The following is a 72,089-nucleotide window of genomic DNA, read 5'->3' as shown; positions in this document are numbered from 1 at the left end:
TCTCGGGTTCAATGTCAGTGTTGTGTTATGTAATTAGTAACGTTGTGTTTCAGTGAATGGTACACTGTGATAAATTTTTGAATAGCTCTTTAGGAGATGAAATGAATTACCGAATAAAAATAAAGGGTGCCATTTAAAAAAGTCATACCGCTGTTCATATCTTTGTAAAAAGCAAAGCTACAACGAAGGCAATCGTGCTGATTGATGTCCCCCTGACGGCTAAAGAATATTTGCTTGAAACATTTTGTAATTTGTTTAGTGTTGGCAGAAGAGCCAACACCGTGTTACTACAGGAGGCCGAAATGCACGCGTTTAAACTCACGCAGGCTGGCGTGAGGTCTGGAACAGGTAAAGTAATTATTCTATCAAGAAAAGTACGTAGCTTCTGGAATACTTAACTTTAATCCATAATTGGTGAACATCGCTCTTGATGATACACGAATTACAATATCAATAGCAAATGATAATGGCACCTTGTTAGATCGTAGCAAATGACGTAGCTGAGGGCTATGCTAACTATCATCTCGGCAAATGAGAGCGTAATTGTCAGTGAACCATCGCTAGCAAAGTCGGCTGTACAAGTGGGGCGAGTGCTAGGACGTCTCTCTAGACCTGCCGTGTGGCGGCGCTCGGTCTGCAATCACTGACAGTGGCGACACGCGGGTCCGACGTATACTAACGGACCGCGGCCGATTTAAAAGCCTACCACCTAGCAAGTGTGGTGTCTGGCGGTGACACCACAATTTGCATCTGGACAAACAGTTATTTATGGTGGTCAAGATAAATGGGACACCGTGTAGATTGCTCCAGGCGCTTTTTCCAATAAAACATTTCCTTCGCTAGTATCACTCTCTGTTTCATGGTGACTATCACCTATCACGAAATCTGGATCATCATCAGAATCGTCAAATGTGTTGTCATCGATCACATTTTCCTCTTCATCTAAATCCTGTAACTGCGCTTGCACCCGAGCTTCCAAATCTGGGTTAGCTGCAGGTATGTTACTCTTCTTAGAAAGTCGATCCATGTTATACCTGAAATATGACATAAATTCAGGCATAGAAGGAGACGCTATAACATAGCAGCCTCTGAAAGCAGAATATGTCGTAATTAGAAACATGCGGTCTATTGGATCTACCAAATTCTTGTACGTAATACGAAACAAGTGGTATCTCAGGCACACAACTTCGCGCACTCCTCTAAACAATACTCTGTATGTCTTCACTGACGAAGTAAAACTGATTGTTGACTGCTGCTTTACACGTGGCAAGCCTTGCGGCGAAGGTACTGGGAAAGTGAAGCCGCGCTTTTTTGCAGTGCTACCACGCTCGACATTTATAATAAACGAGGGGTCCGAGGGACCGATCGGTCGGCGTCAACAAAATATTTTCGTATTTGGAGGAGAAAGCTTTGGCGATTAAAATTTCGTGAGACGCAGCGGAAAACGCCTTTGTGCTAATGATGTCCACCCAAAATCCTGTATCGCATTAGTGAAACTCTGTCCCCTACTTCACAATAATACAAAATGTGCTGCTTTTCTCTGAATTTTCTCGATGCACTCCGTTAACCGTATCTTGTGAGGATCCCACAGCGCGCAGCGGTAGACCAAATGAGGACGGACAAGCGCAGTGTAGGCAGTCTCTTTAGTGGACCTGTTACATTTCCTAAATGTCTTTGATTAGCCTTGCCCACAACATTTTCTGTGTCCCGATTTAAGTTGTTCATAACTATAGTTCCTAGGTATTTAGTTGAATTTGCGGCCTTAAGATTTGACTGATTTATCGTGCAACCGAAGTCTAACGGATTCCATTTTGCACTCAAGTGGATGACGTCAAACTTTTCGTTACGTAGGGTCAATTGCCAATTTTTGCACCGTAGAGATATTTCTTCTAAATCGTTCTACAGTTTGGTTTGATCTTCTGATGACTTTACTACTCAATAAACGACAGCATCATCGGCAAACCTATGACGGCTGTTCAGATTGTCTCCAAAATCATTTATATGGATAAGGAACAGGAGACGGCCAATCACTACCTTGCAGAACGACAGAAACCACATCTGTTTTACTCGACGACTTTCCATCAATTACTAGTAACTGTGACAGGAAATCGCGAATCCAGTCGCATAACCGAGACGATATTCCATAAGCTAGCAATTTCGCTACAAGTTCCTTGTGTGGTATAGTGTCAAAGGCCTGTGAGTGTTTTAACGTGAGATTCATTAAGAATACAATAAACTTTTACGAAATGCTGATGACCAATTAACAGACTGTATGTTGCTCTCCTGACTCACATTAAGAAAAAGATGTTAACATTTCCGCTGTCAGCACGCAGCACAATTATCTTTCCGTCCCTCCACAAACCATGCAGTCTTACCCTCTTCTCTGTTGGGTGTCTGGAGGTGGTCTTTATCCGACAGTGGCTGTGTAATCGGATGTTTTTTTCTTCCACTTTGCCTAACTAGGGGCAATGTGACATTTTAAATTGCTTCTAATTTGCTATCTTTACTCCATGTCTCTTTTGTTTCTTCAGACCACTTCACGCTTGTCCTTTAACTGGTTCTGCCTTGAAATATTACAAAATTTGCTTCTGAAATATATCTTTTTCTGCTGCTTGTTATGCTTTTATGTTCTTCATTACTGAGTCTTTTTTTAACATAATTAATCCAGTTTGTTGTACATTTCTTTTCCCATAGATATTTGAAGATCTGTTTTGGACGCCAATTGTCACTGATCATGCATGGTTGTCTTTTTCCTTACTATTCTGTTCTTTTTATATATTTTCAAATATTCTGCCATTGTTTCTTTTTGAAACTGAACTATTCCGCACGTCTTATAATATTTCTACGAGGGTCACTCCAAAAGAAATGCACGCTATTTTTTTAAATCCATCTTTCATTCTACATGTTTGAAAGTTTTATAGTGTGTAGATACATCCTTTAGGAACAATATTTTCATCTCTCCACATAATTTCCATCACTCTCAACTGCCTTACGCCATCTTGGAACCAGTGCCTATATACCCGCGCGGTAAAATTCTGGACCAACCTGTTGGAGCCACTGTTTGGCAGCGTGCACAAGGGACTCATCTTCAAACCTTGTTTCACGAAGAGAGTCTTTCAGTTTCCCAAAGAGATGATACCTGGAGCCAGGTCAGGACCATAAGGCGGGTGTTTCAGTGTTGTCCCTCCGAGTTTTGTGATCGCTTACATGGTTTTTTGACTGGCATGTGCCCGTGCATTGTCGTGCAACAGCAAACATCCTGCTTTTGCCGATGTGGTCGAACTCGACTCAGTCGAGCTTGAAGTTTCTTCAGTGTCGTCACATATGCTTCAGAATTTATGGTGGTTCCACTTGGCACGATGTCCACAAGGAAGAGTCCTTCGGAATCGAAAAACACCGTAGCCATAACTTTTCCAGCAGAAGGTGTGGTTTTGAATTTTTTTTTTTTGCGTGGGTGAATTTGCGTGGTGCCACTCCATTGATTGCCGCTTCGTCTCTGGTGAAAAATGATGGAGCCATGTTGCATCACCTGTGACAATTCTTCCAAGAAATTCATCTCCAACATTCTCGTACTGTTCCAAAAGTTCGCTGCATACCGTTTCCCTTGTTTCTTTGTGAGCCACTGTCAACATCCTGGGAACCAACCTGGCACAAACCATTTTTAACGCCAACACTTTCAGTATTCTGCAAACACTTGCGTCCCCTATCCCAACGTAGTGTGACAATTCGTTCACTGTGATGCTTCTGTCAGCAGTTACCAATTCGTTAACTCTCTGCACATTGTCTGGAGTGTGTGCAGTACGAGGCGTGCCGCTGTGAGGGCAATCCTCAATATTGCCGTGCCCGCTTTCATCACGTAACCTGCTTGCCCACCGACTAACTGTACTGCGATCGACAGCAGCATGTCCATACACCTTTTTCAACCTCTTGTGGATGTTTCCCACGGCCTCATTTTCACAGTACAAGAATTCTATGACAGCACGTTGCTTCTGACGAGCGTCAAGTGTAGCAGCCATCTTGAAGACATGCTGTGACGGCGCGACTCACGGGAACCGGTTGAACTAAGTTTCAAAACAAGTGGGAAGGATGTATCTATACACTGTAAAACTTACACACATGCAGAATGAAAACTGTATTTTTACAAAAATAGTGTGCATTTCTTTTGGAATGGCCCTCGTACTTTGTCACTTACATAGAGTCAATCTGATTTCCCTTACCTTTGCATTCCTTGATATGTTCTTTTTATTTTAAAATTATACACTGAAGTGACAAAAGTCACGGGATAATGATATGCCCGCATACAGATGGCGGCAGTATCGCGTACACAAGGTACAAAAGGGCAGTGCATTGCTGGAGCTATCATTTGTACTCCGGTGATTCATGTGAAAAGGTTTCCGACGTGGTTATGGTGCACAGTGGGAATTAACAGACTCTGAACACGAAATGATAGTTCGAGCTAGATGTATGGGACATACAGTTTTGGAAATCGTTTAGAAATTCAATATTCCGAGATCCACAGCGTCAAAAGCGTGCCGAGAGTACCGAATTTCAGACATCAACTGTCACCACAGATAACACAGTGGCCGACGGTCTTCACTTAACGACCGAGAGCAGCAGCGTTTGCTTAGAGTTGTGAGTGCTAACAGACAAGCATCACTGCGTGATATAACCGCAGAAATCAATGTGGGATGTACGACGAACGTATCCATTAGGAGAGTGCGGCGAAATTTGGCGCTAATGGGCTATGGCAGCAGACGACCTACATGAGTGCCTCCCCTAGGCTCGTGACCCTATTGGCTGAACCTTCGATGATTGGAAAACCGTAGCCTGGTTAGATGGGTCCCTATTTTAGTTGGTAAGAGCTGATGGTAGGGTTCGAGTGTGGTGCAGACCCCATAAAGCCATGGATGCAAGCTGGTGTTGGCTCCATAATGGTATGGGCTGTGTTTACATGGAATGGACTGGGCCCTCTGGTGAAACGGAATCGGCCATTGACTGGAAAAGGTTACGTTTGGCTACTTGGAGACCATTGTAGCCATTCATGGATTTCATGTTCCCAAACAACGATGGAATTTTTATGGATGACAACAGGTTGTGCCACTGGGCCAAAACTGTTCGCAATTGATTTTAAGGTCATTTGGACAGTTAGGGGGAATAATTTAGCCAGCAATATCACCCGCAATGAATCCTATCAAGCATTTATGGGACATAATTGAGACATCAGTTCGTGCACAAAATACATCAGCGGTAACACTTCTACAATATAGAGACAGCATGGCTCAGTGTATCTGCAGCGGATTTCCAACTGCTTGTTGAGTCCATGCCACGCCCAGTCAATGCACTACCCTCGGCAAAAGGGGGTTCGGAACGGTATTACGAGATATTGCATGTCTTTTGTCGCCTCAGTGTATATGTGGTGATTGAGCTGCACCTACCGATTCGTTTTATGCAATGTGCACTACGTCTGTACCAGTTCTGGTATCCAGAAAGACTATAGCCATGTAATCAATGTAAGTTCCCTCTCAGAACTTCGGCCGACTGTTAGTAAACAGAACCACACTGTCAAAAATACAGGTGAGGATTGGCCATGAGTTAACAGTATTTTTCGACGAAGACATACCTTACTTCTGCCGTACTTATCCATGTGTCCTCTAATTTCTCTGTGCAATTAGTAATCTGGCCACACAGATCATGGATGGCCCTGTAAGTTTATTCCGTATATAGTACTTAATGGTTTAGAGGTTATGTACTGTAAAATTGTTATTTTTCGATGGTGGAACACACTTTATATAGCAACGTTTCTAAATTATTTATAAAATATTAAGTACTATATACGGAATGAACTTACAGAGGCATCAAAAACCAAGTGACTGCACCGCTAATTACACAATGAAAGACTGGAAGCACAAGGACAAGTATGGCAGACATAAGGTATAGCTTGATCCAAAAATTCTGTGTAACCCATGGCCAATCCTCACTTGTATTATTTACAGTGTGGCTCTTTTTGCTGACAGTCGCCCAAAGCTCTGAGAGGTAACTTATATCGATTACGTAGCTGTCGCCTGTCTGGATACAGTTCCTGGCAAAGACGTAATGCGAATTGCATAAAACGAATCGGTCCTGCCACCTGAATCACCCTGTATTATGCCATATGCTTTTGTTTTTCATTTTTGTATCTTGACATATCCTCAAAAAAAAAATAGATTTTTTGTGTTCGTGGTATATTTCGCATTGTCTGCAGACGTTCTTCGACCTGTGCATTTGGCTATCTGACTGTCTGCTATTACTGTAATTGATTGTGCCTAAGTGTTCAACGCCGGCCGCGGTGGTCTCGCGGTTCTAGGCGCGCAGTCCGGAACCGCGCGACTGCTACGGTCGCAGGTTCGAATCCTGCCTCGGGCATGGATGTGTGTGATGTCCTTAGGTTAGTTAGGTTTAAGTCGCTCTAAGTTCTAGGGGACTGATGACCACAGCTGTTAAGTCCCATAGTGCTCAGAGCCAAGTGTTCAACACTGGTGTAAACAGCACAAACACCATCATCAGTTGCATACATTATGTATTTTTTATTCGAAACCTCTTTCCCAGTACTGTTTCGACCACGTCACAGCTATGTATGTGGAATGGAAACAAAAGAAGACCCACGTTTTTATTGTATTTGAATAGAATTTGTGTACCTTGTTTATGTCAGTATGTCCTGAAGAGCGACAGCTATCATGAGACACTAAGTTGAATATCTACCTCTTAGCGATCAGAGACAGCTGACGGTCGCGACACACAAACTACGGCTCTGCCTGCTGGCTTTTCGTAGGTGACTGCCGGCCGAAGTGGCCGTGCGGTTAAAGGCGCTGCAGTCTGGAACCGCAAGACCGCTACGGTCGCAGGTTCGAATCCTGCCTCGGGCATGGATGTTTGTGATGTCCTTAGGTTAGTTAGGTTTAACTAGTTCTAAGTTCTAGGGGACTAATGACCTCAGCAGTTGAGTCCCATAGTGCTCAGAGCCATCCATCGTAGGTGACTGACGGGCTGTTTCAACCCATATAGTACCGGGGCTGTTCACCGATATGCTCGTGCGAGATGGTTCACGCACACAACCGCAACAGTGAGCAACGGGTCGGCTCATGATAAGTAATGGCGGACGGACACGAGGGGAGGGATGAAGGTACAGACATGGGAAAGACGTAGTCATATAACGTTGTTCCTGTAGTATAACTTTGTTTATTACAACTAAAGATCACAACCAGAGATGTGATTTGGTAAACAAACAGTACGGTGTTACCTTCCTAATTCTTACATACAAAAGGATTACCTAAATTAGCTTTCTGCGAAAAGTAAATGAAAATTCTGTACCAGCTCGCTTCACACATTGGAGAAAAAATATTAATACCTTACTATAAATGCAAACATAGAAACGACTAACGACCCGGTTGCAGCAAGGAACGTCTTCAGTGGCAAGCTGCACCTTGCGCGTGTTGGTTCTGATACACGGTGAATGCCGGGCAAGAGAAAAATATCCCGCAAACGGTAGGGGAAATGTCCTTAGTTAACTCTCAATATGGAAGGGAAAATCACTTTCAAAAATAGCTGACATTGTTGGAAGAGGCTGGTAGCTGTGCAGACTATAATATCGCGACTTACAGAGAGAAATACTCTCATTAATAGCGAAAGAAGAGGTCGACGACAGAAGCTATCGTAAAAAAAAGATTCTAAATTGATAACTTCTGCTCAGTTCGGGAATGAAATCACATCAAGGGCTGCTCGTTATACGAGGATTGGAACTCAAATTGTGGCAACTATTTTTTCACAACCGATGCAAAAGAGTTACATGTTTTCACCTGTTACTGTCCAGCGTTGTGCAGAACCCGTTGCCAGCGATGTGGAAGGCGTAGTATACCGTTAGCACAGTCTGTTCTGTTGATGGTGCGAATGTAGCGGTCTACTGCCTGTCGAATCTCTGGAACAGTTCTGAAGCGAATGCCACGAAGTGGTTCCTTCACCTTCGGAATCAAAATCAAAATCACAAGGGTTTAAGTCCGAGGAGTATGGTGGATGGTACAGTACTTCCCAGTCCCATCGACCGAACAGGCGCTGTATGCGCCGGCGCTTTGTCGTGCAAAATGATGGGTGGGTTGCGCAGAAAGTGTTGTCGCTTCTTTCGGAAAGCGAATAGTAATACTGTGCATTGACGGTCTGCCGTGGAGGAACGTAACGCATTAGGATAACACCATCACAGTCGTACACGAGAATCACCATACTGGGGCTCCGACGCACTTTCGACTTTCGCAGCGACCCATAATGACGCCATTCGTTGGACTGGCGTTTCAGTTTGGGCTTCGTGACATTCGTTTCAGAACTGTTCCAGAGATTCGACAGGCAATAGACCACTCCATTCGCACCATCAATAGAACAGGCTCTGCTAACCGTATACTACGCCTTCCACATCGCTAACAATGGGTTCTACACAGAGCTGGTGACTATTTGGAAGGACAGGAGCAGGTGCAAACATGTAACTCTTTTGTATCGTTCGTGAATAAATAATTGCCACTGTTTAACTTCCAACCCTCCTATTTTAAGCAGCGCAGGTTATGGAGCTATAGCGCCTAGAAGAAAACCAGTCATCAGCGAAAAGAATAAGAAATTGAGACTTGAATTTCCTCGAGAGTGTATAAGCAGGCACACAAGTTTCTGCGACAAGGTACTATTCACAGATGAAAGTAATATTAACATAATTGTCAATGACAGCAGAATTTTGGTGTGGGGACTACCATATACTGAGATACATCCCAAACACATTCAACACATAGTAAAGCACAGGGGGGGACGAATTACGTATGGGGATGTATGGCTGCATCTGGGGTTGGGCAACTTGTTTTTGTTGAGGGAACGTGTATATATTTCAGTATTTAATATGTTAAAGGAGAATCTGCAAAAAGTGTTGACAGCTTGAGTTTAGATACAGATTACTACTTTCGACAAGACAATGGCGCTAAGCATACAGCGGAAATTGTTCGCCTGTGGGCGTTGCACCATACTCCCTATGTTCTCAAGATTCCAGCACAGAGGACATACCTTAATTCAGTGGAACATCTTTGAAGTACGATTGCGATTGAAAGAATGTTCAAAAAACATGAAATGTGAAGTAAGACTGCTCTGAAACGATGCCTACAAGAACAATGGGAAAATATAACCTCTGAGACAACCAAAAAAAACTGGTTCATTCCACGCGAAAGAGCTTCACAGATGTGATACATAGGAGAGGAATGCCTACAAAATATTAACATTGTCATTATATTTATGTACATTGTAATTTTCTTTGTATTTATAAATACTTTTCTCCCCACTGTGTGACTCCAGCTGCTACAGAATTTTTATTTGCTTTTTGCAAAAGGCTAATGTAGTTAATCCTTTCATACATACAGAGTAGGAAGGAAGCCCCCGTACTGTCATTTTACATCTCTGATTGTGACCTTGAGCTCCAAGAAATATTCTACGTGAACAAGAGTGCATGAATACTTTTTCCCATGACAAGCTGTGCACGAGAGACTGTTGTCGACAGAGTGTTTTCTGTAGCTACAATTGTCTATTCTGCAGAGATGTATCGCTTCTTGGTGGCTAATTAATGCCTTAATGCCTTTCGTAGCAAATGTATTTTTTAAGTCTGTTACAATGACGAGAAAGATCAATGAAATGATTTCTTTCAGTTTAAGAAGCTAATAATATTGGACAGCTAAGTGTGAAACATGATATTTCTGACGACTAATGGAGCCTTGTGATGAATGTCATTTTCGTACTAACAAGGAGAGGCGTCCAGCGGTGCTATCGACTTTTTGAAACTATCTATACGGTGATGTAGGCGACGATCCCAGGTATCACACTTTGCAGCCATTCACCCTGGTGTGCACATTTTTACGAGTACTTGACGAAAACAAAAACAGAACTTCATGTGATTTTTAATAGCGTTAAAAAAGGTCCATAATATAGTACGATTTCTTGGTGTTTTGAATGAAAATGATGATCAAAGCCATTTCGATGAAGACTGAAAAATAAGAAAAACCTACTGCACCTGTTGAGATTCTGCCTGACAACCTCCTGCATGCATATTTGCTGTGCTACCCACTTCAGCACAAAACCACACCAACAAGTTTTGAAATAAGATCGGTTTGTCTTTCACGGCTATTTCATTCAAACGTGGAAACATAAAACGGGATATCATTGAATACTACTTATTTTACTTTTCACTGAAGTATCAATGGCTGAACCTTTTTTGGAGCTCTGCTAATTCAAACATAAGCTTTCAAGTTGAACTCCTTCAGTAAGCTTCTGTGAGTGCATTTCATTCTCTTCATTGTGGAAAAAAAGTTCGTGCCACAAGTATGTAGTTTCAAACATCGACATAATCGTAGTTGAAAAATGGTTAAGTAGAGGTAATTTACGTTTAGAAAACTTTATACAATCTACAAGACTTATTTTACTATGAAACTTATCACACAACTGCCTGTCACACTTATTTAGGCCTGTAAGCTCTGACCGTAGCCAGTCATCCTGCTCTGATCTCTTGTAATTTGATGTCTGTGTGTATGACCCTCGCTTTGAAGTTGCTAAGCTGGCATCATGCTGCTTTTCATAAATTTAAAGTGATGTGCTATCCGCTTTTAGCGGACCATCATTGTAATTTGATGTCTGTGTGTATGACCCTCGCTTTGAAGTTGCTAAGCTGGCATCATGCTGCTTTTCATAAATTTAAAGTGATGTGCTATCCGCTTTTAGCGGACCATCATGAAATGCGGGGAGTAGCACACAATTGGTTCACATCTTACTTTAACAATAGACAACAAAAGGTCATTATCCACAGTGTTGAGAATGGCTATGGTGTGGAGTCTGAGTGGGTCACAGTCAGATGGGGGGTGCCCCAGGGATCAGTGCTGTGGCCACTGCTGTTCCTAATTTAAATAAACGTATGCCCTCTTGTATTGCAGGTGATTCTGAAATATTTCTCTTTGCTGATGACACTAGCTTGTTAGTAAACGATGCTGTGTGCACCACTGGCACTGTTTCAAATAGTGCAGCTCATGGATTATAAAAAAAATAAACTAGTGCAAAATTACAGTTCCTGACACACAATTAAACAAAATGGACGTTTCAAATTTTTCAGAATGAGCATATGATAAGTGAAACTGAACAGTTCAAATTTATAGGTGTTCAGATAAATAGTAAACTATCGTGCATAGCCCACATTTAAAGACTTAATGCTGTCATTTTTGCTATTCGAACGGTATCTGAAGTAAGTGATACTTCGACACGAAAAGTAATCTGCTTATTTTCATTCGATTGTGATATATGGTATTATATTTTGGGGTAACTCTTCCCTTCCTCACAGGACATTTTTGGCTTAGACGTTGACAGTCTGGGCAAGAAGTGGTATACGTTCGCAAACCTCTTGTCGATGCTTGTTCATTGCTCTGGTCATTCTGCCATTGGTATCTCAGTATATATATTCTTTGCTGTCGCTTCTTGTAAACAGTACCAGCCTATTCACATGAATTAGCAGCTTTCTCACAGTTAATACTAGGCAGAAATTCAATTTGCATTTGGATCGCACTTCCTCGATTCTAGCGTGGAAAGATGTGCACTATAATGCTGCATCCATTTTCAGCAAGCTACCGCAAGAATTCAAAGATCTTAGTAGCAGTCCACGAGCCTTCAAATCGAAATTGAAGAGTTTTCTTATTGGTCACTCCTTCTATTCTGTCGAGAAGTTCCTTGAAAAATTAAGCTGATTCCTGTGTTATATTGTTGAGTACATGAACTTATGGCTCGTCTTTTTTTGGGTTCATAAACATTTTATTGTATCTGTTCTTACTTTTATGTTGTAATTTCTTGTACTGATACGTTCCATGATCATGGAGATTTGCTTCTCAGTTTGGTCCCATGGAGCTAGATGTGTAAAATAAAATAAAACACTGCGCCATAAATACAAGCTGTTATCAAAAAAAGGGCAAATAATTTTATTAGAAACAAAATAATATTCTTGTATGGAATTTGATTTAATCTCCTTCAAAGTACCGTCGTTGGCTAGCAGTGATCTTATCACAACTGTGAATCAATGACTGGAACCGTTTCTCGAATATCTCTTTTGAAAGAGCATTCAGCTGTTCCGTCACGGTCCTCTAAACGTCAGGAACGGAGTCAAACTTTTTCCTTTAAGCATGGTTATAATTTATGGAAGAGCCAGACGTCGCACGGTGCTAAATCAGGCAATTAAAACGGATATGGACAGGCAGGAACACATTTCCCGGCCAAAAACTAGCGAATCAAAAGCGAGATGTTGCATGGTGCGTTGTTGTGGTGAAGAAGGAAGCCATTCACCTATTTTTCTGGTCTCTTTCTTCGCACATCGATTCACGATTGTCACAATATGTCCTTGTAAAATTCGCCGTTTACAGTTGTTCGCCGTGGAACGGACTCTGATAGCATTATGCTCCCAGTATTGAAAAAAAGAATGATGGCCATGTCTTTGATACTCGCTTTTGTCTGGCATGCTTTTTTAGAGCGAGGAGATTTACTGGTTCTCCATTAGGAACTCTGAAGTTTCGCCTCAGGGTCACACCCACTGACCAAAATTTCATATCTAATTACAATTTAGGGCATGAAGCGGGGGTCTGAATGAAGAAAATCCTTCAACTCCGTGCAAACTGACACAATTTTCCTTCTGTTCATCACTCAAAATATCTGGGAACAAATTTTGCACTCATGTGATTTGAAGGATGTTGTTATGGGTGGCCAGTATCATCTATCTACAACACAAATGCAATTTTGGATTAATACAGTTCTTTATTTACATGAACATTTACTTGGATAGAGTTCATGTGTCATGGTACAAGTTCATCAGTAATACTCCTCTTTAGACAATATCGATAATCTTGCTATTACAAACTTTAGTCTCACTACTAGTCCCGTTTTAATCACAAATCTTGTTGCTATGTACTGTCATAGCCTGTTACATGAACTGAGCCCGGTGTGCGAAGATACTGACAGAGGCCAAACTGGAAGAGTGATTCAGTGAGGACCTCCAGTCGGCAGCAGAGGCCTAAATACTTGGTGTCGAGAGGGCGTTGCGGACATGTTGCTTGGGGGTGTGTCTCTGGCCTCTCTCATGATAATCGCGCTTGAGGCAGTACCTACTATCGATCTGTGTGCTTCATCTTTGCTGACCAGTGAGCTGGCGACAGCTTATGCCGGCACGTGATTTGCAAATTATTGGTTGTAATGCCATACACGGACTTGTATGAGATGCTACATTCTTCCGTAATCTCTCAGATAGTTGTTCGCCTATTTGAACGAACAACTATTGCCAATTTTTGCACATTATCTTCTGTTATTGATGTTAATGGACGACCCGAACTTTGCTCATGTTCTCCTGACTCGTTTCCGCTTTTAGATAGTATTATCGACATATACCAAATCCAGCATTGCTGAGTTTCTTTGGCACTTTTTTACAACTTGAAACAGAACTTGACGCTCTTCCGTTGTTCGAATTTCACGATGCGCAATGGACTGTGTAAACACACCTCACTCCAGCGTCTCTGGAAGCTGTGTGAGAAGTCAGAACATATTCCAACTTAACACTGCCTGTCTCAACAGATCACGCTATCGTAATTACATGAAATGATTGTAGTGTCAGTTATTGCTGCTAAAAAATTCATTCACAGTATTTTTATTTTATACTTTCTGTATATTCTTACGTTTGAGGCCAAACAAAGGCAAGGAAAGCGTTTCTGAGGAAGAGAAATTTGTTATCATCGAGTATAGATTTAAGTGTCAGGAAGTCGTTTCAAAAGTATTTGTGTGGAGTATAGCCATGTATGAAAGTGAAACATGGACGACAAATAGTTTAGACATGAAGAGAATAGAAGCTTTCGAAATGTGGTGTTACAGAAGAATGCTGAAGATTAGATGGATGGATCATATAACTGATGAATAGCTATTGAATAGAATTGGGGAGAAGAGAAATTTGTGGCACAACTTGACTAGAAGAAGGGATCGGTTGATAGGACATTTTCTGAGCCATCAAGGGATTACCAGTTTAGTATTGGAGGGCAGCGCAGAGGATAAAAATCGTAGAGGGAGACCAGGAGGTGAATACACTAAGCAGATTCAGAAGGATGTAGCTTGAAGTAGGTACTTAAAGATGAAGAAGCTTGCACAGGATAGAGGAGCATGGAGAGCTGCATCAAACCAGTCTCTGGACTGAAGACCACAACAACAACAACAACAGCTATACGCGGCGGACGCGTTGTTCCCAGCCTTGGCAGCAGCGCTGAAAGGTGTCAACTGGGAGGCCATTTCACAGAGGGTCAGACTCTTTTCTTCAAAGTCCCAAAATGCGTTCCTTTAAGAGATTTTTCGATTTTGGGAAAAGAAAAAAATCACACGGGCTGAGATCAGATGAATAGGGGGGGGAGGGGGGGGAGGGGGCTGTGGAACAAACGAAATGCTGAACAGGAGGCCTGTGGAACAACAGAAACGCCTTTTGAAGTAAAAAATTCCGTGGTGGAAGTGGTCATGTGACGTGGAGCGTTGTCAAGATGCAGCATCCATTTGTCTGCAATGTATGGTCTCAATCGACTCGCCCTTTTTAATAGCGTTTCAATGATTTTTTTTTTTGTAAAACACTTCATTGACAGTTTGTCCTTAACAAATTCGTTATGCATGATACCGCCACGTTCAAAAATGCAAATCAGCGTTGTTTTGGTCTTTGGTTTGCTCATTCGGGCTTTTTCCTGTCGAGAAGATGTCTCAGTGTGACACTCCCCACTTTGCCGCTTTTCTCAGAAAGATTCAAGATTCATCACCTGCGATCACATGACTGACCCGTCCGTGGTCATTGACAGCCCTCGGAAGAAGATTAACGCACATGTTTCTTCATTTGTCCTTCTGCTTACTTGTAAAGTTTTGTGGCATCATTTTGGCAGAAACTGTTCGGATGTGCAAAACTTTGGTCAAAATCTGATGTATGGTGAAAGCGTTTAACAGGTCTCCCTTAATCCTTATTGTTAAGTTTCGGGCTAATATCACAAGAGCACGCACACATTCGACGTTTTCGCCAGTATTTTAAGTTGAACGTCTCCCTGAGCGAGGTTCATTTTCAATGTCAACTCGAGCTTCCAAAAATGATTTGTGCCAGCGAAAAAGTTGCGCTGTTGATAGCGAGTGTTCTCCATAAACCTGTTTCAAGTTTTCATGTTTCACACTCGTGGATTCTCTCAACACAAAACTTCACAGCATAACTTCACTAGTAAGAAGGCTGTTTAGGTTTTTATATTGGTAACGCCACGTGCTGTGTGCACTCTGTGGCTGGTTTGTATTGTTGGAATTTGCTGTTGTAGTGTTGGGCAGTTGGCTGTTAACAGCGCATAGCGTTGCGCAGTTGGAGGTGAGCCGCCAGCAGTGGTGGACGTAGGGAGAGAGATGACAGAACTTTAAAAGCGGACGATCTGGACGTGTGTCCGCCAGAAAGAGTATATATATATATATATATATATATATATATATATATATATATATATATATATATATATAAAAAATGACATTTCAACACTATTAAGGTAAATGCATTGTTTGTTCTCTATCAAAATCTTTCATTTGCTAACTATGCCTATCAGTAGTTAGTGCCTTCAGTAGTTAGAATCTTTTATTTAGCTGGCAGTAGTGACGCTTGCAGTAGTTCGAGTAACGAAGATTTTTGTGAGGTAAGTGATTCATGAAAAATATAGGTTATTGTTAGCAGGGCCATTCTTTTGTAGGGATTATTGATCGTCAGATTGCGTTGCGTTAAAATATTGTGTGTCTTTTTAGTGATGATCAGAGTAAGCAAAGAGAGAAATGCCTGAGTACGTTCAGTTTTGTTCAGCCGTTTGAAAATCAAATAACGTAAGGGGTTTATCAGCACAGTAATTCATTAATTTTTCTAAGGTGACGTTTCATATGATGGCGCTCTCAAAAGTCAGTTGATGGCTGTACATAGCTGAACATGGACTGAGCAATTGGAAGTGATGAAGACACAGGTTTACACAAGTAGAGCCACAAAGCCTTGCCAGATAGCTCGCCGTGTTGTCAGTCTCATTACTACTGTCTCACCACCTCGTAAGATCATTAATGTGAAGACAGCGCCAAGGACGCCCGTACGATAGTTTGTAGGAGGGAGCCTCGAGCTGGAGGCATCGAGGGCTTTTATATTTTGGAAGACGAATAGTGGTTTGTAGGTAACCACAAATAAGTTTCGGTTCTGACCCTTTAAAAACCAGAGTAATACCGACTTTTAAATCATTTTCTCGAAACAAAAACACCTGAATATACTATATTTTTTCCTTCCTTCCCATGTCAGCTAGAAGGGGGCTGCAGCCGGCTTGCGCCCCCGGTATGAGCGCCCTTGGATAGTGCACACTTTGTACTTCCCTGGCACTGCGTAAAGATGTCTGACCATTTCGTTTCACAGCAAGGGCTAGCTTCGTTATCATGCTCGCCAGGCTGCCTCCTGAACAAGCCTGATGAGTGATCAACATTATCACATGATCAGTTTGGGCTGTAGATGCTCTTGCGAACAGCAATAACAACTTATCAATACAGGGATGGGAAAGAGAACACCAGGACTGGAACATGGATGAATGGCAATGGCTTCTCTTTGCCAAGGAGTTTAGGCTTTTGGTGATGCACGATCATCGTAAGGGTGTGTGGCGCCTTCTGGGCATGAAAACACGTTTCTACGTGCAGTTGCGATATAAGTTCACAAATTAAATGTACTGTGACCAAAACGGGCTGTGTTTGTTTTTTGGAAGTTGGCAACACCGAGTAGTAGAGGGGGATCCCCTGACCAGAGCGAGTAACGCCGGAACACAGCAGTAGGTAAACTCATGTTGTAGTGTCCAGTTGAGCGAAAGAGTTCAGCAAGACATTCCGCCTAGTGCAAGCAACGGGCTGTGATCCGCTTCCTATTCGTGGAAGTAATAGTGCCTACCTAATGTTTTTCGCAAATCAAAACGGTTTACAACGAAGATGTTAGGAACAGAACGAGTGTGTGTGGGATTTAGGAAAGGCAGAACAAATATTCATGACGAACAGGGGAGTGGATGACCTATTCATTTTGATTGATGAGTTGGTGCAAAAAAATAGAGGAAAGTGTTCGTGAAGACCACCGATTGACAGTGGATGAAATTTGTGTCATGTTCCTACAACTTTCCAGAACTGTCTTATAAGAGACACTCACAGAAACACAGGGGTACCGACTTCGTACACAAAGATAAGCAGAGGTAGGCCACCGACTGGTGCGGCAACTGTCGTCATAGGAAAGCTGGAAAGGAGAAGAAATGACTAGCGACCAACAAAGTAAACAGAAGATTTACTCTATTTGTATTTTTCGAAGTGTACGAAGAGTCATTACAAATAATACAGCAAGAGATAGAGTCCTGCTCTCATTGTCAAGAAGGAAGAGGCTGTACTGAGCGCAAAAGATGGTGTCGTAGCGAAGGGGCTCATGATTTCAAACAAATATTGTGCTGATACAAAGAATAATAAAATTAATCATAACACCAAATCCCGACGCTAAACCGCCAACCATCAACGAAATAGTAGAAATTATCAAGACACTGAAAAACAATAGAGCCCCAGGAGAAGATGGAATTATTGCAGAGCTATGGAAACTAAATGATGAAAGATTAACAGGAAAAAATCCACAAAATCATATTAAACATTTGGGAAACAGAACAGATCCCTTCTGAATGGAAATGCACGCTTCCATCCACTCCACAAAAAAGGGGACAAAACTGAACCAAATAATTACAGGGGTATCTTACTCGTGCCGGTCACATATAAAATCCTATCAAAAGTTCTCATGAATAGATTAAAGAACAAGCTGACCCACAAATAGGAGAGTACCAGGCTGGTTTTCGCAAGGGACGATCATGCATAGAGCAGATCTGGAATCTGAAAATGATTCTCCAGATGAGAAACACCCGAAACACAGTGGTTACTTTTGTAGATTTTAAAAAGGCCTACGACTCAATAGACAGAGTAGCGCTCTGCAAGACGCTGGAAGAATTCAGCATTGACAGAAAGACAAGAGCAATCATTCGGCAAGCATTAACTGACACAGTCTCCAAGGTTAAATTTATGGGGGATATATCTGAACCATTTGAAATCCAAACTGGAGTGCGACAGGGTGACGGACTTTCACCATTACTCTTTAATATCATTCTTGAAAAAAATATCAGGACATGGGAAAAAGAAGTCAAAGGAATCCAAATTGGCCTTTAGAAAAGATAATAAATTCAATGTGAAGTGTTTAGCTTTTGCAGATGACCTTGCAATCCTCACAAATAATAGAAAAGAAGACACTAACGCCATAGAGAAGTTAATAGTTCAAACGCTCTCTTTAAATGGAAATAATCGAAAATAATAATAATAATAACAACAAAAACATATCAATAAGAATTAAGAAAAACCTTTTTGTGTGGTATTTTCTTCGGTGTTTTTGATCTGGATAGTCTCTCTGCAAGTTCCAGCAGCAGTCTGCCACCATATGGTGATCCCAACGGCCTTGATATCGTTCCTTCATCATCTTGATGTCCTGGTGGAGCCGTCCCCCTTGTTCTTCTTTCCAATCGTCCAAGCTGTCAGCAAATTTATCTAAATGACTGTGTAAAAAATCCCATTTGACACTCATATCAGCTTCTAGTTTTTGAAAATTCTGGATTATTTTGTCTACTATTTCGAAATATTCTTCGCTTTGTGATTCCCCAAAAGCTTTTTGACACCCGATACAAAGGTTGTACATTCTTCCATTTCAGCTTGAGTAATGTTGTTCGTGAAATCATTGTTTATAGGAGTACGAATTTGCAGTCCATCAAAAATTTGTGCTTATAACTTTTCTATACTGAGACCAGGAAATGATTGGCAACTATATTTGAAACAATCACCATTCCTATCTAAAGCTTTAATAAACTATTTTATAAACCCAAATACAATATGATTTTTTTCCTGACTGACTGGCTGTTGATAAACAATGTTATATTTTCCTGTAGTCAGGTTCATTCTCAGTCACCAGTCTTTCCTGCTCCAATGTTCATTTTTCGCACGACTGTCCCACAGACAAAGAAAACTGAGAAATTTAGTGTATCCACTTTGCTGACCCAATAAAAATTCAGCATATTTAAATCTAGACGCACTGATCACTGATATTAATGAAATGAAAGTGTGTCTGAAACAAGTTTAAAATTTTGATATTCTTCCTTAAGAGTAGTTGAATGAGCTATCAGAATCGAAGCTAATTTATTTCCTTTATGCAGTAATATATATTGAAAACTTTTTTGAGCTATCTAGGAAAAATCACCAGTGTTTTGGTTGGTATACTGGAAGACCCATAAATTTAAAACCCCAGAAATATAACTACAATATAAGATTTCATTCGTCTCGTTAAAATATGGAAGAATGTCGCACTCTCTAGCTTGACAGGATGTTATTGATACGCTAGGCTGAAAATAATGTTTTTCTTTCATTCTTGACTCAAGGAGCTCAGCTGATTTCTTAGATACATTTAAATCTCGAATCAAGTCCCTTAGCTCGCCCTAAGAAAAGCCTTGCAGTGTAGGACTGTATTCTTGGAATTGTCATTCACTATTGCTTTTACTCTGACTGTCTAACATTTCGGCATCATCACGGTGTTCGCCTGATAAGGAAGTAAATAATAGAACTGGCGAATTTTCACTATGCAAGTTTGATAGGATAGCAGATTATACGTTTGGGCAAACACAAGAGCGCTTTTTGTATCGATTGATATCTTTTACATTCACAGTACAAAAGTAGCAACCATCGAGGTGGTTTTTTGCCCCTGTCCATGTCATTGGTATTCCAAATGGAAGCACTTTTCGTCCTCCATGACTCCAGTATCGAAATGATTCCAGTGAAGTTTTACAAACGTTGTGTGGGGTCCAACGTTTATCTTGTTGTCCAGGCTCTTTTTCCAAAATATGCCCGATAGCTTTGTTTTGCCAAATCATTTGTATTTTATCGTTGCCTTTCTTGACAATATTTACAACATATGATCCGTGTTATTAACGCAAGACTTCCGTTAAGAGTTCATACTTTATGTAACAAAATCGCCCAAACAGGGCAGTTGCATGAAGTAATTGACACAGTCTCCAATTTGTAGAAAAATTGTAACGAATGAGTAACCTGCACAAAATAATAACGACTGAATGGCAAAAAACGAAATGGCTGATAGTCTTGGCACTCCCTGTGAGAAGCAGAGATTGTTAACGTAGTTTGCTAAATACGCATGAGGTGCCATCTGTTGGATTCCTGTCATAATTAGCATGGTAAAGGCACTAGGCCATACTGAGTCACAGGCCATAATTGGTACAGTTACCTTACTTCGAAAAAGACACACTCATGAGGGTAGATTAGTAAAAAACGTGTATTTTTTATAGAACCGTTCCCATGACAACCAGAGTCTATTCAAACAAAATCATTTATAGGTTAAGTACTTCATCATCATAAGTATCTAAATAGACTCCGTAAACTTAGGCCGTAAAAATCTTTTTGTTCCCCTGTGTTACCTTCATGCTGTAACTTCACACAGTTAACTCAGTAACCTGCATGCGAACACTCCAAGGGACGCATTAGTACTGCAGCTATAACGTTCATGCAACTCGAGCACTTGGTAGTGCGGCTACAATATTCCACTGTCTGATGGCGCTAGCAGACAAGTGCGGAGTTTAGCATGGAAAAAACACTATATTCGTTTATATGATCGAGTATTAATCTAGCATGGTTTCGTGTTGTTTGGGGCGGTCAGGGTCAAATGTGTCCCATTTAGAGCAGTTTGTGAGACGAATTGAGGTGGAGCCAAGATCAGTACACAAAATATAGAATGCTCCCTGACAGGAGTTTTGTGTCACGTAACCTTTGCTGCTTCATTTACATGACTGCTGAAGGTGTGTAAACCTTCTGATTTTTTTTTGGGTTCTCAAAGTTTCCATATTTATTTCTTGCAATGAGCAAATGCAGCAATAAGGGGTTCAGTTATAGTCGTCTCAATTTTTCGAAAACTTTTACGCCTGTGCTGCTGTACCTGAAACATAAATTTTGCTCGGAGTGGAATCTAAAAATATACCCTCCCTGATAAAAAATTTGAAGGCCCCAGAAGGGGAGGGGAAAAGAAATGAAACTTGAGGGATTGAGTGGGAACGTGATGGTAATAAAATCGAGTCAGATTTACAAAGGACATGGCTATATAAGCCTATTTATTAGTATAGCGTTGCAACCCCCTCTGGCCCGGATGCATGCACTGGTTTGGGTAGGAAAGGTGTCTTAAGGAAGTTGTTTCTTCTCCTGATGAAAGCTGACTCTCAACTGTTGTGATTGGCTCTTGATATCTTGGATATTGGCACTGTGATGACGTTTATGTCCAAGCTGATCACACACGATCTATGGTAGGGCAGACCTGAGGCTCATGCTGGCTTGTGGGAGTACCTCAACATCTCCCAGACAGTTCATAAAGACATGTGTCATATGTGGATGAGTACGAAAGGGAAGCAGTGATTGGGAAGGCTGTGAGACAGTATTGTAGCCTCTCCCCGATGTTATTCAATCTGTATATTGAGCAAGCAGTAAAGGAAACAAAAGAAAAATTCGGAGTAGGTATTAAAATCTATGGAGAAGAAATAAAAACTTGAGGTTCGCCGAAGACATTGTAATTCTGTCAGAGACAGCAAAGGACTTGGAAGAGCACTTGAACGGAATGGACAGTGTCTTGAAAGTTGGATATAAGACGAACATCAACAAAAGCAAAACGAGGATAATGGAATGTAGTCGAATTAGGTCGGGTGATGCTGAGGGAATTAGATTAGGAAATGAGACACTTAAAGTAGTAAAGGAGTTTTGCTATTTGGGGAGCAAAATAACTGATGATGGTCGAAGTAGAGAGGATATAAAGTGTAGACTGGCAATGGCAAGAAAACCATATCTGAAGAAGAGAAATTTGTTAACATCGAGTATAGATTTAAGTGTCAGGAAGTCGTTTCTGAAAGTATTTAATTGAGTGTAGCCATGTATGGAAGTGAAACATGGACGATAAAGTTTGGACAAGAAGAGAACAGAAGCATCCGAAATGTGGTGCTACAGAAGAATGCTGAAGATCAGATGGGTAGATCACATAACTAATGAGGAGGTATTGAATAGAATTGTGGAGAAGAGGAGTTTGTGGCACAACTTGACAAGAAGAAGGGACCGGTTGGTAGGACATGTTCTGATGCATCAAGGGATCACAAATTTAGCATTGAATCGCAGCGTGGAGGGTAAAAATCGTAGAGGGACACCAAGAGATGTATACTGCAAGCAGATTCAGAAGGATGTAGGTTGCAGTAAGTACTGGGAGATGAAGAAGCTTGCACAGGATAGAGTAGCATGGAGAGCTGCATCAAACCAGTCTCAGGACTGAAAAACACAACAGCAACAACTTATTTTTTCCCATGAGACATGACACATGAAGAAACCAGATGTCCTTGACACACCTTTGTACCAGCAGAGTAGCCTCAGTCACTGCTAGCCATGAGCTGAAGTCCTATGCCATGCTGCTTCACAGCAAGTCAGCAGTGACGCCGATTTGTCTCTTCAAAACACCAGAAGTATGGAACCTCTCCCCAGATCTCCACTACACTTGGCGACGACAGTGATCCAGCGTAGTGTAAAACTGAGACCACAGAGCACAATGCGACGCCATTCGTCACCAGTTCATTCTTTTCGCTCACAGCACCATTCCAAACGCAGCCATTTTTGTTGTGGTATCAACGGCTTTCTATGTATGGAACGTTAATTCCATAGTCCGTTGTCTCAGACCAGTCGTACAGGATGACTGAGAATGTTATAAGGTCCAGACATGAAGGGGTTACGGCGTACTGGGCGTACAAAATGGCGATAATCCACTGCGGTGCTCGGTCGCGATCGACTGGAGCCTTGACGGTGAGTATGCCTGCCTTTACGTTCCCATACTGTCCAAAACTGGGTCACCGTGACCTCCAAATGCTTTGCAAATCGGAATATCGTACAACTCGACCAGATGGTCAAATGAAGACAGTGACAGCCCTTTCCGAGTTTGCCAGGTGCTGAACATCATGTCTAGCACGAGTATGCAGCATCTCAGGATCCTTCAGTGATCACACTGACTCTGTTCGCACCTCTTACATTTACCGAGCGAGGTGGCGCAGTGGTTAGCACAATGGACTCGCATTCGGGAGGACGACGGTTCAGTCCCGTCTCCGGCCATCCTGATTTAGGTTTTCCGTGATTTCCCTAAATCGCTTCAGGCAAATGCCGGTATGGATCCTTTGAAAGGGCACGGCCGATTTCCTTCCCCATCCTTCCCTCACCCGAGCTTGCGGTCCGTCTCTAATGACCTCGTTGTCGACGGGACGTTAAACACTAATCTCCTCCACCTCTTACATTATGTGATCAAAACTATCCGGACACCCCCAAATTCATACGTTTTTCATATCAGGCGCGTTGTGCTGCCACCTACTGCCAGAAACTTTATATCAGCGACCTCTGTAGTCATTAGACATCGTGAGAGAGCAGAATGGGGCGCTCCGCAGAACTAACAGACTTCGAATGTGGTCAGGTGACTGGGTGTCACTTGTGTCATACGTCTGTACGTGAGGTTTCCACACTCCTATACATCCCTAGGTCCATTGTTTCCGATGTGATAGTGAAGTGGAAACGTGAAGGGACACATACAGCACAAAGGCGCACAGGCCGACCCCGTCTGTTGACTGACAGAGACCGCCGACAGTTGAAGAGGGTCGTAATGTGTAATGAACTGACATCTATCCAGACCATCCCACAGAAATTCCAAACTGCATCAGGATCCACAGCAAGTACTATGATAGTTAGGCGGAACGTGAGAAAACTTGGATCTCATGGTCGAGTGGCTGCTCGTAAGCCACACATGACACCAGTAAATGCCAAACGACCCCTCGCTTGGTGTAAGGACCGTTAACATTACACGATTGAACAGTGGAAAGAGTTATATGGATTGATGAATCGCGGTACACAATGAGCCGATCCGATGGCAGGATGTGGGTATACTGAATTCACGGTGAACGTCATCTGCCAGCGTGTGTAGTGGCAACAGTAAAATTCGGACTCGGTGGTGGTATGGTGTCGTCGTGTTTCTCATGGAGGGGGCTTGCAGCCCTTGTTGTTTTGTGTGGTACTGTCACAGCACAGGCCTACATTGATGTTTTAAGCACTTTCTTGCTCCCACTGTTGGAGAGCGTTTGCATCTTTCAACACTATCGAGCACCTGTTCATAATGCACGGCATGTGGCGGAGTGGTTACGCGACAATAACATCTCTGTAATGGACTGGCCCGCACAGAGTCCTGACGTGAATCCTAAAGAACACTTTTGGGATGTTTTGGAACGCCGATTTCGTGCCAGGCCTCACCGACCGACATCGATATCTCTCCTGAGTGCAGTACTCCGTGAAGAATAGGCTTCCATTTCCCAAGAAACCATCCAGCACCTGATTGTATGCCTGCGAGAGTGGAAGCTGCCATCAAGGCTAAGGGTGGACCAACACCATATTGGACTCCAGGTTTACCGATAGAGGACACCACGAACTTGTATGTCGTTTTCAGCCAGGTGTCAGGATACTTTTGATCACATAACGTATTTGTGCTACCAGGCCTGGTAACAACTCTTAAGTACGACCAATACTAATGGACTCTGGTGGCCATGCCAACTGTTACAGATAATAGCAGTTCTAATCATGGGTTGGGAACTTTCTCTGTCCAGGGACTAGGTGTTTTTGTTGTTCTCATCATTTCATCATCTTCATCATCGTCATCAGATCTAATCATTTACTTTTGTTCTTTGGGGCTTTCAGAGCAAAACATGTCCTCTAATGATACGATTATTATGAATATCAGTCTCTTTAAATGCCTTCTATTTCATAACTCACTCATCATGAGTCCATTTCATCATCTTCTTATGTATTTAGAGAACACCTGATGACGACAATGTGCTTAAATGGTCCCATCGTGAGTGATTTATAAAATAAGAACCATTTAAAGAGCGGTGTAGCTGCCTGAAATTCACAATAATCACTAATAGTTTACATTCCTCCAGTGGTATGTAGGTGTACAAAGTTACATTGACTTCCGACAATGGCTTTGTTTCCCTTTTTTCTCAGATTGTAGAATTGCCTCAGAATTTTTGAAACTATCGAAACTTTGATGCATCTTTTCCCAACACCATTGACAGCTACTTCACAACATATTCATTTCTTGGGCGCACTATTTTCACATAACGCATAACTAAATTCCAGTGAGCTACTTTATGGCAGTCAAGTAATATGCTAAAGAAGTTCATCTGACTTACCAAATTAAGTAGTGGTTTGGATTTTGTCTCCACCCTGAGCCCCATATCAAAAATCTACCTTAAGAACAGTAAAACGCTGAGTACTATTCACCATAAATTATTAACTGTTGTGAGCTAATCCTGCGATGATGTAGAGATGTTCTTTCTTAATTTCATTTTCTCTCTTTCTACAGCGACGGACAGTAAATAATAAATTCAAAGAAGTATCGTACTGCTGTGGCAAATCCAATCAGCTTTTACATTGTAACGTTCCCTAGGCCGATGTACCACCTTGTAACATCCCCTCTGCGGAATGACAAACTTTAACTTATAACGCAATGGACCCCTTGGACTGTCTGGTACGGTAAGCGATAGATTTACAGGGGTGCGTGGCAAGTCGTCTTTGTGGCTCACCTGTAATCTTACCTGCCCTTACCTGAAGATCAGCCACTCGTACGTTATTCGGCACCCTGTGGATTCTGAACTTAGCACATACGTAGAAGTGAGGTTTTGGAGGGGAATTCCGGTGCTGCCAAATAGTGCAACGCAGCTCTGATACAAGCAATCATATTCTAGAGACACGTTCGCCTCAAAATCCTTTGATACAATTTACACTACTGGCCATTAAAATTGCTACACCCAGAAGAAATGCAGATTATAGACGGGCATTCATTGGACAAATATATTCTACTAGAACTGATATGTGACTACATTTTCACTCAATTTGGGTGCATAGATCCTGAGAAATCAGTACCCAGAACAACCACCTCTGGCCGTAATAACGGCCTTGATACGCCTGGGCATTGAATCAAAAAGAGCTTGGATGGTGTGTACAGGTACAGCTGCCCATGCAGCTTCAACACGATACCACAGTTCATCAAGAGTAGTGACTGGAGTATTGTGACGAGCCAGTTGCTCGGCCACCATTGACCAGACGTTTTCAATTGGTGAGAGATCTGGAGAATGTGCTGGCCAGGGTAGCAGTCGAACATTTTCTGTATCCAGAAAGGCCCGTGCAGGACCTGCAACATGCGGTCGTGCAATATCCTCCTGAAATGTAGGGTTTCTCAGGGATCGAATTTAGGGTAGAGCCACGGGTCATAACACATCTGAAATGTAACGTCCACTATTCAAGGTGCCGTCAATGCCAACAAGAGGTGACCGAGACGTGTAACCAGTGGCACCCGATACCATCACGCCGGGTGATACGCCAGTATGGCGACGACGATTCCACGCTTCCAATGTGCATTCACCGCAGTGTCGCCAAACACGGATGCGACCATTATGATGCTGTAAACAGAACCTGGATTCATCCGTAAAAATGACGTTTTGCCATTCATGCACCAAAGTTCATCAACCTCAGTTTCGGGTTTTAGCACTGCCTACTCGTAATGTCCAAATAGTGCTATGGTCTCCGATTACAATATGATTTTTGAGAAGAATTTCTAAAAATCGGAATCAATAGGAAAATACTGGTGAATTTTTGTAGTAGTTGACCCTTATCACGTTTCGAGGAAAGCAGAGATTTGTGGGCTGATTAAGTTTTCTTTTATTTGCCTATTTAATCAGATATTTCGATTCTATGTATCTTGAAACTAGCATTGAAAAAAAAAGATACAACGAAAAACCGATTGTATCAGTGATAACAGCCATCCCTGATGACGCGCTATCAAAGTGGGTACACCAAGTGAGTACTATCATTGTCAGATTCTACCAGATTCAGTCATGTTAACCCTTCAAATGAAATGTTTCATTATTCACCAACGGCGTGCTAACGTTAATTCAGTATGTATCTAGTTATCCTGCCTTTATCCTACCTTTATCCTGCCTGCTCATTACTGTGCTACAAGACTGTGGTGAACAGTGTTGTCAAACCAGCTTCTGAGAGAAAACTCCATTTCCATACTCCCTATATATGTCATTTAAGTTTAGCAAGTCATCAGAAACCGCGAATGTTTACATTCATTTCTTTGCGGAAATAAGTAGAAAAATATTTGCAAATACAATTATGATAAATGCTAAAATTTAAAATCGATTGTCTTATTATGCAATAGCCTATTTCACATTGGAATGACTGTTGCATTCAAAGTAGCAGGGGAACAATTTCACTAGTCATATTTAAAATTAAAGAAAGCAGTACACAGTATATTGGTTAATTATAGCAAGGGATGATTTCATACATGTTTGTTCATTAGATCACAGCGTGTACAAGAATGTTCATGGAAGTCGAACTCAAAAAGTAGAGTTATCAGGAAAAGTAAGCAGCTCATTCTACACCTAAAGATATCTACTACGTCTATTGCCATAGTTAATTCCCCAAACCATTCTGTATCATCAAAATAATACCACCGATTTGCTGTGATTCCAAAAAAAAAAAAAAACAATTTTCAGACAAAGTTCTTGAAAGAATTGCATAGTAACAGCCAATAAAACATACTGTAAGACCCAAGTACTTTTGGTGATTTCAACGTAAAAACATTAATAGTTAACTGGCTCAAACATGATTGTCAAATCTTAACAACATAATTTGCTGATCGAGTATGTTCAATCCATGAAATAAAAACAGTGAGTAACAAAATGAGTACATTTGAAAAATATTTACTTAAAATTTATGGGATGAGCTAGAACATAATACAGAGAATAAATTTAACTCTTAAATGTAACTATGCAGTGTTGAAGACTAGTTTACTTTAGCACAGTTTAGTACAAAAATGAATAAAAGTGTTTCCTGCTAGAGTGAGGTGTGTCTTATTACGAAGAGAGCGCTGAAGAGTTGAAGCTAATTTATCAGAAGTACTGTAATCCCTCCAGTGTGTCATAGCAGTAACACTCTATACACATAAATTAAAATTCCAAAAATGAAGCAGACATTGTTTGGGACTTACACAAGAGACAATAAAAAACAGAATAACGCTGAATTCCCAAAACGATAAGTGGCACCTACAAATAAACAGTCACTACATTTGCTTCCCATATGACGTAAAGACATACATTTCTATTAATTTTTATTTATTATTTATTAATTTCTCTCATTGCATTTTCTATTTTCTTAGCTAAAATATGTATATTAACTTTTGTATTAATTTTTGATTGTATTTCTCTTAAATTTATATGTTAATAATTTTTATTCTACTTTTAATTTGTGTTTATTAATTCTTCATTCTAATTCATTATTAATTTTTTTCTGTTTGTAATTCACATTTACTAGTTTTTATTCTACTTCTTTATTAATTTTTGATTCTAATTCCTTATTAAGCTTTGATTCCATTTCTTCTAAATTCATTTTTTCTAATTATTGTTTATTAATTTTCGATTCTATTTCATTCTTCTTCCAGTTCCTCATATTTTGTTTTTGTTGTAATGCAAAAATGTTCATTTATAACATTTAGTTTTTTTAATTTTTAGGGTTATATTTATAAAGTTTATATTTTTATGTTCTTTTCATGCATGTGACTTTTTTATTCAGTTGAAATTTTATGATTCACTTGTTTTCAAACATTTTCGTATTTGGTTAAAATTTTTGAATGAACCGTTTTTCTACTGAGAAATTGTGCACTGTTGTTCCCTTTCATCACGTGCCTCTTTTCTTTTTGATACATGGAGAAAGTCAGTTTGTGGAAGCTGTTTAAATAGTGGGTCTCCTTCTTTTATACTCTGTTTTGTGAGACCATCTTATGTTACGCCAAATACCTAAGTACCTCTTTACCTACAGCTGAAGGGATTTGTTTTCATTGTGTCTTTCATTAATAATTTCACCACATCATAGAAACAGCTCATATCAGCTTTTCACTTTCGAGTTCTAATTTGTTCCAGAGCACTCCTAGAGTTAGTTATAATTCCCTTTCTCAGTTCCACACGTAATTGCTTCTATAATTGTTGTTACTTCATAGGCTATTTTCATCTTACTGACAGACCAATACATAATCTGCGATTTTAGTTTGATAATTATACTAAACCTTTAGTTCAGTGCTGTTTACTTCTTCCAGTAACACAGTAAGTGGTTTTCAAATAAACTTTCCAGACAGTGTAGTTTAATTTTACGCTCCATTAACCTAATATTCCAGAGTAGAAGTGACATTTAGCGGTCTTGCCTCTCTATGAAATCATTGATTTTCAACTGATTATGATAAAGTGGAACAACTCCAAAATATCACCTACTACTAGAAAAAAAATTAACCGAATCCTGTGAACAAAACTGATTGAAAAAATTTAACTGAATCTGAAATGATTTTCAAACCATTATTAATAATGATACACATTAATTCTTTACATGCTTCTTGGCTGTCTAATGGCAAGCAAATAACTCAGTGTACCAGGGAAGTAAAAATGCTTTTTTATACGGCACTGAATAGAGCTGGTGGTGCACGCTGATTTTCTGTAAATGTTGAACGTACATCTATTTTTAGCTGTAGTGATCTTGAGGTCCAAATAATTAATAGCGTTATTGTTCTCTATTTTACTGGTAGTGTTGTTTTAGGGGTATGCGGAACACAACCATTTCACAAAGACGTTGACATCATTTCCACCACCAAGATGTCATCTATGCTGGTGTCTGTAATTAAAGCAACAAACAGAAATTTTGCAAGGTTGTGTTTATTTTGCCACAAAACAGTGTAAACAGGTAATAGTGAACTAAAAGACAATGTAAAAAATACAGAACGTTAACAACTGCAGCATGCATAACAGAAGACAAAAAAATTTCTTCGTTTTTTCCAACTTAACGGATTTGCTCACAGCTGATTACTAGTCTCAGTATGGGGGCCGGCCGGGGTGGCCGAGCGGCTCTAGGCGCTACAGTCTGCAACCGCCCGACCGCTACGGTCGCACGTTCGAATCCTGCCACGGGCATAGATGTGTGTGATGTCCTTAGGTTAGTTAGGTTTAAATAGTTCTAAGTTCTAGGGGACTGATGACCTCAGAAGTTAAGTCCCATAGTGCTCAGAGCCATTTGAACCATTCAGTATGGGGTTTGATTACCTCTGGCAGCAATATAGGCCTGACAAAGACAGGCACGCTGTGAATGATGTCATCAGTCTCATGTTGACGCAATAACACCCATTCTTTACACACAGCTGTTCGCAAGTCTTGGAGAGTGGTTAGTGGGTGGTGACGTGATGCACCTGTCTCCCACGTGGACCCCAGATGCACTCTATGGGATTCAAATTGGGAGAGGGAGCAGGTGACACCCTGCGTGCAACGTCTTTTACTTCCAAGAAAACGTCAACCCCCTGTGCTCTACGGGGTCGAGCATTATCGTTCATTAACACGACCTCTTGGTCCACAGCACCTCGCAGTAACCGCACATGAGGTCCCAATATCTCCTCACGATACCTGACAGCAATTAAACCATGCCGATTCGCCTGTACGATTACATGACGATGCGTACAAGTGGTCAACATTATCCCTGTTCACAATATTAGCGATCTTCCTCGATATCGGTCTCTTTACACTATGTTTGGGTCGCGAAGTGCAAACCCGTCGAGAATCGCTTTCTAGGTCAAATCGGGACTCACCTGTGAAGAGAACACTGGCCCACTGTTGGACCGTCCAGGTGGCATGTGAACAATTCAACTCTAGACGTTCCCTTCTGTGGAGACGCGTCAGAGGTACACATACAGCAGGTCTCCGACTGTAAAGACCTGTCTACCGAAGCCGTCGATACAACACGTCCAGCGGGTGCTGAGAGGTCAGACGGCAGCTCCTGTGCGGTAATAAGGCAGTACATCGTAGCCTTACAGCCAAATAACAGTCCTCTCTGTCTGATGTCATACGTGGTCGGCACTGCTCTGGTCTTGGGAATAAAGTTTCGGTCTCTATAAACTGTCACCACATCCGAGAAACAACAGAACAATCCATGTTAAGGTATCAGGACATATCAATTTGCGACTATCCTGCTTGCATTCTTCCTATGAAATTCCATCGCATAGACTTTGGTAGGCGTCTTCTCTGTGCTGTACTGCACCGTCTGTCTACATCTACATGATTACTCTGCAATTCACATTTAACTGCTTGGCAGAGGGTTCATCGAACCACAATCATACTATCTCCCTACCGTTCCACTCCCGAAGAGCGCGCGGGAAAAACGAACACCTAAACCTTTCTGTTCGAGCTCTGATTTATTTTATTTTGATGATCATTCCTATCTATGTAGGGTGGGCTCAACAAAATATGGTGACTGAAATTTCGTAAATAGATGTCGCCGCGACGAAAAACGTCTTTGCTTTAATGACTTCCATACCAACTCGCGTATCATATCTGCCACACTCTCTCCTCTATTACGTGATAATACAAAACGAGCTGCCTTTTTTTGCACCCTTTCGATGTCCTCCGTCAATACCGCCTGGTAAGGATCCCACACCGCGCAGCAATATTCTAACAGAGGACGAACGAGTGTACTGTAAGCTGTCTCTTTAGTGGACTTGTTGCATCTTCTAAGTGTCCTGTCAATGAAACGCAACCTTTGGCTCGCCTTCCCCACAATATTATCTATGTGGTCTTTCCAACTGAAGTTGTTCGTAATTTTAACGCCCAGGTACCTAGTTGAATTGACAGCCTTGAGAATTGTACTATTTATCGAGTAATCGAATTCCAACGGATTTCTTTTGGAACTCGTGTGGATCACCTCACACTTTTCGTTTTTTAGCGTCAACTGCCACCTGCCACACCATACAGCCATCTTTTCTAAATCGCTTTGCAACTGATACTGATCTTCGGATGACCTTACTAGACGGTAAATTACAGCATCATCTGCGAACAACGTAAGAGAACTGCTCAGATTGTCACACAGGTCATGTGATGTGATGTGGGATTACACGGCAAAAACTACACCATTTGATTGGTGCCCTGACGTCATCGTTAGTGTGGTTGTCCGTCGACCGAAATGCCATCTTTCGTACAGAGCGCGATCGTTCAGACATCTACTACCAGTGTGTATGATTATATCACGAATTAGACACAGGAGGCGTAATAGCGGCTTGTTGCTTTAATTTTGGACACCAGTGCCCATTACATACATAAATGACCTTGTAAGAGGTCCATGGCTAAGGAATTTATTGCTCGCGCACTCGAGCAGATGTAACTTCGATGGATTGCTCACGTGCTGCCTGCGATATGCGTGCTACAATAGAATCGCAGACCAGAGAGCAGTGTTGGCAGCAGTAGTAGTGGTAGTAGCTCGCAGTCGGGTGGTTGAGCCGGTCGTGGGGAGCGATGGCGGTGTCTAAGCGATGTAGTATAAGGTAAAAGCAGCTGCGCGCATATGTAATTTGTAACAACTGATTTTGTACTATTGTTATATCAAGTCTCATGTAAATGTTTTTAAAAGATCTTTTAATAATAATCTTGCTTCGAAAATTAACTTTTGACAATCATTCATCTGAATTTAAAGTTTTTACTAATTTCTCCAATCCTTGGTCATCCAGTTTATCGTAAAGAAAAATCAGTTGTTTGTTTTTATACATGGCAAATCTAGCGGACAGCATTGCACTGGGCTGTGCCAGAAAAATTTCTTATAGGAGCAGATATATATACGCGTTATCCGGCGACTTCATTGAGGTAAGAATTTTCAGTTTATTCAGAATGATACACTCCTGGAAATGGAAAAAAGAACACATTGACACCGGTGTGTCAGACCCACCATACTTGCTCCGGACACTGCGTGAGGGCTGTACAAGCAATGATCACACGCACGGCACAGCGGACACACCAGGAACCGCGGTGTTGGCCGTCGAATGGCGCTAGCTGCGCAGCATTTGTGCACCGCCGCCGTCAGTGTCAGCCAGTTTGCCGTGGCATACGGAGCTCCATCGCAGTCTTTAACACTGGTAGCATGCCGCGACAGCGTGGACGTGAACCGTATGTGCAGCTGACGGACTTTGAGCGAGGGCGTATAGTGGGCATGCGGGAGGCCGGGTGGACGTACCGCCGAATTGCTCAACACGTGGGGCGTGAGGTCTCCACAGTACATCGATGTTGTCGCCAGTGGTCGGCGGAAGGTGCACGTGCCCGTCGACCTGGGACCGGACCGCAGCGACGCACGGATGCACGCCAAGACCGTAGGATCCTACGCAGTGCCGTAGGGGACCGCACCGCCACTTCCCAGCAAATTAGGGACACTGTTGCTCCTGGGGTATCGGCGAGGACCATTCGCAACCGTCTCCATGAAGCTGGGCTACGGTCCCGCACACCGTTAGGCCGTCTTCCGCTCACGCCCCAACATCGTGCAGCCCGCCTCCAGTGGTGTCGCGACAGGCGTGAATGGAGGGACGAATGGAGACGTGTCGTCTTCAGCGATGAGAGTCGCTTCTGCCTTGGTGCCAATGATGGTCGTATGCGTGCTTGGCGCCGTGCAGGTGAGCGCCACAATCAGGACTGCATACGACCGAGGCACACAGGGCCAACACCCGGCATCATGGTGTGGGGAGCGATCTCCTACACTGGCCGTACAGCACTGGTGATCGTCGAGGGGACACTGAATAGTGCACGGTACATCCAAACCATCATCGAACCCATCGTTCTACCATTCCTAGACCGGCAAGGGAACTTGCTGTTCCAACAGGAAAATGCACGTCCGCATGTATCCCGTGCCACCCAACGTGCTCTAGAAGGTGTAAGTCAACTACCCTGGCCAGCAAGATCTCCGGATCTGTCCCCCATTGAGCATGTTTGGGACTGGATGAAGCGTCGTCTCACGCGGTCTGCACGCCCAGCACGAACGCTGGTCCAACTGAGGCGCCAGGTGGAAATGGCATGGCAAGCCGTTCCACAGGACTACATCCAGCATCTCTACGATCGTCTCCATGGGAGAATAGCAGCCTGCATTGCTGCGAAAGGTGGATATACACTGTACTAGTGCCGACATTGTGCATGCTCTGTTGCCTGTGTCTATGTGCCTGTGGTTCTGTCAGTGTGATCATGTGATGTATCTGACCCCAGGAATGTGTCAATAAAGTTTCCCCTTCCTGGGACAATGAATTCACGGTGTTCTTATTTCAATTTCCAGGAGTGTATTTTAGGGCCATGACGCAGCACTGCTGACGTCCAAAATTTACCAGTTTAGATTCGCAGTCAGTTAATTATTCAAAGGTTATAAGTGAGTCACAATTTTATCGAGAGGTTAGTCATTTATTGCGAGGTTACGGAGATAATTTAAATTGTTAGGTTACAACCTGATCTTTAAAGTCTGGAAATTTTTTTTTTTCGAAGTCATTAATACAAGTATCAGCCAGTGTGCCAGCTAAGCTGTTTTCCTTACCAAGGCCTTATCTCTGGAAATATATTTTATTACTAATATTAAAAGTGAAGCAGTTACAGTAAAGCAACAGTACAAGTGTTTCAAGGAGCTTAATGGTTTCTGTTGTTCTAATTTTCTTCGAGATATCAGATTACATTTTATAATCTCAGAAGTTTCGTTAATGGGAACATTGATATAGAGTTTAGGTATACTGAGCGACCAAAATTTTTTCTAACATTTTTGGCGAACAGTGATCTTGTATGCTATATGAAATTAGTGAAAAACAGTCTAGATCGTAATGGTTAATTTATTTAAAATAATCAGTTTTGGTATAGACTTAGGCCTTCTTCAGAATAGCACTGTCACCTGCAGTTGATGTTGTCCAGAACAGTCAGTAGATCTCGGTCGCTGAAACTGCTCTCGACTGAGTTCTGGTGAGTGTTCTGGACATTGTTAACTTCAGCTGATGGTGCTATTCTGAAGAGGGCCTAAGACTAGGCCGAAAGTGGTCATTTGAAATAAAATAACCATTGCGATTTGGACTGTTTTTCACTAATTTATGTTGAGTGATGTCAGAATTGCATCAGTAGGACTGCTTATATCTGTCAATAGCACTAGCGAATTCGAAACTCTTCTGAAGTCTGCTTTATCAGTGAAATGTGTATGCTACTTCCAGTTTTACAGTTAACATTTTATTAAGTTTATAACTAGTGCGTGATCTGTTATTTACAATAGGATGAATTGCGTTAGCATTCTTATGTATTTTTATTAGAGAGCTAAGCTTGGGAATACGGAAGTGCAACGTTTCAGAGTCTTTCTTTCTATATTAATAACAACATGCGATTGTCTATTTTTTTATACAAGTCTTCTTGGACCTTTTTTGTTGGCCCGTATGCACCTCATTCTTTCCATTCAGTTCAATAGACAGCACTTTTGTTTTATTTAAGCTAAAATGATATGACCGGTTCACGTCTTTCTCCTTTCACTAAAAAAATTTACAGATCTTGGGTATCATCTTAAATAAAGACGAACTGTTTCTTCTTTTAATATTTAGCACTATAATGTACTTCAGAAATTTATTTCTTATTGCAGAGGAATATCTATCTAGTATTTATTTAAAAAGAGTGAACATAACCAATTTCCAAAATCACGTAAGTTACATTTAATTATTAGAAAATCTTAGGAAAAAGGAACACCAACTAGTCTATGAGACAGGGGGCAAGGTAGGGATGGAGGGAATTTCAAATGATATGTTGCTTGCATAAAAAAAACTGACCAAGCCTGTTATGAGAACCTATTAGTAATTTAATTTCAAACATATATTGGAAGTTAAGGAAAATATTGCCATCAAAAATAGTATTTTCTCTGATACACAGTTGACAAATATGGTACATCTGAAAGGGGATGATATTTTTGAATGTATTCAGAAGAAGTGAAATAATAGTCAGTCGGTCAAAGGAATGCTTCATGTATAACGATTATACGTTTGATTGAATACATTTGAGGCAGACAAAAGTCATATTTCAGATTCACAATCTTTCTATCACTTGTACAGAATCTCTGCAAATCATCATATTATTAGTATATTTCTAGGACAATTACTTACATTTAAGACAAAAGAAAACTAATTCACCAGAAAGAACAATCATTTTAAATCTGACACACTCCATTAATATACACAAAATCTTGTTAAAACACCCTTTAAATTTTTACCCTTAATAAGTATGTGATTCATATTCTCATCAAGAGGTTGTTTACTTCAGGAATATCAAAGTAGTAAGGTAATAAGTGTCCATTAATGGAGATGCACTGTGGAAATATGTCAACAGATTTTACATAATTTGCTACAGCATTCAAGTGCTAAAAATAAAAACCATGTGTGATAAAACAACATACTGAACCAAATCATACACTAAACGGGTGTAGAAAAAGAGGAAATGAGGAAAAATAAGAACAACTAGTAGCTGCCATTTAAAAATAGAAGCTAAGAGATGCTCGTCTTGTTTCTGACCATAAAGAGGGGCATGGAAGAACACTGACCCGGAGGAGTATAAGTGGTCGAGAGAAAAACAGAGCGGGAGCTCTCACACATCGATGTAGATATGTACAAACAGTGTTTCCAACACCATGAATTCGCCTACTAGACAAACCTATGAATGTGTGCTGACAGGTAGTTTCAAGATAATAAGGCCAGTTTGTAAACAAACTTAAATGCATAGTTGTAAATAAAAAAAAGTTTTCCAGTAGCCTCTCATACAAATGGATCAGTTTTAAACATGACAATTGGTGTTAAATGTCAGAACAGCTGTCTATAGTAGATGAAGTCAGCAAAAAAGACTACAATTTTTCGTCGAAGAGGGAAGAGCTTTTCGTAGAGTAAACATTTTTGCCTAATTTGTGCAAGGTGGTTCAAATAAACAAGCATCTGGTACTATACACTTTCCAAGTAGGCACTGTTCTTTTTCAGGTTCCAGGCTATCTCCATACCAAATCCGTTCAGTGGTTTAGCAATGAAAACATAACAAAAATACACTCAGTGGGGGTAACTTTGTTCCATTTTTAGATCATACTGGACACAGCATAAGTTACACGACGCTACAAACATTGTAACAATTTGTATCTATAGTTACTGAGTGCTTGGGAAAGCGTAAACGTACTCTAACTATACCCTATTAGAGTAAAATTTCTATTGTAATACTGGTACAAAACATACTGTCATTTAGGGTAACTTAAGACCTGTCTTTAAAAACGTAGCACTTGCAATTTAGCTTCTAATAAATATGCAACCAGTCGCTGGTTGCATATTTATTACAAGATAAATAGCCAATTTAAACACAGTCGCGGTTCGTCATCCACAATGGATATACTGAAACATAGTATTTCTCCAACACCTAATGATCTGGGTAAACTTAGATTACGACAGAAGAAAGTCGGGTGTTAATAAGAAGTAAAAACAAACAGTGTTAATTCAGTATTGCAGGTTTACTTTGAAGTATTAATATATCTGTGTAGACTTGGCATTGTTCGACTTAAATCACTGCTGCCAAAAGCTCTCTTCACAGCTAGTGCCATTAAAGAAAAATCATAAGCCTGAGAGCTTGTAAGAAGGTTGAAAGACAACTAACATACTAAGTAGAAACGAGGGAGGTAATGTAATTTAATGCTGTTAGTACAAAATAATGGAAGGAAGTGGCGCAGCAGGCATTTCAACCAAAAATAGTGAGTGGTCCAAAGATAGCCTTGCTAATAAAAAATTACCCTGACTGAGTGTACTTTCGCATTTATAATATCAGTATGCTTAGATAGGAGATGTAAAGGCAAAAATAAATAACTTTACTGTTTTTCACTCACAGACTAGACGTTCCTTAAATGGAAATCTTTTAATCTACTGGCCAAATTCTCCTTGCCTCCGGTGTCTCCTCAGTTGGAGGCGAATTCGCAGTAGACTGTGGCATGCACGCCTAAAGCTGAGAGTATAGCTAAAATGCAATAAACTTACCCCAACCACTCGTTTGCGTATTCACAAATTGAAAGTGACTTGGAAGAAGTTGAAGACTTTAATCGTTTACTATCCCGATCTTCTTGCGTAAATTTGCTATTGGACTCTTGAATTCTACAATGATTCGAGGCCATTACAAATGACTGTGGCACCAGCTTTGAGTTTTGGATTAGGGCAGAAGTAGTTTGATAATGCCGTGAGCATCTGTATGTGTAGAAACTGAAGGTACCTCTAAAGAGGATGTAATTGTGGTGATTTACATCTACTAGCTAAGGTTGTTATTTAACTCTGGCAATTTCTCAATTTGTGGCGTCTGGTAAAACCGCAATTCCTCATTTGGTGTCTAGAACAAGTGTGCAAGTGGCCTGAGCTTACTTTGAGCACCAGACAACATTCCGTCTCTGAAGACGAAAATGTGGCGACATTTTCGTCTTCAGAGACGGAATGTTGTAGCAAACAAATACTATTTTTGATATGGTAGTAGCCAGAGATGTGCTCAGTTTCATGGGAAAAAATGCTGCTTCGCATTGAATCTGAGACTATGGAACAAATGAGGATGGAGGAATAACCTGCTAATGTATATTTTTTCTTCAGCTATTTAATACCACCACGGTAAATCATCATTTGTTGTTTTGTCTCCAGTTGAGGGTGACTTCTTGGAAGGCACTGATTCTTCGGATTTAGTGAGAGACTTACGAGAAATATGGCTGGGATTAACAAAAGCACTGGCTTCTGTGTTATATTCCTGTCTTTGAGATGGTACATACCACCATGGATAATTATCTACATCAGGTTTATTCCTGGTCTCTGGTCTGTCCTCAGCTGAAGAGGACTTGCCAGAGGACTGTGATTCTTGTGCTGACGTCTGAGAGTGTGGAGAAAGTGGACCAGACTTAGATCCAGTTGCTTTAGCCATTCGCATGGCAAGCCAGTCAGTCAAACCAGAGTCAGCAGTACTGGATTCAGGCTTTTCTCTTGAGCCCAAGTCGTTCGGACTTTGGGGCTCGTCCATAGGGGCAAAGCCACCCAAATGAGATTTGGATCTCACCAATCCTGGCATGCGCCTACTGGCCAGATCCTCAGGACCCCTGGGTGCTCTGTAGGTTTCCTGGGAACTTCCCACACGTTGGAGTGCGGTCCTGAAAAGCAGAGCATCATGATACTGTGAGAAAATACAGTTTGCAAACGCTACAAAAAACAACACTCACATTTTAAATTTAAATAACACCAAAGCCTTATTATCTTGTTTTAGCCTAAAGGGAAAATCATGCATACAGGCACACACACACACACACACACACACACACACACACATATATATATATATATATATATATATATATATATATATGTATATATATATATATGTGTGTGTGTGTGTGTGTGTGTGTGTGTGTGTGCCTGTATGCATATATATATATATATATATATATATATATATATATATATATATATATATATATATATAGGGTCGTTCATAAGTAAGGCCCCACATTTTTTTCTGAGAACATATAGTCAGAATTTGATGACAATAATACGTCAAAATGTCTTTTCCATGTCCTATTTCCCTACATAGTCTCCATCACATTCTATGGCCATGTGCCAATGTTGTGGAAGAGCATGTATTCCCTGCTGGTAAAAGCTGCATGACTGACACTCTCGTCATCTTGAAAGAGTGTCCCCCGTAGAGAATCTTTAAGTGGCCCAAAGAAATAAAAGTCCGAGGATCCAGGTCTGGACTGTAGGGTGGGCGAGGCAATTATGTCCAACTCAACTTGGCGATGGGTTCCCGGGTGTCTGCTTTTCCTAAGGCTGTAGCTTTCTTTATCCATCGCCTAAGTGTACTCCTACCGACTGCAGCATCGCCATACACTGCACACAAGTGTTTATGGATGTTCACAACGGTTTCTTTTTCTGCACACAAGACATTTTGACACTGTACTACGGCTCTGCCATCTGCCAGAACGGTTCGAAACTTCGCCGGCGCACAGAACAAACATCAAACGTGAAGCATTAACAAGGACGTTTGTCTATGGGTATTAATGGCTTTAAAAAAAATGTGGGGCATTACCTACTGAACGATATCGAAAGCGACGCTTCGTATGAAAAACACTCTCCTAACCACACTGCCTGCCTGCGTCAACGTTGTATTTGCAAATCGGAACCCCTCCTCCTCCCATATTTACTGCGTATTTGGGTTCTACGTCAAATAATACGTGTAGTTTACTCAAACCATTGCTTCCTATTCATGGCAGAGGGCTGTGTAATCGACAGTTATCACTGTGCCAGTCTTTGCAATTAAGATCCGACGCATTTGATACCACATTTCATTTACAATGTAAATGTAAACCTTTGTGTTCTACAGGTTGATACTGATGTTCAAATGTTACTTTAGTGTCGCAAATGTGCGTGTGCAGTACAAATAATATGGCTAAATATTGGGATTGTATGCTAATGTAGTTTTCTGTTTGCTCCAACGCCGGTTGTGGTGAGTCCCCAAATCATCAGAATGCTTCATGTCGAAGGCTCCCCTCAAACTACGCCATCAGGCTGACTGATTTCGGTACGTGTTCCATCCAACGTGGCTACCGGCGGAATACAAACCACAACCATTGTAACAAGGTAAACTGTCCGTGAAGTGATAGTGACACTCTGCTATAGATAACTCACCAAAGTCAAGCACCTCAATGGTGAAATGCAAGGGCACTCACGGAAATCATGCACCCTTATTGTGAGGGGCAAGGGGACTCACCAATATGAAGCATAGTGATGAGAACAGGAAACTATTACATTCATATTGTTGTACCTGCATCACGCTCAACTTAGTTTCTGGCCACACATATTGTACTCTTCAACCAAATTTTCAACAATGAAGTAAATTTCGAACATAAATATCAACCGCTAGAACATAAAGGTTTACATTCACGTTGTAAATGAAATGTAGACTCAGATGCGTAGGTTCTTAATTGCAAAAACAGGCACACTTGATGTTTGTCGACTACGGTGCCATCTGCCACGATTGGCAAACAATGGTTTGAGTAAACTGTACTATTTTTTGACGTAGAATCCCAAAATGCAATGAACTGCGAAGTTACCTGCACGCGCAGGAGGGGTGGTTAGGAGGTAACCAGTTGTGGCACAGACAGATGACCCTTTTACTAATATTAACTTTTCACTTGGAACATTTTTTTTCGTACACAGTGTCGCTTTCGAGATACTGAGATGCCTCAAGTTAATATATATAAACTGGTGTAAGCATGCGTATATAATGAAGTACAGAGGTATGTAAACAGGCAGCATACGGTGCTGAGGTCGGCAACGCCTATGTAAGACAAGTGTCTGGCGCAGTTGTTAGATCGGTTACTGTTACTACGACGCACGTTATCAAGATTTAAGTGAGTCTGAACGTGGTGTTATAGTCGGCGCACGAGCGATGGGACACAGCATCTCCAAGGTAGCGATGAAGTGGAGATTTTCCGTACGACCACTTAACGAGTGTACCGTGAACATCAGCAGTCCAGTAAAACATCAAATCCTCGACATCGCTGCGGCCGGGAAAAGATCCTGCAAGAACGGGACCAACGACGAGTGAAGAGAATCGTTCAAAGTGACAGAAGTGCAACCTTTCCGCAAATTGCTGCAGACATCAATGCTGGACCATTAACAAGTTTCAGCGTGCGAACCATTCAACGAAACATCATCGGTACGGGCTTTCGGAGACAAATGCCCACCCGTGTACGCTTTATGGCTGCACGACACAAAGGTTTACGCCTCGCCTGGGCCCATCAACACCAGTACTGGACTACTGACGACTGGAAACATGTTGCCTGGTCGGACGAGCTTCGTTTCAAAGTGTATCTAGCGGATGGACGTGTATGGGTATGGAGACTCTGTATGGAGGATCTGTAATGATGTGGGGCGTGTGCAGTTGGAGTAATATGGGACCCCTGATACGTCTAGACACTACAGAACACTTGTATTACAGGAAGAAATATATGCATCAGAAACGACCACAACTGGAGCATCAGGCATTTTAGAGACAGAAAAAATAGAACGCCAAATTCTCAGGAAAATATTCGGACCAATACTCAAAGAACGCATATGGATGAAAAGACCTACCAATGTGTTATACCAACACACTGACAGACTCACAGACATGATCAGAAAACGCAGACTAAATTTCTACGGACACATGCAGAGAATAGACGGCACCAGACTTACAAAGAGAATCTTTGACGAAGTAAAACTTTCAAGCCTTAAAACAAATTGGTATCATGAAATAGAGGCAGACGTAAGGCAGCTGGGGATCAACAAACAAATGATAAAAGACGGAAAGAAATTCAGGAACAAAATTAGGAACGCAAACTTTATTGTAAATGAGAAGAGGAAGACGGGAGCATTATGGACGGAACAAAGGAAACAAGAGCATAGGTAAAGGATGAAAAGATTTTGGGAAGAGAAAAGGAAGAAAGGAAAGAAGTGAAAATTGTGTCATCATGAGATATTTGAGTTCAAACACTGTCCATAAAGGCAAAAATGATATGAATGAATCGCTGAATGAATATACCCTCATGTTTAAAAAACGGTACACCTTAAATGATTAGAAACAGGACATATACATTAGTACGTTCTGCAGGAATGAAACCATTTGAACATTTGAACCACGTCGACCCTCGGGTTCGAGGTTACCATCGATATCGCGTTGCAACAGCACTTAGCGGTAAAATGTGCCTGCCACTCTCGTTGTCGCTATAAATCGAAGGTGATGCATCACGCCGGCCAAAGTGGCCGAGTGGTTCTAGGCGCTACAGTCTGGAACCGCACGACCGCTACGGTCGCAGGTTCGAATCCTGCCTCGGGCATGGATGTGTGTGATGTTCTTGGGTTAGTTAGGTTTAAGTAGTTCTAAGTTCTAGGGGAATGATGACCTTAGATGTTAAGTCCCATAGTGGTTGGTTGGTTGGTTGGTTTGGGGAAGGAGACCAGACAGCGTGGTCATCGGTCTCATCGTATTAGGGAGGGGTTGGGAAGGAAGTCGGCCGTGCCCTTTCAGAGGAACCATCCCGGCATTTGCCTGGAGTGATTTAGGGAAATCACGGAAAACCTAAATCAGGATGGCCGGACGCGGGATTGAACCGTCGTCCTCCCGAATGCGAGTCCAGTATCTAAGTCCCATAGTGCTCAGAGCCATTTGAGCCATTTGATGCATCAGTGTGACTTGAGTAGATATTGCAGTATGTGTCGCAGACGTACGCGCGAACCGTTCCGTGAAATCGGTGAGTTGGCATGAGAGAACGTGATGCATCTATCCGGGAAATTGCTACTCGTGTGGGACGATGCGTTTCGGCAGTGTACGCAGAAACATTCACGGAAGACCGTAGAACATGACGAGATGGGTCAGGTCGCACCACCCACACCACCCCCTGGGAGTCCGAACGGCATTGCAGGACGGATTCGTCTCCTCAGCTTTGGCGCAACAGTGTAACACATCGTGCACTATCAGGGGTGACAGTCCGTCGCCGTTTATTACGGGACGTGTTACGTTTGATTCATCCACTTCTCCGCCTACTTTTGACGAAAGTGCAGAAACATGCTAGACGGCAGTGGTGTATGGAACGGCGTCATTAGGGACGGATTGGCATCAAATATTATTTTCGGACGAATCCAGATTCTGTTTGCTTGAAAATGATGAATCCCAATCAAATATTGTTATTTATGTATAATTTTACTGCTGTAGCCAATATGATTATTGTACTCAAAGTCTGTAACATTTCACATGACTGTCATTAACAAGTTTAAGCCATTTTAACATTTCATCTGATTGTATAAACCGGTATGAAGTTTAAGCTGTTTTAACTTGTCAAAATCGGATTTATGTGCCACCTGAAATACACACACATGTATTCGACACCTCAAAAAAAAAAAAAAACACCTCCAAATCCTTTAAATAACTATTCTGTAATAATGTTGTTACGATGTATATTCTTTGTACTTTGCGATTATGTCTTCTCTTCTGCTATGAACGTTGCACGCAGCAGATTCCAGACGCCATATTTGTTTACAAATGTGACCGTATAAATGTGATGTGTTACGACAGCGAAAGGAACCTGTGACCACTGGAAGTACTCTATTTTACTTATTTTATGTTTACCCTCTACCATCTGGTGACAAAGATGTATGAGACAGGCGAAATACCCTCAGACTTCAAGAACAATACAATAATTCCAATCCCAAAGAAAGCAGGTGTTGACAGATGTGAAAATTACCGAACTATCACTTTAATAAGCCACAGCTGCAAAATACTAACGCGAATTCTTTACAAACAAATGAAAAAACTGGTAGTTGCCGACCTCGGGGAAGATCAGTTTGGATTCCGTAGAAATGTTGGAACACGTGAGGCAATACTGACCCTACGACTTATCTTAGAAGCTAGATTAAGAAAAGGCAAACCTACGTTTCTGGCATTTGTAGACTTAGAGAAACCTTTTGACAATGTTGACTGGAACACTGTCTTTCAAATTCTGAAGGTGGCAAGGGTAAAATACAGGGTGCGAAAGGCTATTTACAATTTGTACAGAAAGCAGATGGCAGTTATAAGAGTCGAGGGACATGAAAGGGAAGCAGTGGTTGGGAAGGGAGTGAGACAGGGTTGTAGCCTCTCCCCGATGTTATTCAAACTTTATATTGAGCAAGCAGTGAAGGAAACAAAAGTAAAACTCGGATTAGGTATTACGTTGCGTGTAGACGGACATCTTGCGAGTGCTGGCAAATGTAAGCATATTTTTACTAATTAAGCAGGTAATATATTGATTCAATATTATTGTTCACTTTTAATTTGTAAGAGGTGATCCCGATTTCATGTCCGCCTTCCTTGAATTAACCTGCATTCGAGTAATTTACAGTGTAACAATCGCAGCGGCCGATGCAGCCAACGACGCCATTACGTGGCGATATTAACTTATAAAAAATTAGCGGAAGCGGAAAACTCGCCCGCCATTAGCGTAATATACATTTTTCTCCACAGCCGCCCGACGTTGCAGAAAATACGTAGCTTTAAGATTCTTATTTTCAGTACAAGAGACGAGAGCCAGAGCCAGGACTCCGACTACAATGCAATGGTTAACGGAGGTAAGAAAAAATACTCTCTCGCGTGTGTGGTCCGCAATTGTAATTAATAACTAAAGATTTTTTGCTTTAAAGTGAGCTGACTAGCCGAGGAAATTAATATGAAAAGCTTATTCGATTGTTCAACTTATACGCTGATGTTTTAAGATTCAGTGAGTCTAACGTTCATTAACGTAACAAATAATTTATACTGAAGATTAATATTGTTAAAAAAGAGAACTTCACAAAAGCATTTAATTGTAAATCAAAATAAAATGAAATATCATTTTTAGTAAGGCCCACCACGTAAGTCGGCAACAATCAACGTTACCAACAAATAATATATTAAATTACGACGACCGACGGACGCGAGAGAGGGAGAAACTGTCAGAGCCTATGGCGGACCCTGTGCGTACTAGACAACAGGATGCACGCTGAACCGAGGTGACTGAAATACTGATCATATCTGCAGATACTAATGTACATGTCTTGTGGATAGAAACGTCCTATAACAAATACGCATGGAGTGGCCAAGGATTGGTCACGGTGTGCAAAACTTCACACGTGCGTGCGTTCCGAGGCTAGGCCTGTAACGGCACTGGTCAACACATTGCAGCTTTGATTAGCCCTTCTCGGTACAGTGGCGACATTTCATTTCATCTCATTTACCAGTGCAATACGAGACTTTTTCCCAGAATTTGATGCAGTTTATTTTGGTGGGTACGACTTTCAGCAGATTGGTAGAATCATGGCGTAAGCGCTTTTTATCCTCCGCTATTTTTTCGTGGTATAAAGGAAGTTCGCGGATCGCGTGGTTGTTGGTGCAAAAAGACTGAGTCTAGTGATCTATCCTCGAGAATCCTTTTACAACGAGTAGTTATCACAGGGAAGAGGTATGAGAACTCTCAATATCTAATACGTAGCCACATAATTAACAGGTCGATGAAGTTCCCACGGAACGACATTACAGCACCATGCAGAAAGAATTTTAAGATTTAGTTGACGATGAAAGAAGAAAAATTATAATGATCGACAGACGATTTGTATGAGCTTCATTGTTCTGTACACCAAGAACCACTTTTGGTTAAATACGCTGACCTGGGAAAAGTGATGGAAGTGATAGTGGGATTAGTAAATTTTCTGAAGCTGCACACATCATTACATCGTCAGTGGCGATAATTTATGATGGAATTGAACGAAGAGTAGAGAGACGTTGAACCGTCTCCAGTGAAATACTGCAAATAACTTGGAAATGACAGTGAAAGAAAAAAAAAACATTTTAATATTAGAGTGAACACTAACCGCTCAGGCGAGATACAATTTTCTCTCCTGCGTGTTATTATTATTACATAAAATTCTATGAATCATTTTCGAGTGCAGAGAATAAAAAGATGCACTCGAAACAATAATGGACCAGATAGCTGAAAAAGGAGATATCATTTGTCTTATTTTGGCCGTTATCAAGCCCTTGTCTTCGTTGCGAGTAGACCGACATCTTGTCGAGTGCCATTGAATGTAAGCAATACTGTATCTTTAATCAGATAATATATTAGTTTCATATTATTATTCCCTTTTAATTTGTAAGAGGTAAGCCCTATCTCATGTCCGCTTCCTTGATATAACTTGCATTTTAAATAATTTCATTTTAAATAATTTACAGCGCAACAATTGCGGCGTCCGTTGCAGCCAACGGCGCCATTACGTGGCAATCTTATAAAATTAGCGGAAGCGAAAAACTCGCCCGCTACAATTATAACAACATTTTTTTTTTTCACAGCAGGCAGACGTTGCAGCAGAGCACGTGGTTTTAAGATTTCTATTTTCAGTTCAATAGCCGAGATCCAGAGCCACGACCCAGATTACAATGCAAACTCTAAAATGGGAAGAAATAATTCTCTCGCGCGTGTGTGGGCAAAATGCAAACAATAATTAAAGATCTCATGCTTGATTAAAAAACCTAATTAGCCGAGGCAATAATCTGAAAAAGTTTATTTCATTTCTCGACGTATATGTCCATGTTATAAGATCAGTGTGTCTTATAGTTAGTAAAGTGACAAATAATTTTGCTAAAGATCAACTTTGATTAAACGGACAATTTCCACAAAAGCAATTTAATGCAACTCAAAATCAAAACCAAATTATTTCAGTTATTTTGAGCAAAGCCTACCACATTACGAAACAATACTCCATCATTATCAACGCATAATTTGTGTAAAAAATAATAAATCACGTTGCCACGCGAGACCGTGATACAGAGTGTTCGGAAATTGCCATTCCAAACTTCAAAGACGAGTGAAAGGGAGTGAGTACATGATATTTTTAACAGGAAGCCTTGTCCGGAAATGTAATGTTTCCGTTCTCCGACAGTTTCACTTCAGATGTTTAACTCATCCACTTCGGCCTGAGGAATAGAATTAGGCGTGATGTAGTACAATTATTGGGTAACAGATCGAAAGGAAACACAACGAAACATCTATTTATCAGTAAGCACATTTTTTTGTGTTAACACTTGAACATTACGTGTTTACCTTTAACAAAAAAGAATCCAGCGTACTGTACATACACAACAGGTGATGCATTACAACAGAAGCTCTATGTGGATACCACCAATTTTCTTACAGACATTGTACCTAAGAAGCGTATTCTGGTACACCCTCTCCATCCCTGCTGGTGTCTATTCAGTTTCTGGTTCAGTGGCCAGAACTCGTGCTGGCAGATTTTCCTCTGTCTCTATGAGAGACCCCACAAGAAGTAGTAGACGTCTTCCCGTATATCCTGTTGTACACCGAGACACGAAACTTTGAGACTTTTCTCATTCTCTCAGAAGAGAACTGAAAATATTCAAAATAGTATGTACTTACTCCCACTACAACCCCTAGACTTTTTAACGGGAATTTCCGAACACACCGTATATTGCAGTAGAGTCTCGATTATCCGACCTTCGGTTATCCCACCTTCTGTGGTATCCGACCCTTTCACTGCGCCGGCCGTGCGTAAGCCGACGACAGTTCAGCGACTAATGTGTTATTTGTTGATACTCAGTTCATTGTCGTCGTCTGCTACTCCTCGGTGGTCGTTTCCATGGAAGAAAAACTTAAAACTTTAAAAAGAATAGAAAATGGTGAAACTTTATTAAAATTGGCGCATGATTATAACGTCGGGAAAACAACAGTTGGAGACTGGAAAAGGAACCGAAATAATTGAGAAGTGGTGTTCTCAGCGAGCAACCTCGGCTATTTTGGAAGATCGAAAAACCATGAAAAAATGTGATTATCAAAAAGTACGTGAAGCGTCGTTCCTATGGTTTACTCAACATAGAAACAAAGGTGTACCCATGTCGGGACACATTTTGCAGGGAAAATCCTTCAAGTTTCGTAACGAACTAAACGAAGGTGGACCTGATTTCACAGCTAGTGTAGGCCGGCTCGATAGATGGAAGAAAAGATACGGAATTCGGCAACTTAATGTCTGTGGTGAAAAGCTTTCAGCAAATTTTGAAGCTGTTCAATTGTTTAGGAATAAACTTCACAAGGTATTGGACAAGGAAAACTTAACAGGTGATCAAATTTTTACCTGCAACGAGACTGGTCTCAATTACAAAATGTTACCGGAAAAAACATTAGCGTCAAAGGCCGAAAAGGCAGCGCCAGGCTACAAACGTAGCAAAGAAAGAGTAACCATTCTTGCATGCAGTAACGCCACAGCAAATTTGAAAATGAAACTGTCTATGATAGGTAAGCCGAAAAAACCGAGAGCATTTAAAAATGTATCTAAAAATGCTTTATCGGAGAAATATTAGAATCAAAGAAATGCTTGGATGAGCTCAGACATTTTTAAAGAATGGTTTTTTAACGCATTCGTGCCACAAACTGAAAAGTTTTTGAAAGCCAACAACTTGCCCCGCTTGCTTCTAGACAATGCCACTCGTCATCCTAATGATGATGAGCTTCAAGATCAAGATATAAAGGCCATGTTTTTGCCTCCAAATGTCACATCCTTATGTCAGCCTATGGACCAAGGGACCTTAGAGACACTAAAGAGGAACTACCGCAGAAACTTGTTTTCCTCTTTAATTAATGCTACGGACAAGGGAGAAGACATGCTTGAGCAGATGCGCCGTGTTAATTTGAAAGACGTAGCTTATGACGTGGTCCAATCTTGGGAGAGTGTTGGAGCAAATACAATTGCAAAATCCTGGAATATTTTGCTACAGGAAAATCAATAAAATTCTCCAGATGATGAAAATCTACAGCAGCAGACGGAACCAGAAAATACTACCCTGCTTTCATTGTTACGAAAAGTTCAAGGGATGTGCTGACGCCACAGAAGATGGATTGTCCAAGATGAAGAATTTGAAGTGACAGATGAAGAAATAGTCAACATGGTAAACGAAAAGAAGAAGACGAAGAAGCGGATGTAATGGAGGAAAGTGCGCCCAAGATTTCTCACAACGAAGGACACAAGGCCTTAGAAACTGCTTTAGAATATGTAGAGCACCTGGAGGAAACATCGTCTACCGAGGTTTTACTTCTTAAGAGATTACGTGATTAAGCGGCAAAAAAAACGGCAAACAGCAGGCAAACAAAAGACAATTACTAACTTCTTCACACAGTAAATATCTATTCAGTCTAATTTGATTTGTATTGTATTAAATGTTTAACACATTTGGCCTACTTTAGTTTAATTTTTGTGTTTTCTTGTATTATTTTCCGTGTTATCCGACCTTCCCGCTTATCCGACCTTGCCGCGAACGGTTCAGGTTGGATAATCGAGACACTACTGTACTTCAAAATAAGTTGGTTAAGTCAAAGGACTTACGTGAAAGGAGCTTTCGACTTAAGACCCGCTATGATTGAATTTCTGAAGGAAAAAGGAAATCGTGAACAAAAATTAGAAGATCTGGAATGGATTACAGACCTTGCATTTTAAACAGAATTAATCACAGACTTCTTTCTAAACATTTGAGGACGCTGCAAATCCTCAATCCGCCCCTGAGCTGTTTTCGAGATCGTTTGACATTCCAGTTGAAGGCGATACCTTGCATGTGCAGATGGAACTGTTCGATCTGCAATGAATTCCTGTTTAAAAAAGAAGTTCTTTTGCGTTAAAACTGTGCAGACGTTCTACTTTCGTTTCCTCGAGAAGAGTTTCCACGTCTCCAAAATGAGGTTGCAAACGTTATATCAATGTTAGATCAGCATACGTGCATGAAACTTTTTTCGATTATGAAACTACACTAAAGGCCATTAAAATTGCTACATCACGAAGATGACATGCTACAGACGTGAAATTTAACCGACAGGAAGAAGATGATGTGATATGCAAATGATTAGCTTTTCGGAGCATTCACACAAGGTTGGCGCAGGTGGCGACACCTACAACGTGCTGACATGAGGAAAGTTTCCAACCGATTTCTCATACACAAACAACAGTTGACCGGTTGACCGGCGTTGCCTGGTGAAACGTTATGTAAGGAGGAGAAATGCGTACCGTCACGTTTCCGTGGGAATTTAACAAGATGGGACCTGGATAAACTGAAAGAACCAGAGGTGGTACAGGGTTTCAGGGAGAGCATAAGGGAGCAATTGACAGGAAAGAAATACAGTAGAAGAAGAATGGGTACCTTTGAGGGATGAAATAGTGAAGGCAGCAGAGGATCAAATAGGCAAAAAGACGAGGGCTAGTAGAAACCTTTGGGTAACAGAAGAAATATTGAATTTAATTGATGAAAGGAGAAAATATAAAAATGCAGTAAATGAAGCAGACAAAAAGGAATACAAACGTCTCAAAAATGAGATCGACAGGAAGTGCAAAATGGCTAAGCATGGATGGCTAGAGGACAAATGTAAGGATGTACACGCTTATTTCACTAGGGGTAAGATAGATACTGCCTACAAGAAAATTAAAGAAACCTTTGGAGACAGGAGAAGCACTTGCATGAATATCAAGAGTTCAGATGGAAACCCAGTTCTAAGCAAAGAAGGGAAAGCAGAAAGGTGGAAGGAATATATAGAGGGTCTATACAAGGGCAATGTACTTGAGGACTATATTATGGAACTGGAAGAGGCTGTAGATGAAGATGAAATGGGAGATACGATACTGTGTGAAGAGTTTGACAGAGCACTGAAAGACCTGAGTCGAAACAAGGCCCCCTGAGTAGACAACATTCCATTAGAACTACTGACGGCCTTGGGAGAGCCAGTCCTGACAAAACTCTACCATCTGGTGAGCAAGATGTACGAGACAGGCGAAATACCCTCAGACTTTAAGAAGAATATAATAATTCCAATCCCAAAGAAAGCAGGTGTAGACAGATGTGTAAATTACCGAACTATCAGTTTAATAAGTCACAGCTGCAAAATAATAACGCGAATTCTTTACAGACGAATGGAAAAACTGATAGAAGCCGACCTCGTGGAAGGTCAGTTTGGATTCCGTAGAAATGTTGCAACACGTGAGGCAATACTGACCCTACGACTTACCTTAGAAGAAAGATTAAGGAAAGGCAAACCTACGTTTCTAGCATTTGTAGACTTAGAGAAAGCTTTTCACAATGTTGATTGGAATACTCTCTTTCAAATTCTGAAGGTGGCAAGGGTAAAATACAGGGAGCGAAAGGCTATTTACAATTTGTACAGAAACCAGATGGCAGTTACAAGAGTCGAGGGACACTAAACGGAAACAGTGGTTGGGAAGGGAGTGAGACAGGGTTGTAGCCTCTCCCCGATGTTATTCAAACTTAATATTGAGCAAGCAGTGAAGGAAACAAAAGAAAAACTCGGAGTAGGTATTAAAATCCATGGAGAAGTAATAAAAACTTTGAGGTTTGCCGATGACATTGTAATTGTGTCAGAGACAGCAAACGACTTGGAAGAGCAGTTGAACGGAATGGACAGTGTCTTGAAAGGAGGGTTGAAGATGAACATCAACAAAAGCGAAACGAGGATAATGGAATGTAATCGAATTAAGTCGGGTGATGCTGAGGGAATTAGATTAGGAAATGAGACACTTAAAGTAGTAAAGGAGTTTTGCTATTTGGGGAGCAAAATAACTGATGATGGTCGAAGTAGAGAGGATATAAAATGTAGACTGGCAATGGCAAGGAAAGCGTTTCTGAAGAAGAGAAATTTGTTAACATCGAGTATAGATTTAAGTGTCAAGAAGTTGTTTCTGAAAGTATTTGTATGGAGTGTAGCCATGTATGGAAGTGAAACGTGGACGATAAATAGTTTGTACAAGAAAAGAATGGAAGCTTTCGAAATGTGGTGCTACAGAAGAATGCCGACGATTAGATGGGTAGATCAAATAACTAATGATTAAGTATTGAACAGAATTCGGGAGAAGAGAAATTTGTGGCACAACCTGACTAGAAGAAGGGATGCATCAAGGGATCACCAATTTAGTATTGGAGGGCAGCGTGGAGGGTAAAAATCGTAGAGGGAGACCAAGAGATGATTACACTAAACAGATTCAGAAGGATGTAGGTTGCAGTAGGTACTGGAAATGAAGAAGCTTGCACAGGATAGAGTAGCATGGAGAGCTGCATCAAACCAATTTCTGGACTGAAGACCACAACAACAACATGGTAGACAGTGACAAAATAGACGTAATCAAATCGAGAAACCACACCAGTCTGGAGTAGTATTCATATTGACAGCTTTTTCAGTATTATACAACAACGTTTTTATTTTTCATGTAACAAAACGTTTGACGAAGTTTGTTGAGGTAATAGATTCTTTCGCAGAAAGAAAAGCACGTAGTGTGTAAAATTGTAGCATGAGCAGAGAGAAAAGAATTCTGGGAACTAACGGTTGAGTAACTGTGTACTGTCTTGCTTGTCCCTTGTCTTTACGTGTTTTATGTTTCCTGTATTTAATTTTATGCCACACAAAAGAAAAAGTTCATAGGCAATAGGCATTATATATATTAAGGGTAGTTAGATGTCAAACTGTCCGACTGGGAGGAGGAGAGGCACTATAGGACATTTTAATTTCCAGTGTCCTGAATATAAGTATGATGGCTTCCATTACAAAATATACACGTTTGAATTCCACAGAGCGAAATACAGTGAAGTGCGATAGAATAACATGTCTTACATTTCCTCGAACGTGTATGTTTTATACGTCATTCAATATTCTGACATAATTGTCGTAAAGGAGTGTGTCAATAATATAAGTTAAATGTTTATTTGACACTACAATAGTGAAATCATAGTCTCAGTACATAAATTTTTTTCTTAAAAAAAAGGGGTTATGTTACCGGTTTCAACGAATTACGTCAGCATTTCTAAAAGTAAAACATCAGTTGGAGAATATGCAGGGTGAATCACTAGCTATTGCCAGCTAGAATAACTCCGAAAGCATGAAAGTAACTGAAAAGTTTGTGGGACAAATGTTGTATGGAACTACGAGGGCCATAATATGACGTTGGTTTTTTGTTGCTAGGTGGGTTCGCGTCAGAGATTTGTTTTTTAAATGGGATGCTACAGTTTGATTTTCTGATAGCGGCTATCGAGACGAATCCAATGATGTGTAACAGTAAGGCCTTTGAAGGTCAACGAAGGTCACAAAGGTGGCAGGAACGTGATGACCATTGGTGTCAATGCAGGGCTGCAATCATCTTCTCATGGATTGAGTGAATTCCTTATCACCATGGCACTTATCGAAGAACATGCTCTGACAATTCTCTCTCGTATATCGTGCAAATAGTAAATATTCGCCAAATACGGCGTATCAATCTAACATGCCATTGACATGTAAACACCATTCGACGGTTTCGCAATACAACACTAATAGGAACGGTACGATTAATATCGTCGAATCACGCGAATGAGAATGATGTATTCCTTCGAAGAACAATTCGATGTGCTTCTCATTTACAGAGAAAGCCAACGAAATCAGACTTCTACGCTGAAAGATATCCTCAACGTACTCGCCCTTCACGTCATACATTTAAATACGTGTATGATAGATTGAGAACAACTGGATCTTTAACGCAACGGAAAGATATCTGGCAAAGGGAAGTTACCATCGAGAAAACGGAAATTGGTTCTCTTGCGACTGTGGTTCGAGATTCTGTGTTAGTTTGCGTCAAATCGGGAAGGAATGTGGCGTGACCCAGAGTAGCGTTGTTCGTGTTCGGCATGGCCATAAGTATCATCCTTACCATATCAGTCTGGACCAAGAATTAACAGGTACGGATTGTACATGTCGCATAGAATTCTGCCGATGGACTCAACTTCATATTCAGAGGGATGACGCATTTATTAATTTGATTTTATTTACTGGGGCTACATTCACGAGCCATGGAAATGTTAATTTGCGTAACACGCATTACTGGGCAACTGAAAATCCATGTTGGCTGCGGCAAGCTGCACACCAAAAACCGTGGTCGATGAATGTATGGTGTGAGATTCTGGAGGACAGAATTATAGGCCCCTATTTCCATTGATGGAAATCTTAATGGTAGCAAGTACACCACATTCCTGCAAGAAACATTAAGTCGGTTGTCTGGTCCCATTATTTTTCGTATTTATCAGATGTATGGTCTCAATTCCTATTATACAGGGTGAGTCATTAACTATTGCCACCAAGAATAACTCCGAAAGTATGATAGGAGCTGAAAAGTTTGTGGATTATGAGTTACATGGGAAAATTGGGCCCATAATATCACATTAGTTTTTTGTTGCTACGTGGGGTCACGTCAGAGATACAAGAAGGTGAACTTATTTTTTTTTTTTTTTTTTTTTTTTTTTTTTTTTTTTTTTTTTTTTAACGAGATTCTATAGTTTGGTACTTTTTTCTGACAGCGGCTGTCGGGACGAAACCAATGACATGTAACAGTAAGGTGTTTGAAGGTCAACGAAGGTAAAAAAGGTGGCATGAACATCCATTTACAGAAGGTATTAGAAGTGATGACCATTGGTATCAAAGCTGTGCTGCAATCTTCTTATCATGGATTGAGTGGTATTCCTTATCACATCGGCACTTATCGAAGCACATGCTCTGACAATTCTCTCTAGCATATCTTCACGTATAGTTGGAACAAACAATGTCTTTTACGAATCCCCACAAGAAAAAATCAAGAGGTGTCAAGTCTGTCAAACGAGCTGGCCACGACACATCTCCTCCGCGTCCAATCCGACGATTTGGGAATTGTCTCTGCAACTCATTTTTCAGCCATCAGCGAAAGGGCGTAACTAAGTCGCTGCAATTTGTGCCTATCTTGCGCAACCGTTCATTCCCTGTCCTAATGTAGAATAGATGAAAGCTAGACCAGGTAAAAATTGGCAAAGATTCTCGCTATGTGTCCTGCTGTGACACAATGATCGTATGAGTGATATAAATTCACAAGTCGTAACTTTTTCAAGCACAGCAAGCTTCCATATGGAATGCAGCGCATAATTTGGAAGCTTGCTGTGCTTGATGATCTTACGACTTGTGAATTCATTTCAGCTATATGGTCGTCGTGTCGCAGCAGGACACACTGCAATAATCCTTGGCAATTTTTACCCTGGTGTGGTTTTTATCTACTCTACACTAGGGCATGGAATGAACGGTTGGGCAAGCACGGGCATAGCTTGCAGTGACTTAGTTGCGCCCTTTGCCTCGGTTGCCTGGTCTTATTTTTCATAACTGCTGTTGGACGTATAGTCACAATCCCCATTATACAGGGTGCATCATAAGTAATGCAGTAAACGCATACAGTTGAAAGTACACGATACCAGAAGCAAAAAAGTCTCAGTAAACATAGGGTCGAAAATGCTTACCTTAAGAGTTACGACCAATTTTTCATCTTCGATACTGTGAAACAAATCTCTTCTACTGCAAGTTCAAGTGGTAGTATGGATCAAAAAAGGAAAAAAAGTGTTCAGCAAACATGTGCTCTAAAACGCATTCCTTAAAAGTTACGAGCACTTGATCATTACCAGAGTTGTGTTTCAAAATAGCAAAGATGAACAAGTGCTCATAGCTCTTCAAATTATGAATTTTAGAGCACATGTTGGCTGAATTTTTTTTCTTCTTATTTTGGTCCATACTACCACTCCGCAAGATATGGAAAGCAAAGAACTTGCAGTGGAAGGGATTTGTTTCATAGTATCGAAGACGAAAAATTGCTCGTACCTCTTAAGGTATGTATTTTCGACACTATGTTTACTGAGACTTTTTTGCTTCTAGTACTGTGTACTTTCAACTGTAAGCGTTTACGCCATTAATTATGATACAACCAGTATATTCTCCAACTGATGTTTTAGACTTGGAAATGCTGACATAGTTCGTTGTAACTGCCCTTTTTTCAAAGAAAAAATTTTATGTACTGTGAATATGGCTTCAATATTGTAGCATCAAATAAACATTTAAATTTTATATATCAAACTCTTCAGTAAGATGTAAGCTACAAAATGAATATATTTTTGAAAAACCGATATTTTAAAATTTTTGACGTCCCACATGAAACGCTAGAGGAGGGCGCGGGGGAGGGGGGGGGGGGGGGGAGGGTGCCACTATCAAGTTTTGCCCCAGTTCGGAAATAACGTAGATCCGGGGCTGACGAACGCCACAATCGAGCAGAGTTCTTGACCAACCATGGAGTAGGGAGCTGTAGCACTCTGACCTGCTTTCCGTTTGTGCTGGGGCTGAAACCAGGCGCGAGACCTGCGAAAGGGCTTTGGGGTGGCTGTGCAGGGCGTCGTTCCAGCCGCGAGTGCCCATGACGCTGAGAGAGTGGCTCCTGATGAAGCCGACGACGGCCCGCCTCAGCTCTGGACAGCATCGCTCGACTGCCAGGACGGCGCTGTCCGCTGCGTTCTCCACGTCTAGGTCTGCGATCAGCTGCTGTTCGCACCGGTCCTTGAGGACCTGCAGGTCGTATTTGTCTGCCGCGACGAGCAGCTGTGGGGCCATCCTGACCAGCTCGGGCGCCTCGTCGGTGTAGATGAAGGTCAGCAGTTGGCGTAGGACGTCCTTCTCCGTGTCTGGGATCTCGAGGGAGGCTTCGCGCTGGTGGCGCCGCAGTATGGCGGCGAAGACGGGGCTCCGGGCGGACAGTATCAGCCTGTGCGCCTCGATTCTTGCCTCGCCGGCCACCAGGGTGACGTCAGAGTCGTAGCCGGACTCCAGCAGTGCTGCCAAGTCGCCCACCACAGTGCCGCTCCGCAGTTTCGACCCGGCCATCTCTGGAACCAAAGTACAATGTCAGAGTCATAGCCAGACTCCAGCAGTGCTGCCAAGTCGCCCACCACAGTGCCGCTCTGCAGCTTTGACCCGGCCATCTCTGGAACCAAAGTACAACGTCAGTCATAGACAGACTTCTGCAGTGCTGCAAAGTCTCCGACCACAGTTCCACTCCGCAGCTTCGACCCGGCCATCTCTGGAACCAAAGTACAACATCAGAGTCACAGCTAGACTCCAGCAGTGCTGCGAAGTCGCCGACCACAGCGCCGCTCCGCAGCTTCGACCCAGCTATCTGTATAACCAAAGTACAACGACAGTCAGTCCAACTACTAATGATTCACACTAGCAAGGGAAGTGGGTGACATTGAATGCTGAGAACTGCATGAAAGTGTGCTTAGAATATGCAGTAAAGTGACAATTATCTGAAGTTCTATTCGCTCACCCTCCCCCCCCCCCCCCTCCCCCGAGTTGTCTACAGTACGAGCTGCACTCACTAAGTAATGCAAGACTTTCTTTTTCTGGAAGCTTGCTGACTTTATTGGTTGGTTGGTTGATTCAGGGGAGGGACCAAATGACGAGGTCATCGGTCTCATTGGATTAGGGAAGGATTGGGAAGGAAGTCGGACATGCCCTGTCAAAGGAACCATTGTGGCATTGGTCTGAAGCGATTTAGGGAAACCACGGAAAACCTAAATCAGGATTACTGGGTGTGAGTTTGAACCTCTGTCCTCAGAAATTTGAGCCTGGTGCGCTAACCACTGCACCATTTGGTTTTATTGAGGATTCCAAAATACCACATTATTCCCTACTATTTTAGCTACAAAACTCTATTTTTTAACATATTCAGCATTCAATGTGACCACCTTACACCTTGCTGGGAGGGCCTGTATACCTGCACAGTACCACTTTTTAACACCCCCCGTTTTGTCTTTCATTAGGTTTTGTGTGATTGTATGACCGTGTGCTTAATGGATGAAAGCTGCTATGGTTTCGGGGGTATTTCAACCGAGTGCGGCTGTTCTGAGACTGAATAGTTGAATGATTGAAAGTTTGTCTATTATTAAAGGCCATAAAGGTTGCGATGTACTAACTGATATGTACTTTGTACTAACACACAAGTCCTGAGTCAGTAGCTACCTTCGCCTTACACATCTAATTACGGTTATATCTTTTATTAGTTGCTGATTTTAAGTACTTCGTCACACGCAATGATTATGGTTGACATTCACAACAATCCTCACTGCAATCCATGGTTGTTGCTGGACGACACGGTTGAAGCGAAACACGTAATTCGGCACTTGTCCCTTTTGGTTTCATATCTCTCGCGAATCGGTATCGAAGAGGGTCAACCCCACCACGATCTGGGGGACGCGCTCATTTGTCATCCTCCGGTGAATTTACCGTTTACTACTCACTCGACCACCATTCTTGCCCGTCTCTCCAGTACTACTGCTCACTCGACATTAGCCTCACTGCCTGCTGCAACGCTCGACAATCGACTCCTGTCTGCTATGGAAAAAAAATGGTTCAAATGGCTCAGAGCGCTATGGGACTTAACTTCTGAGGTCATCAGTCCCCTAGAACTTAGAACTACTTAAACGTAACGACATCACAAACAACCATGCCCGAGGCAGGATTCGGGAGGACGACGGTTCAATCCCGCGTCCGGCCATCACACCAGGCAAATGCCGGGATGGTTCCTCTGAAAGGGCACGGCCGACTTCCTTCCCCATCCTTCCCTACGCCGATGAGACCGATGACCACGCTGTCTGGTCTCCTTCCCCAAACAACCAACCAACCAACCGAGGCAGGATTCGAACCTGCGACCGCAGCAGTCGCACGGTTCCAGACTGTAGCGCCTAGAACCGCTCGGCCACGCCGGGTGGCTCTGCTATAGACCTGAGTGTCGGATACTAATATCTATGTTCGTGGGATCACGGATCCCTTACACGCTCTGCTGATCGACATTGGATGCAACACTTTGCTGCATCAGAAACCTCCCCATCATACACATACTGGTTCCCACGGAGTGCAGCCTTTTTCAGGGCAGACAGGAGTCGGAAGGTGCGAGATCCGCGCTGTAGGGTGGATGAGGAAGAACAGCCCAATGAAATTCTGTGAGCCCCTCTCGAGTGCGCAGGCCTGCATGAGGCCTTGCAATGTCAGCGGAAAGAGCACTTTCCTTTTTTGTGGCGACGAACACGACGCAATAGAGAGAGTGCATGCACATTCCAGCACTGCAGGAGTCACACCTGTGTGCGGAAGGCCAGCACGCTGGACATCTCGCCGTGACTTGTTGCGAGATGACAGACTTCTTGTCCAACGACTCGCTGTGCTTTTGTTCACTGCTATGTCTTTGTAGACATTGTTGAAGCGCCTCTGAATGTCTGTTTATCCGCCAAAAGAAAGTCAGTGACAGTTCTCTGCTTGAAAACGCTTCTCCGTTGAGACGCCATTTTGAAGGTTACATACAGCGCCTTCACCAATCGGAGTTTAATGAAACTATAGGGGCCGAAGCGGGAATATTCCACGATGTCCCACAACAAGTTCGACATTCTTAAACCGAAACTGTCTGAGAAAAAAATATGTTGCATTACTTATTAATAGCCCCTCGTAGTAACTGTTTGCACTCTGTTATGATTGGCACTGTCGACTTTGCGATACAAAATGTCTAAACAGAAACGTGTTCTCGTTTCTAAGAGGAATACAATTGAGATTAATGAAAGGCCAGAGGAAGGTGCGTCTGCAACCATGTTATGTAACCAGTATACGGTTGGTAAGTCGACTATCACAAAACACATGGCAGGGAGAACCTGTTCCGGCATAACCAAAAGCGCAGGCACAAAGACGAAGAAAGCAAGAGCAGAGAAGGCTGTGATACAACGTCAGCCAATAGTACACTGACTAGGACTGCACCACGACACGAGCGACGTCTACGGGAATATAAGCGCCGCTCCTGCCAACCTCGGCCGTCTCACATCGTTACCGTCGCTCGCGCACGCACACGCCACTAGCCCAACGCCATATCCGGACGCGGAAAGGGAGGCAAACTTGCTGCTGTGGCAAAGCTTCTGCTCACGCTGGCAGGAGACGGCCGCGGCAGCAACAAGAAGAAGCGCAGCCGACCGCAGCACAAGAGGCAGTGCTACCGCTGCCAGAAGATGGGACACGTCGCCAGGACGTGTAGGGACGCAGTCGCGTGTTTAAAATGTCCAAAGGCACATGATACACGCGACTGCGACAAGCCACCACACGTCCCGCCAACGTGCGTTAACTGCGGCGGCGCGCACACCGCAAACGCACGCAGCTGCGCATATCTGAAGCAGCGGACACCTGCCGCCAAGAAAGCGGTACATGAAGAAGAGGCAGCCGTCCCGCCACCCTCTCCCAAAGGGGGAAACGGGGCGGCCGCAATCCCGCCCAGCGCCGCCACCGACGACGCCGTGGCCGCCCTCAAAGCCGCGATGGCGGCAGAGAGAGCGGCAACGCAGAAGGAGATCGCCGGTCTTCACCGGCAGCTGCAAGAATTGCGGGAAGAAATAAGGACGCTGCAAAAGCAGCCACCCGCCCCCGATGCCACCCCCACGGTGGTACGACCAGCTGGGGTGGCCGTGGCCACGCAAACGGACGTCGCCCTGGAACCTGTAGCAATACAGGAAACCGGGGAGACGCCCATGGACGTGGTGCAGCCGGTCCCGCCGCCGCCGCCGCCGCCACAGCCGTCTGTGGAGAAGAAGAAGCAGCAGCAGCAGGACAAACAAGAGGGCGGAGGGATGTACTCCGAAACCATCCCTTTCCCGGACGTCACCAACCTCCCAGCGGTCCTGAAGGACATCCACACCATAAACTCCAACCCGATCTTCACGCCGCGGGACTGGGACTTCATCTTGGAGGACGCGGTCGCGCGGCTGAAGAAAGAAGTTGGAGATGGAGACAGGAAGCTCACACCCGAGCTGGAGTCCGCGCTGAACAACATAGCACGAGATGGGAAGAACACCTAGTACCACAGGAACTTCCAACGTCACCGCCAGCATGCCTGCATGCTGGCAACCAGGATATACGACCAGGCAACACACAAGGGCCATCCAGTACGAGAGGCAACACCATTCCAACCCATGAGGATCTTGGAGGAACAGCTATACTAGGCTTAGACTCCATACGTTGGGCCAAGGATCAGGTCCGTATGTCTAGCGTCAGCGTCAGCGTCAACCTCGGCCGTACAGTACTAGACCCGGCCTAGCAGAGAGTGTTACGATAACAGTTATTAGTGATCCATATCCATTGCTTGTATGGACATTGTCTACAGCAAAAGACGTTGACTGCATGTCGCCCATCGATTGCGACACTGTTGTAAATTCAAAGTTAAGTATTGTCAATCTTCTTTATTGTAATAAAACTATTATTGTGATTTGCTTGAATTGTTGCATAGTTATCAGAGAAAGCAGCATCGTTTAGGCACCCTATAAGCGACAGGACCCCACAGAACCTATCCCCAGTTCCATTCTGTGTGAAGAGGGAATTTAATTTGATGAAAATTTCGGAGGGCTGTCTAATTTTCAAGATTGCATGGGCTGGTTAAAACACTTCAAGTCAAGACACGACATTCCTGAGACTCAGACATTGGCAGAAAAACTGGCTATTGACTATTTCAAAATCAAACTGGGGGTGTGTTGAGGGAAGAAGATTACGCTATCGAAAACATTTACAATGCTGACAAAACTAGGCTCAATTGGAAAGATTTGTGAAGACAAACAACTGCTTCGCGTCGTGAATTCGCAGTACCTGATTCTAAAGTAAGGAAAGATCCTATAACTGCTTTAGTGTGTGCTTACCCTTCTGGTAAACACCGACTGCCTACGCACGTCATTGGTACAACTAAGGAGACACGTTGTTTCATACGCGTTAATATATCTGCGATGTCTATTGGCTACACCACAGAAAACAGCGCCTGGATGAATGGTACGATTTTCACGGAATGGTTTATGGAAGTTTTTGTACCTTATGTCAAAGTTCATCAATTAAAGAAAGGCAAAAGGGAGAAAACAATTCGGCTAAAGGAATTCATAAAAGTGATATTCCCCCCACCTAATGTAAGGTCTTCATTATACCAACGGAGTCAAGGCGTTATTGATACTTATAAACGGTATGACAGGAAAGAAATGTTACATTAATTATTGTTAGCAACAGAATTGCAGAGACAAGGAAGTCTGTCCAGAAATAATCAAATATTGACTTAAAGCATGCGTCATACATTACCAGAGCAGCAAAGGTTACTATAAAGGAACAGAATATGAAAAAAGCCTGGAGTGCAATTCCGGGAATGGTGGTAAGTTCTTAAAATCTACCTGAAAATGACCAACAGAATGATGTACCCAAAATGCTCAATATACTAAAAGAACTCACTTGCGATGAATGTGATGAAAAAAATGTTGGAGAACGGATGAGTGACGACGATGCAGACCTAGAGGACCAAATCATACAGGATAAGGAAACTGCAAAACTCGTTACTGAAAAGCTGACGCCGGCACCGTCTCATTCGCTGGCGGTCTAGAAAATGATAAAACCTACCGTCTGCTTCTGAAACATTTACATGTTTAGATGTAGTTACGGTCTGAAGTTCAAGATGAAAGTGACCAGTATCAGATATCCGTCCAGAAAAATATGCGTGACGTAGTTGCTCGAAAGCAGGAAGGCTTGCTTAAACAGACCAAATTCAAATTCAAATGGCTCTAAGCACTATGGGACTTAACATCTGAGGTCATCAGTCCCCTAGACTTAGAACTACTTAAACCTAACTAACCTAAGGACGTCACACACATCCACGCCCGTGGCAGGATTCGACCGTAGCAGCAGTGCGGTTCCGGATTGAAGCGGCTAGAACCGCTCGGCCACAGTGGCCGGCAGACAGATGAGAGTAACGGATTTTCAAACGTTAGTTCTGCACATATGTGCTGTGCAAGCAAAATGCTTACACATTACATATGTTTTGCTTGCTAGGCTGCGATACGTACGTTCCTACAGTACTTCACTTTAGAATAATAAAACAGATGCATGTTATTATAAATAGGCTCCAGGGAAAAAATAAAAAAAGGCATGCATCATGAAGGAATGGGACGTGATGTACATCTACTGTCAGACAAGTGTTTAAAATTTCAGAAAAATTGGATGATCCATTCTGGAGAAAGAGCTTCACAAATGGAGCAAGTCAATAACACGTAGATTCACTTCCGGCCCTGAGCCGTGTATCGACTCGTGCTACACCTTGTGTGTAGATTGCATTGGTTTTCCTTTTCTTCCCCTGACACGTTTGTTTGATATGTTGTCTGTCATTAAGGGGCTGCTTGGTTGTCTTTTCCCTCTGCTATCGACATCTGCGTTTTTGCTTCTGGGAAACTGCTATGGAGGAAGTGAGATCTTTGACCGGTTGTAACCTCGTGTGGTGGCGCGGAAGTAGGGCCGTTGCACGCAGAGAGAGTGTGGTGGACACGGGAGGGCAGTGTGACTCTCCAGCGCGAAGCAGGCGTGGTCGGTCGTACCGAGTCGCCACGTGATGCATGTCGGTTGTGTGTAACGAGCGGGTCGGGTTGCCGGAAGAGCTCCCCGCGGGTTGGTTGTATACAGAATCGCTCCACGAGTAGTTGCTGTTCATTTCGCCTTGGCGGGACGTTAACACTCTTCTTTAAATCCTCCGTTTCAACACTGGATTTTAAAAGGAAACACCTGACATGAAGGAGCGGTCACTACCCGTCAACGTTGCAGAGAAGACGTGAACTCCGGTGACAGAGCGTGGTGTCGCGTGACCGTGGCGTGTTGGGTACGCTGGCGACGCGTGCGCGGTCGGATGTGTGGATCCTTGCCATAGGAGGTCGTGTACTGCCTGTTCGAGCATAATTGCAAATTAAGTTCGTGGAAGGTTTAATCATTAAGTAATAATTTTGTGTAACCAGCGCCTCTTCTGCCTTGTGGCCTCCGGCGACCGGGTTTCCTGTCCCCGGCACCGGTGTAATTGAAGACAGTGATCTTTCCTCCTCCTCTCGTTACTGTCCGATGGGAGGTGTAGTTTTGGCAGTTTAATTGTTTCGCTATTCTGTCGTGGTTTATGAGTAAATTGATGCTTCTTGTTGGTTGATCATGTGGTCACTCATTCAGGACTGTGTGGTGTAATGTTTCCTTGCACGAGGTTAGCTCTAATTCTGTCAGCAAGTTAAGCCATCTTATAACAAGTTTTCGCTGGCTAAAAGTCGGTGCAGTGACCAGCCTGAGAGTGGCAATTGTGTTTACGGGCGTATTTAAGTTGGTCAGTATTCTGCCTAGCCTGAGCATCCCTGAGTGGGTGATTTGTGGCCGCCCTACACGGGTCCGTCATATCTGTTATGTTCTAATGATATTCCAGGACACTTTTGTTTAAAATTTTTTTAAATTCCTCCAAGTTTGTAAATTCCTTTTATTGCCATTAATCGTGTGTCCGCTGAGACCTGTTTAATTTTTTTTAGTGGTGGTGTTGGTAGCTTCACTACCTCACCGTGCCTTATTAACAAAGTTCTCTATTTACTTTAGTAACCTGTTTACTAATGTTCTTTAAATTTTTTAAATTGTTGTATTGCTATAAATTACTTTGATTGGCGTTAGCGGATTGGTTTAAAAGGCTGTTTATTGCCGTACTGCTAGCTTCAGTGTTTTTAAAAAAAAAAAATTTTAAATTGTTGCTATAAATTACTTGATTGCCGTTAGCAGCGTGTTTTAAAGGTTGTTTACTGCCGTACTGCTAGCTTCAGTGTTTTTTTAAAAAAAAATTTAAATTCTTGTATTGCTATAAATTACTTGATTGCCGTTAGCGGCGTGTTTAAAAGGCTGTTTATTGCCGTACTGCTAGTTTCTGTAAGATACGAATAAAACATTTGTGAAAATCTCAACTACTAGAAATTTGGCCCCATTTTCCAACTTGTGGTGTGGCTTGTAGTAACCGTAGCCACTGTGTGTGTCAGTTATGTTCTTCTACTTGGAGACCATCTTATGCCAAAAAACGATGGAATTTTTATGGAAGACAGTGCTTCGTAGTGATGGGGCATAACTGTTGTGATTAGTCTGAAGAACATCCTGGACAATTTGAGTGAATGATTTGGCCACCCACATCGCCCAACATGAATCCCATCGAATATTTATGGGTCATAATCAAGAGGTCAGTTCGTGCACAAAATCGTGCACCAGCAACACTTTTACAATTATGGACGGCTATAGAGGCAGCAGGCTCAACATTTCTGCTGTGGACTTTCAACAGCTTCTTGAGTCAATGCCACGTCGAGATGCTGCATTGTGCCGGGCAAAATGAGGTGCGACCCGATGTTAGGAGGTATCCCATGACTTTTGTTACCTAAGTGTAATTGCTCCTTCTTAGTAATTTATTTATTACACTAATTTGATTTTTATTATTCTAGTCATGTACATAGATATGTTTAAATATTTGGAAGCATTTTTAACGAGCAGAATAGAATGGAAATTGGGATTAAGGCAAGGATCGCAGTGGTAAGTAGAGAATAGTTTTGGCTATGGGATGTGTTGTGAAGTATAGCAGTTGTGAGAAGTCTTAAATAAATCAGACTATACCAAAGCAATGTCTTAATATCAGACTATACCAGAGTGTATTTCTCCTGGTAACCTATGTGGGTCTGAAACATCTACAGTAAGCAAGACAGATGAACAAAACACTGATAGTCTTCGAGAGAAATGCATTAAGGAAAATATTTTCCCTCAAAGGGACAGCTAGTCAGAGTATATTAAGCAACCAGGAATTGGCAGATATTCACAGGCTCATTTTGGCTGTAGGATGAAGAAAATAATATGTATGTGGGCAGGACACCTAATTATGGTTGGGCAGGAGCATCCTCAGAATCCTTGGAGAGAAGAAGGTGCCAAGGATGGCCACACACACAATTGACAGATGATATCAACAGGGATATGGAGGCGATGTGTCTGAGAAAAGAAGAATGGACCACGAAAGTCAGGAACAGAAACGATTGGTGGAGGGATGTAGAGAACATATGTGGTCTGCCAGGCCAAAACGCCAATTAAGAAAAAGAAGTCACATACAGGGTCTTAGGGGTATAAGTGCAAATATTGTGACCACTGGTGTCTTAACAGGTACCAACTTCCGTGTGTTGGTTGTTTTTATCTGCATCTCACAGTCCTCCCTGAAACATGTAACATAATTTACTACCCAATGTTTTCTGCACAGTTGTAATTACACTATTAAGCGGGCTACGCCTGTCAGTATAGACAACCGCTTTGCGTCCTTGTGTCCACACCTCAGCAACTGACCTGCTGCCCTACGGAAAATAAGCATTATTGGCTCTTGCCACATGTACTTTCAGGTACTAACCAATCCAAAAGCATACTACTCCTAATAGCTACAATCATTAGTCTGTAAATGAAGTAAATACTGATGCAGTGTTGTTCAGTACACTGTTCTCAGTTCACTTGCACCCCTAACACCGTGCATGTTAGTGACTTGTATGCGTTTGGCCCTTTTTACGGTATTCATGCTCAGGTCTCTCTCTACAACTTTTACCCCTTACTTCCTTCCATTACCAAACTATTCATTCCTTGGTACCTCAAGCTGTAGCATATCAGCAGAGCCCTTCTTTTGTACAGTTGTGAAGTAATTGACTTTTTTCCTTAGTTCTGTCAGAACTTCAGTAGTTACCCAATCTACACATTTCAAAAGCTTCTATTCTCTTTTTGCCTGAACTGCTTAGCGTCCATGTTTCACCTCTGTACAGGGCTACACTCAAGCAGACGAATACCTCGAGAACAGCCTTCCTAACAGTTAAATTCATCATGTTTAATTCTATAGGTAAACAGTTGTGTCCAGCAAGTGTATTCGTTTCAATTAGTAAAGAGTACAGCAATCAGTCGCAATTATGTTTATTCCACATCTAGAATTCGGTCACTGTGTGGCCATCTTCAGTGCAGTAAATTTAAGTTAAAACAATAAAAACTCTTGTATACACACATAGTCCCAAATGGACTATTCATGTCAGAGGCTGAGTTCACACTCAAGGACAGTATAAGCTGTCGTTTAAGTGTTTTTCTCGGTCGAAGTGGAATGGCTGATTATTGTCGGGGACTACCCACTATACTCGCCGATAAGCAATTGATAAGTAAGATAAACGAATATTCGCAGATTAGCGCTAACTCTCATACAGGAAGTTCCGTCAGGTTTCGTAGCTCGTTCTTTGAAATAACAGCAGAATGGTCTCCTACGACTTCCAGAGAATATAAAAGAAATATCTGTCTAACGAATTGAATACATTGTATGGTTTCCTGTAAGTTTTGATTGTGAGTCTTATACTCCCTATTGCACTTGAATTGCGTACCTGCTTCTCTATGCTGCTTTATTTATTGCGTTTGTTTAATTTATATTAAAACCACAATCTGTATCAGTGACACAATATTATATAGTACATCATAACATGCAGAGAATTGAAACGAAACGAAACAGAACAATAAAATTATGATATACGAAATTGCAAAATGAAAGAAACATGTAAAACAGCAGTAGTAACAGAACTAATAGTAACACTCGTCATAGAACTGTTAACAGAAGGCAGTTAAACACGTTGTTTTACCAGTCTCAGTGGTGAGGAAAGAAAGGGCTAAGAACACTGCAGAAATGCTGAAAAATGATTCTAGCCATATATCGCGAACAGGATATACAGGGTGTCGGTACCGGAGACCAGTGAATTGATCTGTCACCTGTCATCACATTGGAAAGTAATTACATGTGGTGTCCCACAAGAGTCCACCATGAAGCCATTGCTTTCACATGTGAACACTAATGACCTCTCATCTGTGACATTACCAGACCCTGAGCTTGTTTTGTTTGCAGACGATAGAAGAATTGCAATGAAAGGCTGTTTGAGCCTGGTTTTAGAAATAACTGGTAGTGATATTTTCATTGTCATTAATAAATGGCTTATAGCAAAGTCACAGACGTTAAATATTGAAAAGACTCATTACATGCGGTTAAGAACACGTAAGACATTTCCATCCAGCAAACGAAGAAAATATGGGGAAGCGTAGATAGAAGAGGTTGAGAACTAAATTCATAGAATTAAGACTTTTTAATAAATTCGGTTGAAAAGAGCATACTACAGAACTGCAGAAACGCGTAAACAAGTCCTTAGCTGCAGTGCGGATGTTATCAGACATAGGTGACATAAAAATAAAAGAACTCGCTTAAATTGCTTACTTTCTTCCCATAATATCACGCGGTATCACATTATGGAATAACTCTGTACGTCAAACAAAAATTTTCGGAATCCTAAAGCGTGTAATATGCACTGTCTACTTTGTGAATTCACGAACATCTTGACGAAGCCTCCTCAAGAAAATGCGTATATTAGCTACTGCTTATCAGTATACTTAGACCTTAATGAAATTTGTTGTAAATAACATAAACTATTAAAAGCAAATAAACCAGTTCACAAAATCAATACCAGGAACAAGGCACTTACTGTAGTCAAGAAAAGGAGTCCACAGCTCAGCAACACACATTTTCAAAAACTTGCCAGCGACCAGAAACAGTTAAGCTACAAATAAGATTTAGTATACGAGCAACCTGAAAAACTTTGTTGTGACAAAATCCATCTACTCCAAACGAATTTCTAAACATAACCATGTATTGAATGTGCTACTTCTACTACTACTACTATTATTATTATTTTGTATCCTTTTATTAATATCATATAATGTTTTAAAAATGTGACGTTTTCAACATCCACGAGAATCTCCTTAATATGGATCCATGGAACGAGGAGTTGATCGAATCTCTCTTGTCAGTGAGGTCACAGTTCGTATAAATTGACAGAAAGTCATCGAGTAAAACAGAAGCGATTTCTGGCGTTCCCCATGGTAGTGTTATAGGCTCTTTGCTGTCCCTTATCAATACAAACAATTTGGGAGACAATCTGAGCAGCCTTCTTGTTTGCAGATGATGCTGTATACTGCACAGATAGTTCACACAGTTTCATCGAGAATTTGGCGAGAATTCATTGTAATACAAAGATATACGATATTTTATGACGATGTAGATACAAAACACAAGCATAAATAGTATCTAAAGAAGGATCTGAAGAAATAAATCTTATATTACAGTATATTCAAATACTAAAACTATACGAATGTATAAGTCAAAATCAGGAAAGAAACCTCCACACTAATACCGGCAAATTTCCAGCATCCCATAACACACAAACATGCAGCCTCTCATCCCATGGTGCACTATCTACCATCTATAAAACAAACAACATCAGATTTGAAAAATTAATTGAAAATATAGAAATGGTACACAACAATCGTTGTAGTCCTACACCAACTGACAATATACTCGACAAAAAGAAGAGACAGACGATAACAGCACTCCTTTATCCACCTCAGACGTCACAAAATCACACTGATAAAAAATAGGCCACCACATTATATGTGGTTAGGACTTCACAGGTTCTTGCCAGGAAACTAAAACTCAGGAAATATACTCCAACTTTTTGCACTAGGAATACTTTTTCCCACCTGCGCTCAACAGAAGAGATAAGATCCCACCCGTAGGACAGAGTGGAATTTATAGAATTTCCTGCAATCTGTATAGCAAATTGTATCTAGATCAGTCAGATAGGGCTGTAACTACTATAATGACTGAACATGAAATGGGTTGGAGACTGAAAAAGAAAGATTCCACCTTTGCTAAACTAACTCTAAATGAATGTCATTCATATGTGAAATGTAATGTTCTCCATAAAGGAACTAAAAGCAGAAACTAACATTACTTAAAATTCTAGCCATTTATCAATAGCAACCAAAGAATCCTGACCTGGTCCTTAATGACCAACACAGTTGCATTATTCACTCTTATTTAAGTAAGAGCCACCACTTGCGATTTCTCTGACCAGCAGATAATAAGCTTGCTGTAACTGTGTCCCCACATTCCATCGACTTCTTCCCCTCCCACCCCTCCCCTTTCTTTGGTCGGTTCGTTATATTTACAAATTCGTCCATATGATACAGTATCTTCTGCCACTATTCACTTGTAGAACATTTTTGGCTTGCACAGTCATATAGTTTTAATATTTGAATATACTATAATACAAGATTTATTTGTTTTGAGCCTCTTTATGTATTACGTTATGTTTGTGTTTCGTTTCGATATCGTCATAACATGTCATATATCATTGTGTAGGAATCTTTGAATAGCTATGAATTCTCGCTGAAGTTGTGTAGACTATTTATTTAGTATTAAGGTATCAGACGATGGCCGAAGGAGCCGAAAGCGGGTTCACAATGAACTGATAAATAAATATTGTTGTGGAACATTAATAATGTGTATTCAAGTTATTAATATTAAACGTTTATTACTATCCAGGAAATATATACAGGGTGATTCAAAAAGAATACCACAACTTTAGGAATTTAAAACTCTGCAACGACAAAAGGCAGAGCTAAGCACTATCTGTCGGCGAATTAAGGGAGCTATAAAGTTTCATTTAGTTGTACATTTGTTCGCCATTTCAGCCAATAAAGTTTTTGGTCCCTTTTTCTTCGAAGGTGCTACTGTAACTGGACTACAGTATCTGGAGATGTTAGAGAATTGGCTGTTTCCTCAGCTCGAACAAGAAGCACAACAATTCATATTTCAGCAGGATGGAGCGCCACCATATTGGCACTTATCTGTCCGTAACTACCTGAACGTCAACTACCCGAGGCGATGGATCGGCCGCCAGGCAGCCCGTGACAGAGCACTTCATCACTGGCCTCCAAGAAGCCCTGATCTTACCCCCTGCGATTTTTTCTTATGGGGGTATGTTAAGGAGACGGTGTTTCGGCCACATCTCCCAGCTACCATTGATGATTTGAAACGAGAAATAACAGCAGCTATCCAAACTGTTACGCTGATATGCTACAGAGAGTGTGGAACGAGTTGGAGTATCGGGTTGATATTGCTCGTGTGTCTGGAGGGGGCATATTGAACATCTCTGAACTTGTTTTTGAGTGAAAAAAAACCTTTTTAAATACTCTTTGTAATGATGTATAACAGAAGGCTATATTATGTTTCTTTCATTAAATACACATTTTTAAAGTTGTGGTATTCTTTTTGAATCACCCTGTACTAAAATGCAAGAGGGTAGAAAATTGCATTGAATTGTCCAGAAAAAGAAAATTAAAATCTTCAGAGCAGACGGTGTCTTAGCCATTACATTATTCAGACAAAATATGTTAAGTCCAACAGAGATTTCATGGTACACTGTTTGACAAAACATACCTAATTATAAATATCTTAAGACACGCAAACAAAACAAAAATGAACGTTCTCCATAAAGTCCTTTTGATATGCGCTATTCCAAATTATTTTAATTTATGCAGCAGAACTGATGTGTAGATTAATTGTGTTGATGACTGTATCAGCAGTAGTCTGGAAGTCTCTAAAGTCCTATTCCTCCACTCTTGAGTGCGTTGAATGGTAAAGAAGGGCGTGATGAAGTAATTACTTCTTATAAATCATCAGGTACGTAACACTTAACTACCTTCTTGCACAAGACAGGAAACTGTGGTCTGAAACCAGATGCTTATGGTGTATGCACTCAAACAGGCATACATGTATATATGCAAGTGTTACTTCCAGAAAA

At 41.7% G+C, this 72,089-nt stretch overlaps 1 protein-coding gene across 1 annotated transcript; it reads right to left on the bottom strand.

The window, feature by feature from the left end:
• Positions 1–35,760: 35,760 nt before the first annotated feature.
• Positions 35,761–57,414, bottom strand: LOC124550800 (BTB/POZ and MATH domain-containing protein 6-like). Its single transcript, XM_047125525.1, has 2 exons — positions 56,855–57,414; positions 35,761–39,276 (listed from the first exon to the last, which is right to left on the bottom strand). Exons 1-2 carry the CDS (start codon positions 57,412–57,414, stop codon positions 38,736–38,738), a joined length of 1,101 nt encoding a protein of 366 aa, XP_046981481.1. The 3' UTR covers positions 35,761–38,735.
• Between the last annotated feature and the right edge of the window lie 14,675 nt (positions 57,415–72,089).

This window comes from Schistocerca americana, chromosome 9 (assembly GCF_021461395.2).
Source record: "Schistocerca americana isolate TAMUIC-IGC-003095 chromosome 9, iqSchAmer2.1, whole genome shotgun sequence".
Classification (NCBI taxonomy): Eukaryota; Metazoa; Arthropoda; class Insecta; order Orthoptera; family Acrididae; genus Schistocerca; species Schistocerca americana.
This window is presented reverse-complemented; position numbering and strand designations above follow the sequence as displayed.

What these genes read in the sequence shown, in the direction of transcription:
- LOC124550800 (XM_047125525.1), bottom strand. Translation starts at nt 57,414, where the DNA reads ATGGCCGGGTCGAAACTGCGGAGCGGCACTGTGGTGGGCGACTTGGCA. An exon ending in CCAGCACAAACGGAAAGCAG is followed by an intron (nt 39,277 to 56,854) that starts GTCAGAGTGCTA and finishes TCTGCTTTTCAG; the next exon opens with GACCGCACTCCAACGTGTGG.